The sequence below is a fragment of the Castor canadensis genome, chromosome 5 (assembly GCF_047511655.1).
Source record: "Castor canadensis chromosome 5, mCasCan1.hap1v2, whole genome shotgun sequence".
NCBI lineage: Eukaryota > Metazoa > Chordata > Mammalia > Rodentia > Castoridae > Castor > Castor canadensis.
The window spans coordinates 157,522,621-157,587,245 of record NC_133390.1 but is presented as its reverse complement, the minus strand read 5'-3'; the positions used below and the strand labels follow the sequence as shown (position 1 = coordinate 157,587,245).

The 64,625-nt window shown below is 46.5% G+C and overlaps 1 protein-coding gene and 1 pseudogene across 1 annotated transcript; one reads left to right on the top strand and one right to left on the bottom strand.

Moving 5' to 3' along the window:
- Window positions 1-25,478: 25,478 nt before the first annotated feature.
- Window positions 25,479-31,473, bottom strand: LOC109692811 (methionine aminopeptidase 2-like; annotated as a pseudogene).
- A 2,485-nt stretch (window positions 31,474-33,958) lies between these two features.
- On the top strand, window positions 33,959-59,796 carry Snta1 (syntrophin alpha 1). The gene is made up of 8 exons (XM_020173675.2): window positions 33,959-34,380; window positions 37,847-38,032; window positions 52,226-52,430; window positions 55,737-55,944; window positions 56,089-56,219; window positions 58,044-58,240; window positions 58,926-59,113; window positions 59,215-59,796. Exons 1-8 carry the CDS (start codon window positions 34,071-34,073, stop codon window positions 59,305-59,307), a joined length of 1,518 nt encoding a protein of 505 aa, XP_020029264.2. The 5' UTR covers window positions 33,959-34,070; the 3' UTR covers window positions 59,308-59,796.
- The last annotated feature ends 4,829 nt before the right edge of the window (window positions 59,797-64,625 follow it).

Genomic DNA, 64,625 nt, shown 5'->3' with positions numbered 1-64,625 from the left:
TTTTGGTACTGGGGATTGAATAAGCTCAGCACATATTCTATACAGAGCTGTACCACTAGCCCTTTCTTTTCTTTTCATTTTTGTTTTGATAGTACTGGGGTTTGAACTCAGGGCCTAACACTTGCTAGGCAGGCACTCTACCACTTAAGCCACTCGTCAAGCCCTATTTTGTGCTATATATTTTTGGCCTGGACTAGCCTTGGTCTGTGATCCTCCTGATCCCTGCCTCCTGAGTAGCTAGGATTACAGGTGTAATCCTTCCATAGACCTTAAGATGAATAAGCCTCAAAGTCCTGGTTGAAGCTGGACATAGTGGTACACATCTTTAATCTCACCCTTGGGTGCATGAGACAGGAGATTGCCTGGGCTACATAGTGAGACCTTGTCTCAAAAAAAATTCCTGTGGAGGAAAGTCGCTATAAGAGGACTTGGTGGGAACAAAGATGCTAACATAGGCAAATGAAGGAAGTGAGAGAGTGAGAGCCAAGCCACAGATGCAAGGATGTTTGCCAAGGTCCCAGCTGCCCAGATGTTTGTGCCCACCTGCAAGGATGCTTGCAGAAAATGCTTTAAGGAAGCTGAGGCCACAACTACAATTATGCAAGATATTCAAGATCCCTATCTCAAAAACAACCCAACGCACACAAAATGGGCTGGCAGAGTGGCTCAAGTGGTAGAGCAAGCATGAGGCCCTGAGTTCAAACCCCAGTATTACAATAATTTTTCATAAGAGAATGTTCAATTTACAAAAGCCAAAATCAGAAAGTTCCCAAGTGTCCATCATTTTGGAACTTGCTGGGCAGGTGACCTAACTCTCCTTCTCTCTCTTTTTTTTTTGCTGTACTGTGGTTTGAATTCAGGGCCTACACCTTGAGCCACTCCTCCAGCCCCTTTTTTGTGAAGGGTTTTTTCATCATAGAGCCTCCTGTTCTATTTGCTTGGGCAGGCTTCAAACCAAGATGGTCCTGATCTCTACCTTCTGAGTAGCTAAGATTACAGATGTGAGCCACTAGTGCTTGGCTTGGTACTGAAGTTTGAACTCAGGGCCTTATGCTTGGTAGGCAGGTACTGTACCACTTGAACCACTCCACCAGCCCAGGTGTTCTACCTCTTGAGCCATTCCCCCAACCCCAAAAGGACCAGTAAATTATGATTTAAAAAAAAAAAATTGCCAGGGGAGGTGGTACACACTTGATCTATTGACTATAAGAAGCCCAAAGCTAAAGAATACATGCTGTGTGGTTCCATTTATTCAAAGTCTTAAGAATAAGGAAACCAATCTGTGCTGTTAGAAGTCAAGATCAAGATCAAGCTGGTGGCTCAACTGGTAAGAGTGCTTGCCTAGCAAGTGTGAGGCCCTGAATTCAAACTCCAGTACTGCCAAAAAAAAAAAAAAAAAAGTTAAGATCAGGCAAGAAAATTCACCCTAATGATCTGTGTTCTTTGTTTTTCCTCAGTAAAAAGTCAACTTGGAGTTGGGGATGTAGCTCAGTGGTAGAGTACTTGCATAGTATTCCCAGTGCCCACCCCAAAAAAAAAAAAAAAACTAAAGAAGGAAAGAGAGACTCCTGACAGAGAATAGCAGGAGCAAAGGCCCTGAGGCAGGAATGCTTGGTATGGAAACTTGGAAAGAGAACTGGGCCAGATAATGTGGGACCTATTTCACCACAGTCAGGAATTTGGCTTTCTTCTAAGTCAATTTGGGAGCCACTGACAGTTTTAAGCAAAATATAGTGACATGATCTTCACACCTTCTCCCACCCCCAGGGTAAAGAATATTTTGGAGAAGGCTGAGGTGGAATGCTGCTGGGGTGATCCTGAGGGACACCATGGTGTCTGGACCAGAGTGGGGGTGGAGGAGATGGTGAGAAGGGATTGGATTCCGCATAGGTTTTTTTTTTGTTTTGTTTTTTGTTTTTGACAGTATTGGGGTTTGAACTCAGAGCCTTGTGCATGCCAGGTAGGCACTCTACCATGTGAGCCATGCCACCAGCCCTAGATTTTTTGTTGTTGTTCTTGGGACTGGGGTTTGAACTCAGGACTTCAGGCTTGCAAAGCAGACACTGTACTGGTTGAGCCACACCTCCAGTCTATTTTGGTCTGGTTATTTGGAAAGAGGTCTCTGGAGCTATTTGCCTGGGCTGGCCTTGAAACTGTGATCCTCCTGATCTCAGCCTCTCAATCCATGTTGCTAGGATTACAAACGTGAGCCTCTTGGTGGAGTAGCTCAAGTGGTAGAGTGCGTATCTGGCAAGAGTGAGGCCCTGAGTTCAAACCCCAGTACCATTAAAAAAAAAAAAAAAAAAAAAAACACCAAGCCTGAGCCTCGGGCATCTTGTTGGATTCTGCCTGGGGGCTGCAGAGTTTGTGAATGGCTTACTTGTGGGGTATGAAAAGGCGAAAGGTCAAAGATAACTCTTAAATTTTGCAGCCTGAGCATCTGGAAGGATGATCCAGTGGGATGGGGACAGGCTGAGCAAAACACATCCTGGGGCCAAAAGCAAGAGTTCAGGTGTGGGGATGTAACTTTAGGATACCTAGCAGCAGTCATGTGGAGAAAAAGATATTGCTGTGGTGGCTAAACTCCTGCTTTCCCCCTTCTCCCCATGAGGTGGTGCCACGATAGACAAGGGGTATGGATGGTTTGAAACAGCCTGAATGTGACCTACCTATGCCTTACACAGCCTTTGCTTCAGCTGGGCCTTTGTCATTGGAAGGTGGCCAGCTGTCCCAACCTATCCCTTCCCCTCCCCTTTGAGCCTCCCATCTGGTAGCACCTTTACCAGGTGTTAGCTGTGCTGGAAACCACTCAACCCAGGCTCAGACTTGTGTGACCTCAAACTGCCTATAGGCAGGGTGTGTGTGTGTGTTGGGGGGGTGGTTGTGGAGGAACAGAGCCCACAATTCCCAGAGCCTTTCCTTCCTCACCAGACCCCCAGGTGGTAGAGGCCCCCCTGAGAGGCCTGGGACAGAGTTGGACAAAGTTGCTTGCTTTACAGTGTGGACAATTGAGCCAACCCCCTCAGTGCTCAAGGGCACAGCTCTACACCTGTTCTCCACCCTCTTGCCCAGGTGCAGGCTCCAGAGAACAAAAGAACACCCACTCACCAAGGTCATTACCTTGATGGAGGTGGGGAGAAAGGCTGTAGAGCAGGAGCCCTGTTCTAGAAAAGGAGAAAATTCTGGTAGTTTTCCATGACCTGTATCTGCGCTGCTTCCTAAGAGGGTCACCAGTGCATATGACTTTTTTTTCTTTTCTTTTTTCATTTTTGGTACTGGGAATGGAACTTACCAGGGAAATGCTCCATTGCTGAGCCACATCACCCCTGTCTCTGCATGTGGCTATTGAGCACTTAACCACTTGGCCACCATGAGGGAAAAACTAAAGCAACAATTTTATTTAATTTCAATTAACTTTTTTTTTTTGATGGTATTAGGGCTTGAACTCAGGGCCTTCACCTTGAGCCCCTCCACCACCCCTATTCTTGTGAAGGGTTTTTTGATATGAGCTCTCAAGCTTTTTTGGCTTGGGCTGGCTTTGAACAGCAATCTTCCTGGTCTCTGAGTAGGTATGAGGCACGGGTGCCCAGCTTAATTTCAATTAACGTGAGTTAAATAGACACAGGTGCCTAGGGGCTTCACTATTGGGGCACACAGGTTTTCAAAGTTAGCCTTGGAGGGGGGTTGGATGGTAATGACAGTATATCTCTAATAACACCTATTATTTGTTGAGCACACAGCTTTATGCCAGGTTTATAGCATACAACCCACTACTGCTCCCAAGTACTGTACAGGGGAAGTGCTGTACATTTGACAGATGAGGAAACTGCGATCAGACTGGCCAGGTCACTTTGGTCATAGTCCCAGGATAAGGAAGTGTCAAAGGCTGAAAGGAAGCACCCAAAATTTGCAAGGTCAAAACCCCTTTAGAATAAACAAACGCTAGAGCCTTCAGGCTTTGCCTCTGGTCTTTCCCTCTACAAATGAATGGTGTGTGCAAATTGCTAAAGAATGCAAATCAGCCCCTGATCTGAAGGACAAAAGCTCAGAACCTCTGATCACACCCAGAGTCTCTCTGGGCTGTGGGTGGATGAGGGCGGAGGTGGAGTGACAGGGAGGGATCTGGAAGGAAGGGGTGTAGCGGTGGGGGTGGGCCTGGACAGCTGGTGCTGGCGACCCAGGACATCAGCTGGCTGGCGGGCCGGTGGGCTTAGACAATGGGCGGAGGTCTGGCCTGAACCCGCTTCCCCCGGCGCGCAGTCCTTTTCCGACCCTAGCCAGCTGCCGTGGGCACCTTCTCAGGTCTCAGCCCAGACTTGCGGGGTTCAGGAGAGCATACAGTGGAGCAGTGGAGGATGCTGGGAAGTTCTGTGTGGAATGGCCTGGGGTGGAGGTGGGGGGACATTAGGAGCCTTTATGAAGGTCTCCTGGGTGCCAGACTTCGAACTGGATCATTTGCATATGTCCTTCCGTTTGCTCCTCCCAAAGTCCCCCTGGTCATAGTAATAATAATTATTATCAACAATAGCAATCCAATGGCTCACGCTGAGCCTGCCTGGCTGGAGCTGAAGGCGTTATCTCAGTTAATCCTCACGACCCCCTGGGGAGCCAAGAACTTTTATTAGAGCCCATTTCCAAATGAGGAGCCCCAGGCTCAGAATGGTTAAGGAACTCCCCAGCATTTACAGAGACTGGGGAAAGGGTTCCTTCTCCACCTGAGGCACCCACACTCCCCAAAGCTCTATCTCTTGGATTTGGGGACCTTTCCTCACCTTGTGGGAGTTAAGTGCAACACAAACGTTAGTATGATTGAGAGAATTGTGTTGCAACAAAGCTCTAGTTATTTTCCACAGCTCATGTGATGTGTGGCTGATTGCTATGACAGCACAGGGACCACAAGCTGCAAGGCTGGCACAGTCTATGTTTTAGTGAGTCCCTCTGTAACAACAATAACAAAAAGTTCACCCACCCCTGTTCAATTTGGCCCCTTACCCAGAAGCTGGCTCTAGAAGGGGGCTGGAACCACGCTCTCAGTCCCCTAAAGGTCCTCCTCCCTTTGGCACACCCTGGTCCTTGGCAGCATTTGCACCCCCAGCAGGTCTTTTTCCATCCTGCCCGCAGGAGTGTGATATGACATTCATGCTACTGTGTGCCAGATTCTGGTCTAGGCATGAGGTCCAAAGTTGATGTGGTCCTGTCTCCCATATTGAAATCAGAGTTTTGGACCCAAAACCCAAACTACTAAGGCAGACAAAGGAGGTTTATTACAGGGCTCGGGGCATGCTGTGGGAAGAGACATCTTCAGTCGTCTTTGGGGTACAGGCTTGAGCTACAGGTTTAAATAGACAAAAGAACTGGGGGCAGGAGACAAAAGCATACATAGTCAAACAGTCACAGTCACAGGTGCACCTCTTACAATATCAGTCAAACAATCGGTATATCTCTAAATACAACGAACAGAGTCATAGGGTTTCATTGTGACTATTTCCACAGGTCAGTACAATGTACTTTAGACAAATTCACCCCCTCTATACTCTCAACTTCCTCCCACCTCTGTCTGTTTTTCAAACAGTATATAGTGGATTTCATTTTGCTATCTTCATTTATCCATATAAATGTTCGCTCCCCCCCCCCACTGGTTTACACTCATGTCCCATTATTTTATTTATTTATTGGATGGTGCTGGGGTTTGAACTGAGGGCTTCACACTTGAGCCACTCCAGCCCAGTCTTGTGTTGGGTTTTTTTCCCAGACAGGGTCTCCAGAACTATTTTGACTGGGCTGGCATAGAACCACGATCTTCCTGATCTCTGCCTCCTCAGTAACTAGGATTGCAGGCATAAGCCCCCAGCACCCAGCTCATGTCCCATCATTATTATTATTGTTATTATCTTTTTAGGTCTAGGTTCACATATGAACAAAAATGTGATATTTGGCTTTTTTTTGGTAGTCCTGGAGTTTGAACTCAGGGCTTCCACTTGCTAAGCAGGTGCTCTGCCACTTGAGCTCAGCAACCTTTTTTGCTTTACTTATTTTTCTTTTCTTTTTTTTATTTTCTAGTTTTTTTTTTTTTTTTTCATTTTTGATGCCAGGGATCAAACCTAGAGCTGAAACTGAAGTTTTGGACCCAAGACCCAAACTCCTGAGAGTGCCAGATCCAGCCACCAGCCCCAAAATACCAAGTAAAGAGGAGTGGTGAAGGCAGAGGAAAGAGATTTATGACATGGCTAGGAGTATGCTGAGGGTAGAGACAGAGTAAGCACTCAGCTCATCTTTAGACATCTTCAGGGTACAGACATGAGCTATAGGTTTAAGAAGACAAAAGAACTGGGGGCAGGGGACAAAGGTATACATAGTTAAACAGTCACAGGTGTGGTCATGACTGATGGAGCAGTCTTGGCCAGGCTGGTGGCCTGGTGCAGTTCTGGGAAGTTACCACCTGGAGGGAGTAATCTCTCCTGTTTGAGAGGATTACTCTGGCTTCGGATGTGAATTGTTCTCATTGAGAGGATGGCAGCTCCATGTGGCTCTGGTTCCTCATCATAAAATGTTGGCTGGGCTTTGGTGGTTCAAGGCCTGTAATCCCAGCTACTCAGGAGGCAGAGATCAGGAGGATTGTGGTTCGAAGCCAGCCCCGGGAAATAGTTCACAAGTCCCTCTCTCAAAAAAATCTTTTCACCAACAACAGGTGTTGGCGAGGATGCGGGGGAAAAAGGAACCCTCTTACACTGTTGGTGGGAATGTAGACTAGTACAACCACTCTGGAAAAAAATTTAGAGGCTACTTAAAAAGCTGGACATCGATCTACCATTTGATCCAGCAATACCACTCTTGGGGATATACCCAAAAGACTTTACTCCAGAGGCACCTGCACATCCATGTTTATTGCGGCACTATTCACAATAGCCAAGTTATGGAAACAGCCAAGATGCCCCAGTACTGACGAATGGATTAAGAAAATGTGGTATCTATACACAATGGAATTTTATGCAGCCATGAAGAAGAACGAAATGTTATCATTCGCTGGTAAATGGATGGAATTGGAGAACATCATTCTGAGTGAGGTTAGCCTGGCTCAAAAAACCAAAAATCGTATGTTCTCCCTCATATGTGGACATTAAGTCAAGGGCAAACACAACAAGGGGATTGGACTATGAGCACATGATAAAAGCGAGAGCACACAAGGGAGGGGTGAGGATAGGGAAGACACCTAAAAAACTAGCTAGCATTTGTTGCCCTTAACTCAGAGAAACTAAAGCAGATACCTTTTTTTTTTTTTCATTTTTCTTTTATTATTCATATGTGCATACAAGGCTTGGTTCATTTCTCCCCCCTGCCTCCACCCCCTCCCTTACCACCCACTCCGCCCCCTCCCGCTCCCCCCACTCAATACCCAGCAGAAACTATTTTGCCCTTATCTCTAATTTTGTTGTAGAGAGAGTATAAGCAATAATAGGAAGGAACAAGGGTTTTTGCTGGTTGAGATAAGGATAGCTATACAGGGCATTGACTCACATTGATTTCCTGTGCGTGGGTGTTACCTTCTAGGTTAATTCTTTTTGATCTAACCTTTTCTCTAGTACCTGTTCCCCTTTTCCTATTGGCCTCAGTTGCTTTAAGGTATCTGCTTTAGAGTCAATGCCCTGTATAGCTATCCTTATCTCAACCAGCAAAAACCCTTGTTCCTTCCTATTATTGCTTATACTCTCTCTACAACAAAATTAGAGATAAGGGCAAAATAGTTTCTGCTGGGTATTGAGTGGGGGGAGCGGGAGGGGGCGGAGTGGGTGGTAAGGGAGGGGGTGGAGGCAGGGGGGAGAAATGAACCAAGCCTTGTATGCACATATGAATAATAAAAGAAAAATGAAAAAAAAATCTTTTCACAAAAGATTGAGATGGTGAAGTGGCTCAAAGTGAAGGCCCTGAGTTCAAGTCCCAGTACTGAAAAAAGAAGTTATCAGTTCTGTGCTTTTTGGAATCCAAGGTGAAGAGAATGGCTTATAGCAAAGACAGATACAAAATGGAAGCAGGAATGCCAAGCTTCTCTTGTGGGACCAAGTAAGGAATCAGTGATTTTCAGCAAAAGTAGTTTGAGTGCCTCTTACAGAGCTTTACAACGATAGGCAAAAGCTCTACCACTGAACTACATCCCAGCCCTTTTTGCTTTATTTTTTTTCTTTCTTTTCTTTTTTTTTTTGGTGATAGTGGGGCTTGAACTCAGAGCTATACCTTAAGCCACTCCACCAGCTGTTTTTTGTGATGGGTTTTTTCGAAATAGGGTCTTGCAAACTATTTGCCTGCACCGGCTTCAAACCGTAATCATCCTGATCTCTGCCTCCTTAGCTAGGATTACAGGCATGTGCCACAATCCTCCTAACCTAATGTAACTCAAAGAGAGAGTGAGAGAGAGAACCTGGGGATTCCCATTCAATAACCAATGCATGGGGAGGGGTATGGGTGGTCCCGGGCCAGGCGCAGGTGGTCTGTGCCATCCCTGAGCCAGGGCATGGTCAATCTGAAATGCAGTATTAACTCATAGATATTCTGAGTCCTGAACTTTCCCTAACTCAAGCCTGCCTCTCCTCCAGTGTGACTCTGGTTATTTTGTAGATGGGGTCTCCCAGGAACTCATTGCCTAGGCTCGTCTCAAACCACTATCCTCCCAATCTCAGTCTCCTAAATAGCTAGAATTACAGGCTTGAGCCACCAGCATTGACCATTTATTATAAGTGGTGATAAACACCATGGAGAAAAATAAAGCAGGTGGCAGACAGGGAGTTTGAGAGGGCTTTGGGGAAGGTGACAGTTCAAGCAGGGATGGGATCCCTGTAGCTGGGAGAAGCCTGCATCACTGGAACACTAAGATGCCGTGAAATTCAAATCAACAGGACTCTCAAGTCATGACATGCTGAGTAATTGAATTCCGTGGCCATGGAATGCTAATCAATATTTCTCTGGTGCCATAAAATTCTAATCAATAGAGTTCTCTAGTTGTGAAATTTTAACTAAGAGAACCCTGGAACCTTGAAATTCCAATCAATCAGGAAACTTCCCTACAGAGGAGAGTAGCAGCACACAAGCAGCACTTACCAAGGTCCTGGGAGGAGGGTGGAAAAGCTGGGCGCTTGCAACCTGCCCCTCAGGCAGCCATTCAATAGGTGACAGTGTTAACAGTGCTGGTGCAGTTCGTGATCAGAAGTGTTCCAAATTCTGTGTCTCCTGGAGAAGAATCCATGGCAGGACACGTGGTGTAAAAGATTATTAAAAGTTAGGGAAGAGAGAAGCTGGCTGGGTAGATCAAGAGTTGAGCGCCAGCCTAGCAAGTGTGAGGCCCTGAGTTCAAACCCCAAAACACCAAAAAAAAAAGGGAATACAGAGGGGCGCGTGGTAGGGCCCAGGGAGAGTCTGCTGGCAGAGAACATGTTCTTGCTCTTTACCATTAAATAAATAAACAAACAAATAAATAAAACCTATCAGGAGCCAGGTGATTCCCATCCAATAATCAATGTGTGGGGAAGGGCATGGGTGGTTCCGGGCCAGGAGAGGGTGGTTCCTAATCCAATGCGTGATTAATCTGAGATGCAATGTTTTTCCATGACTCCTGAGTTTTCCCTAATCTAGCCTGCCTCAACAGCATAATTGCAAAAGGCTCCATCGTTTCACTACCAGGGAGTGGACAAAAATAACATGCTTAGATGTCCATCTGTTTCACCCCCCTCATCCCCTTAAGTCCCCCCTACCCCAAGACTCAACCAAACTTCCGATTCTAGGTCCTTCTCTAAACTGGCCTGTAGCCAATGGGTGACTCTCCACTGCATGGAGTCAAAGGACACTGCAATGAGAGTGCCTGCCCTTGGGAGCAGTAGCTAGAAAGATGGTGTCCTAGACTCCTCACTCACCCTCTTCCCTCATTCCATCCATGGTCATATAAATAATAGCAATAACTGCCTCTGCCTCTGTTTTTGCCAGCCACGAAACCAAGCACTCTAATCATCTACTCAGAGTTTGGTTCATGGACAATTAGTCCCTAAACTGTATCCACAAAGTCAGTACCTACATTAGGCTTTTTTTTGGGGTGGGGAGGGGGCTGTACTGGGGCTTGAACTCAGGGCATATACCTTGAACCACTCTACCAGGTCTCACAAACTATTTTTCTGGGCTGGCTTTGAACCATGATCCTCCTGATCTCACCTCCTGAGTAGCTAGGATTGTGAGCCAGCAGCACCCAGCTTTGTTGGTTTTATTGGTGGTGGTGCTAGGGTTTGAACTCAGGGCCTCATGCTTTCTAGGTAGGCACTCTAGCACTTGAGCTACTCTGCCAGTCCTTTTATGTGTTGGGTATTTTTGAGATAGGATCTGGTGAATTATTTGCCCAGGCTGGCTTAGAGAAAAATCCTCCTGATTTCTGCCTCCCAAGTAGCTAAGATTACAGGTGTAAGCCACAGGCACCTCACCTGCCTTTTTTTTTTTTTCTCTTTTTGAGACAGAGTCTCACGGTGTAGCACAGGCTGATCTTGAGTTTGCTATTTTCCTAGTTCAAGCCTTTTAGAACTCAAAACAACCCTTGTGTGACTGGCCCTTTTTTTTCTGGCATTGGTGCTTGAACTCACAGCCTCAGGGTTGCTAGACAGGTGACCTACCACATGAACTACTCTGTCAGTCCTTTTTTGTGTTCGGTATTTTTTTCCCCCCACTTCTAATTCATCCATATTTGTTACCTCTTAAAGCAGAATGTGACTTGGGCACTATAGTTCCACACACAAGCCTTGTTGAGTAAGGGTTTTACAACATACCTAGGAAGTTTTGTTTCTCTAAACAGTTCTTTTCTTTGGAAAACAAGTCCTGTGGAGAGTTCCTCCCACCAAGCTGTTTCAGTTTCACGTACTCATTTTCCTAGGACTAGTACATGCAGAACTAACAAGGGATGGAAAACTTACGAAGTGTACCCTACAAGACGAAACTCAAACGTCATTTTAACAATAATTTTCTTTTTATTTATTTATTTTGCAGAAGTTGAAAAGATTTTATTTGTAGAGAAGAGAAAGACTGCATATAGGGGAGTGCAGGGGGACCCGGAAACCAGTGGTCCCAATAATTTTCTTTTTAAACCTCAAGTTATCTCAGAACACTTCAGTGACAAAAGATTTGGTCTAAGGAATCTGGCTTAGTAGCTAAACACTTGAGACCACAAAGTTATGTGTTCGGTATTTTTGAGATAGGTTCTCCCAAACTATTTGCCTGGGTTGGCTTTGAACAGCAATCCTCCTGATCTTTACCTCCTGAGTAACTAGGATTATAGGCATGTACCACAGGTGCCTAACTTTTTTTTTTTGAGGTGTTAGGGGGATTGAACTCAAGGCCTTTCCTGTGCTGTACAAGCGCTCTAGCACCAAGCAACACCTCCAGCCCTTATTATTTTCATTTTATAGTTAAAGAAATGGAGGCTCTGAGCAGTTGTGTCCACATGTTGCAAACCACACAGCAAGTCACAGGGAAGAGGGAGGCATCACGCATCCACCAGAAGCCAGAGGCTGACCTCTTATGAATACCTCCCTGCTCCATCACTCCCTCTACCTCCTACCTGGAATTTGAGTCCAGTTTCCTCCTAGATCCCCTATTGAGTGTCACCTTCCTCCCTGATTTCCAGGACTCATAGGGGGCCCAGCACAAAGACCTGCCCTTAGCCAGGCACCAGTAGCTCACACCTATAATCCTACCTACTCAGGAGGCAGAGATGAAGAGAATTGAGGTTCAAAGCCAGCCCAGGCAATGGTTCATGAGACCCTATCTCTAAAAAACCTGTCACAAAAAAATGGCTGGTGGAGTAGCTCAAGGTGTAGTTCCTGAGTTCAAACACTAGTACTGCAAAAAAAAAAAAAAAAAAAAAAAAAGTCCTGCTCTTGTCACACCTGCTGCTTCTACCCTTTAGCGTATCTCCTTTATCTGTTAGAGCAGTTCTCTCTGAAGGAATCTTGGGATGACTGTGTCTGCACTTGGGATGACTATGTCACTAGTCAAGTGGCTATGAAGCACTTGAAATGCGGCTAGTGCAACAGAAGAATCAAATTGTTCACTTCATCTAATTCCAAATAACTACCTGTGGCTAATGGCTACTGTATTGGATAGCACAGCTCCAGACAGTGAAGGTCCAATGCTCACACATCACACAAGGCCTTTGATGTTGGGCAGGAACTTTCCCACTGATGTATGGCTTAATAGACAGCCTCAGAGTAAGGGCTTTGGCCTCCTACAGATCTGAACTCAAATCTGTGTCCACCAACAGTGTGGCACTGGCAAGTTACTTAGCTTCTCCATGCTTCCAAGTATTCATCTGTGAAATGGGAGTAATAAGAAGAGCTCCTGCCTCATGGGCTCAACTAGATTCTACCTAAATAGTTCTTGGGACATTTTCTTTAACCCCCAGGTCATCCTTCTTTTTGTTTCTATTTGAGACAGGGCTTCAATATGTTGCCCAGGCTCTCCGACTGGTGAGTCCAAACAATCCTCCTGCCTCAGTCTCCCAAGTAGTAGGGACTACATGCACCACCATGCTGGGCTCTCCTGCTATCCTTTCTTATCACCTATACCCATCAAACTGCACTGCTCCTAGCTCTGCTCCTGTTCTTCCCTTCTCCTTTCCCCTGTCTTCTGCATCTGGAAAAACTGGGCTCTCAGAGGATTTAACTTTCCCCAGATTCTTCCAGCAAGCATCAGACCGGGTGAGCTCTGGGACCCAGCTTTTTACTTTGCAAGCTTCACCAGCTACTGAGTAGCTATGAGATCTTGGGTGAATTCCTTAATTTCTCTGAGCTTGGTTTTCACTGCTTCCAAATGGAAACAGACAATTCTTTTCTTTTTTTGAGGTACAGGGCCTATACCTTTTTTTCTTTGTTTTCTTTTTTTTTAATGTTTGCTGTTCTGTTTCATTTTTTAAATTTTTTTGCAGTACTGGGTTTGAACTCAGGGCCTCACATGTGCTAGTCAAGCACTCAAGCCATTTTGCCAGCAGGGCCTACACCTTCAGTCACTCAACCAGCCCTTTTTTGTGAAGGGTTTTTTCCAGATAGGGTCTCATGGATCTATTTGCCTGGGTTGGCTTCAAACTGTGATCCTCCTGATCTCTGCCTCCTGAGTAGCTAGGATTATAGGTGTGAGCCACCAGCGCCCGGCAAGGAAACAGGTAATTCTGACCTCACAGCATTTTTTTTTTTTCCCGGTACTGGGTCTTGAACTCAGGGCCTACATCTTGAGCCACTCCACCAGCCCTTTTTGTGATTTTTTTTTTTTTTTCGAGATAAGGTCTTACGAACTATTTGCCCAGGCTGGGGGCTGGCTTCGAACCTCTATCCTTCTGATTTCTGCCTACTGAATAGCTAGGATTACAGGCCACCGTTGCCTGGTTTTTTTTTTTTAAAGGGTTTCTCTATGTATTCCAGGCTGGCCTCAAACTTGAACTCTTTCCATTCTCCTGCCTCAGCCTCTTGAGTGCTGGGATGACAGGCCTGTGCTGCCACCATGCCTGCCAACTGCCTCACAGCATTCTTGAGAGGATTAAAGGAGTAAATGAGCCACTGTGTGCTAAACACACTAATAAACTCTCCAGGTCAGCTGTTATTGTTGTTCCCCTAGTGAGATTATTTAACTCTAATAATAATTATTCACAGCCCAGGACTCTTTCACCTGCCCTAAAGAACTGTGTGTGGGCTGGGCACCCTGGCTCATGTCTGTAATTCTAGCTACTCAGGAAGATCACGGTTCAAAGCCAGATGGGGCAAATAGTTCTAAAGACTCTATACTCAACACAGGAAAAAAAGGGCCGGTAGAGTGGCTTACGTGGTAGAGTGCCTGCCTAGCAAGGCCCTGAGTTCAAACCCCAGTGCCACCACCACCACCAAGAAAAAAAAAATTAACTGCTGTGGCCTGAGGCCCAGCCAGGCCCAGACCCACATTCCCTCTCTGTGGGCCTAGAAGAGGTGAGCTGACTACAAGACAGAGAAGGTGAACTGGGGCAGGGAATGGGAGCTGATATTAGAAGTTTGGGGGTGGGGGATGTCCCTGGCTGCCTCCTGGTGTGTGTGATGGGGGAAACTTGACTCTTCCTGGACCTAGCTAGGCTCCTAGTGCCTGAGCAAGAGTCCATCTGACTTGGAGCTGACTGGACTTAGGAGGTGGCTTTGGGAGCCCAGGAAACCAAGGTGAAGGTTATACATCACCTGCAATCTGGAAGGTAACATTGAGGAAGTTCAGAAGTTCTGGCCCTATATGTCCCCAACTAGGCACCCAAGGAACTGCTGGGATGGCTTATCCACTAAATCAAATGGTAAGCTTCTCTGTGGGCTGCCCAGGGCAAGGAGGCAAGAGGAGACGGAAGAGGGTAGAGTAAAAATGGTCTGTCTGAGGAACCCATTCATTCTCTTCAGGCAGAGGGTGCCAAGGAATGTGCATTGGTGTGGAGTCCTGGCACATTCTGGGTTGCACTTCCTCATGAAGTGAAGAAGTTATGGCTCTGCAGCTCACAGATCAAGGCATGATTAACTGTGTGATTTGGGGCAAATCTTTCTTTTCTTTCTTTCTTTTTTCTTTCTTTCTTTTCTTTCTTTCTTTCTTTCTTTCTTTCTTTCTTTCTTTCTTTCTTTCTTTCTTTCTTTTCTTTCTTTCTTTCTTTTTCTCTCTCTCCCTCCCTCCCACTCCCTCCCCATTCCTCCCTCTCTCCCTTTCTTTCTTTTCTTTCTCTCTCTCTTTCTTGGTACTGGGGTTTGAACTCAGAGCCTATGCCTCCAGCCACTCCACCAGCCCTTTTTTCAGGCTAGGGTCTTGAGAACTATTTGCCTGCCTTTCTTCCAACCATGATCCTCCTGATGTCTGCCTCCTGAGTAGGTAGCATTACAGGTTCGAGTCACCAGAACCCAGCTGGGCAAATCCTTTAACAGATTTGGGGCTCAGTTCCCAAATCAGTGAGAAAAAAAAGTATGGCTACTCACCGGTGTATGATGATTCAGAGCTGATATGGTGCCTGGCACATGAACATTCATTAAATGTTAGTTACTGGGGGGAGGGGAGAGGTGGCCCAAACAATGTAAATGTAGAAATGATAAAAAAAAAAAAATGCCAGAAGTTACCAAAACTTTTTGCCCTGCAGGAACCTCATCTACTGAGCTCTTGGGTAAGGATAAGGTTACATGTAGCAGCTATGAACTTCATCTCTGGGTCAGATTCCCGCCTCTGCCAGGTGGGACTGTGGGTAGCTCCCTGGATCCTCTGAACCCTGTTTCCTTTTCTGTACAACACAGAGGGGTTTAAAGTTTGTGAAGTGGGGCTGGGGGTATAGCTCAGTGGTGGAGCTCTTGTATAGCATGCAAGTGGCTCCTTTTCAGCACTTCAGAGGAGGGCAAGTGGACCTCCATTTTTATCACTCAGATTCAGCTCCACTGCCTTTCCAGGCGACCCCCTGAACTTCTGGACAAATTCCTTCCTATGCATAAATATCTGCACAACCATTGCGTCTTGAATTCTGGATTACTACTCTACCTTTCCCTGGGTGGCAAAATTGAAGTTCAGAGAGGTAAGCGACAGGTTGAGTGCCACCCAGAACTGACAGCTGAATCAAAGACCTGAATCTGAACTGCACTTTGGAAATGTCAAATGTCTTTCCTTCCTTCCTTCCTTCCTTCCTTCCTTCCTTCCTACTTTCCTCCCTTCCTCCCTCCCTCCCTCTGTCCTTCCTTCCATCTCTCCTCTCTCCCTATCTTTTTCCCTTAATATAGAAGAGCATACAAAAAACAAAAAAGAGCATTCATGATTAGAGGAGTTTATTGAATTTTTATATAAAAAGCCTACTTTCTATGCCCATTAGAATATTTATTAAAAATAACTTAAAAAAAAAATAAAAAAAGCCAGGCGCTAGTGGTTTACGCCTCTAATTCTTGCTACTCAGGAGGCAGAGATCAGGAGGATCTCAGTTTGAAGCCAGCCTAGGCAAATAGTTCACAAGATCCTATCTTGAAAAATCCTTCACAAAAATAGGGCTGGTGAAGTGGCTCCAGGTGAAGGCCCTGAGTTCAGTACCACAAAACAAAAAAAACATAAAAAAAAAAAAAAAAAAGGCCAGGCACTGGTGACTTACACCTGTAATCCTGGCTACTCAGGAGGCAGTCAGGAGAACTGTGGTTTGAAGCCAGCCCAGGCAATAGTTCTCAAGACCCTATCTTGAAAAAACCTATCACAAAAAAAATAGGGCTGGTGGAGTGACTCAAGGTGTAGGCCCTGCATTCAAACCCCAGTACCACAAAAAAAAAAAAAAGAAAAATCTTAAAAAACCAAATCAAAATAAGGAGTGATGGAGAGGATGTGGAGAACTGAAATTCTTGCACATTGCCAGTGGGAAGGTAAACAAGTGCAGCTGCTGTGGAAAACAGTGTGATGGGTCTTCATGAAATTCAACATCAGGCTTACTCCAGTGATCCTAGCTACTTGGGAGGCTGAGTATGGGAGGATCACAGTTCAAGACCAGCCCAGGATAATAGTTTTCAAGATCCCAGCTCCAAAATAACCAGAGCAAAATGGACTGGAGGAGACTCAAGCTCCAGAGTGCCTGCTTTGCAAGTGCAAAGCCATAAGTTCAAACCCTGGTCCCATCACAAAAAAGAAAAAAGAAATTAAACATATTCAACATAGAATGACCGAGTGATCCAGCAACTTTACTTTTGGGTGTGTACCTCCAAAAACGTGAAAGCCCGGACTCAAATACATGTTGGTACACTCATGTTCATAGCAGCATTATTCACATTAACCAAAAGGGGGAGCAACCCAAACGTTCATTGACATGAATGGATATACAAATGCGTATCTAAACAAATATACAATGGAATATTATTCAGCCTTAAAAAGGAATGAAATTCTGGCACATGCTAGAACATGGATAAATCTTGGAGGCATTATATTAAGTAAAATAAGCCAGTGACAAAAGGATAAATATTTTATGGCTTAATTTATATGAGATACTAGAACAGTCAATTTTTCTTTTTTTTTATTCATATGTGCATACAATGTTTGGGTCATTTCTCCCCCCTTCCCTCACCCCCTCCTTACCCCCTCCCCGCCCCCTCCCTCTCCCCCCTACCCCCTCAATACCCGGCAGAAACTATTTTGCCCTTATCTCTAATTTTGTTGAAGAGAGAGTATAAGCAATAATAGGAAGGACCAAGGGTTTTTGCTAGTTGAGATAAGGATAGCTATACAGGGAGTTGACTCGCATTGATTTCCTGTGCATATGTGTAGAACAGTCAATTTTTTTGTTTTTTTGGTGGCAGTGGGATCTGAACTCAGGGCCTTATACTTGCTAGGTAGGTGCTCTACCATTTGAGCCACTCCACCAGTTCTGTTTTGTGTTGGGTATTCTTGCAGGTAGGGTCTCACAAACTATTTGCCCAGGCTGGCCTGGAATTGATACCCTCCTGATCTCTGCCTCCTAAGTAGCTAGGATTAGAGGCTTTAGCCACAGGTGCCTGGCTTATTTATTTATTTTTTGAGGCAGAAGCTTCCTGTAGATGGCCTTGAACTCGTGATCCTCCTGCCTCAACCTTCCCAGTGCTGGGATTATAGCAGGGAATCCCCATGCCCAACCTTGGTGAATCTTTTTTTTTTTTGTGGTGATACTGGGGTTTGAACTTAAGACCTCAAACTTATTAGGCAGGCGCTCTAACACTTGAGCCACTCCACCAACCCTGTTTTGTGTTGGGTATTTTCAAGATAGGGTCTCGAGAGCTATTTGCCCAAGTTGGCTTTGAACCTTGATCCTCCTGATCTCTGCCTTCTGAGTTGCTAGGATTATAGGAATGAGCCACCTGTGCCCAGTAAAGAGGCTCTTAAACATTGTTTTCAAACTTGTGTCTGGTAAGAGAGGTATTTGCCAAGGTGAGCAAACCATTGTAAGAAATTGGTTTGTAAGCATTGGTTTGCAAACAATGAGAGTATTTACTGATTTCCCTTTTGTCTTCCTGGGCAAGAGTCTTCTGGAACAGGGAAGTCAAGTCATGTTGCCATAGGGGAACCTCAAATCTCAGACCTAAGAGTTGAGTACTGTTGAGGAAGATGGTCTCAGGTCTTTGATTTACCCAGTCCCCTATCAATGGGTCTTGACATTTTCCCAGTATTTCTCCATCACATGCACTGCCATAAATGACACTGGGAGCATATTTGGCGAATTTCTCTGTGGTCCCCATCTAGAAGTGGAAGGCCAGGTAGTGAGACATGAGCATTTGCAAATTTTCTAGAGTCCTATATTCTTCCTGACTTACCTCCCTGCCTCCCAGAAGAGGAAAACCTCCCTCCATGGCCACCAGAGCAGACGGCAGGAGCTGCCAGGGCCCTGCCCATACCGGCTGCCTGCCCACCACCCGCCTGCCCTCCCTTGTTCTGGCAGATTAACGGTGACCTGTGACCCTGACAGGCTGGCCACACTCCCAGCCAATTTCAGCCTGTCCAAAAGAGTCCCAGGAGTGGCCAGGGCCTGGGGATGTGTTGGCCAGATGGGTCTGGGAGGTCTCGGGTTGGCTTATCCCAGGAGGCAGAGCAGGTGGGCAGTCCCTTGTACACTCCTACCCCCCCCCCGCCCCATTTTCCCCATCATGCTTCACTGGGCTGGAGCAGGAGCCAGATGGTGGGGATGGAGCAGCCTTGCAGCTTCTGGCCTGACAAAGGATTCTCTATACTGTCCTATCCACCCCATCCCCCACTGACCCTGACCATTTGGCTAGTCTCAGGCTGCCCAGCCACTCACTCTCAGCCCTGGCCTGTCCTGCTCTGGGATGCCTTTCTGCTGAGACTGTTCTTCCGCCCATCTCATTTGTGGAAGTTGTTTCCCAGGTTCCTGAAGACCCTGGGACTTGGGTACCCACCTATCAACCTGATAGCATTGACCACGACAATGTGACCATATGCTTATAACTGGTCACAGATTCAAATGCATAATAGGATTAAGTATAATGGGCCAGATAGGGATCATGGCACTCAGTGAGCCCTCATCAGCAGTCCCAGTGATTGCTATAAATGGGGCAACTGAGGCCTGGAGAGGCGGACACTTACAGAATGAGTCTCAAGGCGAGGAGAGGCTTGCTCTGGGGTCAGATCTGCTGCAGTTAATCCAGATCTACTGGGAACTGGCCTCAGATAGACCACCTGAGCTCTCAGTTTCCCCATATGAAATAGGCTAATCGTAATCCATGTCACAAGAAGAGTCCAGAAGGTGAGGTAAGATAACAGAAGGAAGGCATCTCGTACACAGAAAAGCACTCAATACATGTGGACTACATCTCATTGTTTTCCTAAATCTTGAAAGAGGTTGCAGGCCTAGAGACAAGTAAGTTTCAGGGTGGGTCCCAGGGCATCTATGTACTTGGCTGGTTTAGACCCAGGACTCCCTTAGTTACAATTGTGTGATCGTCTTCCTGTGACTCAGTTTCCTTATCTGTAAAGTGGGTTAACTGACCAGTTGCCTCATAGGGAGACTGTAAGGATTAAGTAAATTATAGAGCATACTCAATTATGGAGCAAGAGGAAGAGCCTGGGGAGCTTTTCTGGCTGGGAGAGTCCTCTAAGCTCAGCTCAAAGGATCTCCAAGTCAGATCTGTCTAAAGGAAGAGAAGCAGAAATGTTACCTGGGGTGCCAGGGTGCCAGAGGTCCCCTCCAGGCTCTCCTCTGGAGAGTGCCTGGTTTGACTTGCACCATTTCTCTTCTTCCTTTCTTTTTCTTTTTTGGCCTCTACCATTTCTCAAAAGGCTACCTTCAAGGTTTCTCTTGATTTCCGCCAGAGCATGTGGGAGCAAAGGCCAAGGAAGGTTGGGAAGGGAGGGAGGGGTAGGGGCAGGCAGGCCAAGACTCCCATGGGACACCGCCTAGAATCCATTCCTGCACACAGAGCCGCTTGCCTTTCAGTTGTCTTCCAGGTGGGTGCCAAGTCTATTAATATCAAAGTAATGAGGTAATTACTGTGATTTGGCAAAATTACCAATGAATGCTTTTGAGGGAATTTCAGAAGAGAGAAGAAGGTGAGTGAACATCTGTGAGGGGAAGGATGAAGGGTTGCTCTGGATGAAGTGTGAGTATGGGAGGAGGTTTGGGGCCAAGGTGGAGGGCATGTTTGTGTGGGGAGGGAAACTGCCATCCTGCAGTTGTGTGTACAAGGGGGTAGGGTTTTCTGGCCCTAGGGATACCCTGACTTTGGCTGGTGCAAAGAGGCAGATTCCAGGGTGAAGTCAGAACCAGCCCCTTTCCATGCTCTAGCCACAGCCTCTGACCATCCTCTTCTCAATGTCCTTGACTTACCTCTACCACCAGAGTCAGCAGCTCAGAGGCTTCACTTACTGAGGAGCATTGAGTTAGAGAGGCTTAGAAACAGAGGTGTTCCACATGTAATTCTTGGGACCAGCAGCATAGTCATAATATTTTTTTGTGTGTGGTACTGGGGTTTGAACTCAGGGCCTACACCTTGAGCTACTTCATGTGATGGGTTTTTTTGAGATAGGGTCTTTTGAACTATTTCCTGGGATGGTTTTGAACCATGATCCTCCTAATCTTTTCCTCCATGTAGCTAGGATTATAGGAGGGAGCCAGGGGCACCCAGATCCTTTGTGTGTATGTGTGTGTACGTGTGTATCTGTATTGGGATTTTCAAGATAGGGTCTCTTGAACTGTTTGCCTGGGCTGGCCTTGAACTGAGATCCTCCTGATAAATGCCTCTTCAGTAGTTAGGATTACAGGCATGGCTTTTTGTTTTTGAGACAGGGTTTTACTATATAGCCCAGGGTAACCTTATACTTCTGCCTTAGCTGAAGTACCAGCTTCTAATTCTCTTGACCTCATTTTTATAGATGAGGAAAGTGAGACTTAGTGTGCAAGTGACCTTCTTGAAGTCAAACTGAGTTGTGGAAGGGTACGGTTCAAACCCAAGTCTGCCTTATTTCCATACTACTCTTTCCATAGTCCCAGGCAGTGACTCTGGGAGGTGAGGATAGGATGGAGTATAAAAAAATGAGGCTAGCCAGACTGATAGCTCACACCTGTAATCCTAGCTACTTGGGAGGCTGAGGTCAGGGGGATTGAGGTTTGAGGCCAGTCTAAGCAAATAGTTCATGAGACCCCCATTTCCAAAATAACCAGAGCAAAATGGACTGGAGGTGTGGCTCAAGTGGTACAGTGTTGTTTTGCAAGTGGGAAGCCTTGAGTTCAAACCCCAATCCCAGTGCTGGGATTATGGCTCAGTGGTAGAACACTTGCCTTGTTAATGTGTGAGGCCCTGGGTTTGATTCCCCAGTACTATAAAAAAAAAAAAAAACCCAAAACCCCAATTCCACCCTCCCAAAATTATGACTGGAATAATAATAATAATAATAATAATCATTTGTGAAATGGATGTGTAATCCTTACATGAATAGGAAAAGAAAGATTTCAAAAATGACAATCTCTAAAGTACTTACCTAGCAAGTGCAAGGCTCTGGATTTGATCCCACTCACATAAAAAGTGTCAATCTCAAGAAGCCCCCTCTTAAAGCCAGGCAAGGTAGAACATGTCTGTAATCTCGGCACTTGGGAGATTGAAGCAGGAGGATCATGAGTTTGAGGCCAGTCTGGGCTGCACAGTGAGACCCTGTCTCAAAAACAAAACAAAACAAAAGCAGGGCAAAAAAAAAAAAAAAAAAAAAGCCCTGCTTAATCTATCCCTTTTCTGCCCCAGTTGGGATGGCCGGGCTGCTAGGACCCTGCAACCCTGGCTCTCTGTTGCCCCCTGTTGGCACTTTTTTGAGGCAGAATCTGGATGTGGAATCTGCATTGCCTCCAGCACCATCAGCCTGTCTCTTAACCCTGGACAGAGCCTTTTGTGAGTGACTGCTACCGGGCTGGGGGGAAAGGGCTGGTGGTGCCACTTTTTGGACCTCTAATTCCTCCCTTTTGAAGTGCTGGATTGGGACTAAAAGCTCTGAGACCATGACTCTGACTCTGTCTCTGCCAAGGAAGATAGAGATAGATTACCTTCCCTGCTCCTATTAACTCCAACAAAAAACCAGGTCCTTTGCCCTACCTTCTTTCCCCAGTGCTTCCATTCTCTCAGTAGGTCTTGTTTCTCTCTACCGAGCATCAATGAACCCAGCTTGAACGATCACCATAAGTCACAGGTGTATTTCCTTGCCCTAGGGCCAGAAATAGAGGTCGAGAATTAGTGTCTGGTTTTTAGAGAAAATCCCTCTCTTAACGACCTCAGCACACCCTGCCCAATAGTAAGTGTCCTGCTTCCTGCACCTGTTCTATTGGTCTCTCCTCTCCTGCTTCATATCTAGTTTGCTTTCTCTACCCTCTCTTCCTAGACAATCTACAATCCTCATATACTTCTCTTTTTTTGTTGGCAGTGGTGGGGATTGAACCCAGGACATAGTGCATGCTAAGCGGGGGCTAAGCTATATTCCCAGCCCCCATCTATCTGTTATCAATTCTCCCTGTCACCCAAGTCACCAGCAAATCTTTGCAGTTTTACCTCTTCAATACTACTTCTTAATTGTAGTTAGTTCTCTTCATTCTCCCTGCAGCCACCTCCCTAGTCCAAGTCACTGCCCTGCCTCCTGGACCGCTTCAACAGCCTGTATGCAATTGCATTTTCCAAAGAGAGCCACAACAGTATCTCCCATCTTCTGTTTTTCTAGAATCTTTTTTTTTTTTTTGTCAGAATTGTCTTATGTAGCTCACATTGGCTTGAATTGAAATCCTCCTGAGTGCTGGGATTACATGGGTATGCCACCAACCCTGGCTTTTCTGGAATCTTACGATTCTCTCACCAAGAAAGGAAGTTGAAGTCCTTTCTCCTTGAATCTGGAAAGGCTTTTTTTTTTTTTTTGGTGGGACTGGGGTCTGAATTAAAAGCTTTTCGAATACAAATCAGGTGCTCTAGTGTTTGAACCACACGGCTAGTCCTGGAAAGAACTTTGTGACTGCCTTCACCAACATAGTATAACAGAAATGAGGTTCTGTGACTTCTGAGGCTAGATCATAAAACACCCATGTCCTTTTTCCTTGCTCTTTTGGGATGCTTTTGCAACTCAGCCCCCATCTTCCTTGGAAGCCTCAGCACCTCCTAGAGAGGAACTTCAGTCCTCACTCCTCTGTGCCAGCCAAGGTCCCCGTCAACAGTCCACAGTGGCTTGCCAGCCTAGTGAGGGAGACATCTGGAAAGTGGATCTCTCAGGCTCTAGCCCAGCTGCAGTGGTCCTGAGGTCCATTTGTGTAATTAATACATGTACTAATTACACAGCCAGTCCTTTGTATCCACAGGTTCTGCATCCATTGATTCTACCAAATGGAGAGTTTTTAAAAAATTCATGTGTTTTAATTGCCAACCAACTGCAGAGTGAAAATATTTGAAGAGCTGGGGATGTAACTCAGTGGTAGAGTGCTTACCTAGTATGTACAAAGGCCTAAAGAAAAAATTACATCTGTCTGAAACATGGACAGTCTTCTTTTTCTTTTCTTTTTTTCTTTTCAGTACTGAGGTTTGAACTCAGGGCCTACACCTTGAACCACTCCACCAGCCCTTTCTAGAGAAGGGTATTTTTGAGATAGGGTCTAGCAACATATTTGCATGGGCTAGCTTTGAACCTCGATCCTCCTGATCTCTGCCTTCTGAGTACCTAGGATTAAGATGTGAGCCACTGGCACCCAGCACTAGTACTGTGCATTTAATAGAAGGACTTCATTTTTTAAATCTTTTTTTTTTCTTCTTTTTTTTCTCCCCTGGCAGTACTGGGGCTTGAACTCAGGACCTCATGCTTGCTAAGCAGGCACTCTACTACTTGAGCCACTCTGCTAGCAAGACTTCATTTAAAAAAAAATAGATTAATTGCTCTATAACGATTTCTTTTTTTAATGTATTTTGTCTAAATCCACTTTTATTTTTGGCAGTACAGGGGTTTGAACTCAGGCACTCTCTCAGTGGAGTCATACCTTCAGTCTAGAACAGACTTCATGGATTTTGGTATCTATGGGGCATATCCCTTGAAGGTACTAAGGGACAACTATACTCCAGTCATTTTCCTTCTTTTTTTTTTTTTTTTTTTTTTTTTTGGCGATACTCAGGTTTGAATGCAGGCACTCTACAACTTGAGCCACTCTGTCAACCCTTTTTTTGTTAGGTATTTTTCAGATAGTTCTCTTGAACTACTTGCCTGGGCTGACTTTGAACCTCTATCCTCCTGATCTCTGTACCTGGCTCTATTCCTTTTTATTGCTTAATAACAATCCACTGTAAACTGGGTGTGGCAGAGCATGCCTGTAATCCCAGGTACTCAGGAAGCTGAGGTAAGGAGGATCACAGTCTGAGGTTAGCACCGACCAAAAGTTAGTTTGACACCCTATCTGAAAAACAAACACAAAAACAAGATAGGGCTGGGGGCACGGCTTGAGTGTTAAAGAACTTGTCTGGCAAACTCAAGCTCCTGAGTTCAGTCCCCAGTACTAAAAAAAAAAAAAGAAAAAAAAATCCATTGGATAGATACATACACACCTTTTATTTATCCATTTGTCAGTTGATGAACACAGAGTTGTTTCTGCCTTTTTGGCATTGTAATAGCAATGTTGCTATGAGCATGCGTGTTAAAGTTTTATGGATAATTTTTAAATGTCTTTATTTATTTCTTAGATCTGAAAATGTCTTTAATTTTTACAAAATAGACTCCAGGGAGGTTAAAAAAAACAATAGCAGAGGGCATAGATACAGAATTGGATGTAGTCATTTAAGCAGAAAAATATGGCAAAATATCTAGGTGCCAGTGGCTCACGACTGTAATCCTATTTAAGTGGCAGAGATAAGGAGGATCATGGTTCTTTTTTTTTTTTTTTTTTTGAGGTACTGGGTTTTGAACTCAGGGTCTACACCTTGAGTTACTTCACCAGCCCTTTTTTGAGACAGGGTTTTGTGAATAGTTTTAAACCACAATACTACTGATCTCTGCTTCCGAGTAGCTAGAATTATAGGCATGAGTCACTGGCACCTGGTTGAGATCATCATTTTGGGATCAGGTTCAGGAGACCCTATCTTGAAAAATACCCAACCAAAAAATGACTGGTGGAGTGGCTCAAGTGGCAGAGTGGCTGACTAGCAAGCATGAGGCCCTGAATTCAAACCCCAGTACCAATCCTGCCCCCCGCAATATGGCAGTATAAATAACCAAAGAAATTTCTCTTAGGTGTTCAAAGCAAAATGTATAAATCATTCCTAAGCAGGGAGGACACAGTTAACATTTGAGTCCTGAGTGCTTTTTTCCCTTGGTTAATTATGCTAGACTATTTGCCTTTGATCAAATTCCATTAAACATCGATAAAAGTATTATGCAAGTCCACTGTTAAACAGACATGCTGTAAATTAATTCTGGTATATATATAATGTATTCTAACAAAGCTTAGAAAATAAAGATGTTGAAGTAACTTTGGACTAAGTTTAATAGTCAGCCCTTCTGCTGACAGCATCTTTACAAGTTGGATGCAACTGTTTGGTATTATCAAGCTGCACTGTGTGTGATTCATTAATGTTACAGATAGGTAGATTTGAGGCTGGCGGAGTGGCTCAAGTCATAGAGCACCTGCTTGGAAAGCTTAAGGCCCTCAGTTCAAACCCCAGTTCCACCAAGCAAAACAAAACAAAACAGAAAAACCCAAAGTGAATATAATATGGCTTTTCAATGCTCAAGTCACAGATTCTACAGAGACATGGAATATTTACTTTCCCCATGATCCAGCCATCTGTGGCAGAAGGCAAGGGTGCCAACATTTTCATTGGTGACATTTAACAAGTGTTTTGTTCTTGGAAGCTTTACTGGACCATGTACGACATCAAAAATTTTCATGTAGAGGGAACACTCCCTTTCATCCGGAACAACACCTTTCCTTGCACTACCAAAGGTTCCAATGGCAGACACTTCTCCCTCCATTCTTGCTTCCCTGATTTTCACAATGGGCACTTTTCCCAGCATGTATTCTTTTTCTTTTCCTTCTTCTTTTTTTTTGGTACTGGGGTTTGAAATCAGGGCCTTGAACTTGCTAGGCAGGTGCTTTACTACTTGAGCCACTCCACCAGCCCTTCCCAACTGATATTCTCTGTGCCCCAGTTGAAGGTGTGTTTACGTTACAGATTGGCTTCCCTTGATATATTTTCCCATCTAATTCTACGTCATTAGGATTTATAGATTTTGGATGGCAGCTGGCACCTGTGACTCACACCTATAATCCCAGCTACTTTGGAGGAGTACTTTGATTGGGAGGATCAAAGTTCAAGGCCGGCTTGCCTGGGCAAATAGTTCTTGATACTCCATCTCCAAAAATAAACAGAGCAAAATGGTCTGGAGGTGTGGCTCAAATGGTAGAACACCTGCTTTGTAAGTGCGACACTCTGAATTCAAACCCCAGACCCACCAAAAAAAAAAAAATATTGAATGGCTTCACCATTATCACATAGTCGAACATCAATTTCAGCACACTTTATTCCAGTATTAGTGGCATCTTTTACAGCTTTTTTTTTCTTTTTTCTTTTTGGCAGACTGGGGTTTGAGCTCAGGGCTTCATGCTTTCTAGGCAGGTGCTTTCCCACTTAAGCCACTCGGTCAGTCATCCTTTATAGCTTTTAGTAATGTATCATATTTTTAGATGAAAAGTGACATTAAAAGCACAGTCAATAATCCTACCACTTGTATGTGTTCCATGGTCAACTTTACAGATGTCATCATGCTGTAATTTTGTTGTGTCATCAGCACAATAGGCAGCACAATTTTTATTTTTGTGGGCCTGGGGTTTGAACTTAGGGCTTCATGTTGCAAAGAAGGCACTCTAGGGCTTGAGCCATGCCTCCAGTCCATTTTGCTCTGGTTAGTTTGGAGATGGGGTCTTATGAACTATTTGCCCAGGCTGTTCTCAGTGATCTTCCCGATCCCCACCTCATAAGTAGCTAGGATTATAGACGTGAGCCACTGGCTCCTAGCTGGGCAGCACAGTTATTGAGAGGACACCAGTAGGAAATGGAACCCACTCTCTTTTTTGAGCTTTTGAGAACAGTCTTCCAACTTGTCACAGATTTCTTCCATTGTCATCCCAGGCTCAATCCAGGTCATTACACATTTTCTAACTTCTTGTGCTTCTGCAGCTTCTTGAAAATCATTCCAAATCCTTCACTAGCCTATCCAAGGCTTTCATTTCTTCCCTTGTGGTTCTCCTAGCAGGTGTTTCCCATCTTGTGTGGGTGGGTAGTAATACTCTGCCCTTTGTAAGTAAGATATAGGTCACATATTGGAACTGTTTGAATTTTTGTTCTCCTTCCCTCCCCTCCCCTCCCCTCCCCTCCCCTCCCCTCTCTTCTCTTCCTCCTCCTCCTCCTCCTCCTCCTCCTCCTCCTCCTCCTCCCCTTCTTCTTCTTCTTCTTCTTCTTCTTCTTCTTCTTCTTCTTCTTCTTCTTCTTCTTCTTCTTCTTCTTCTTCTTCTTTCTTCTTCTTCTTCTTCTTCCTTCTTCTCCTTCTCCTTCTTCTCCTTCTCCTTCTTCTTCCTCTTCTTCTTTCCTCCTCCTCCTCCTCCTCCTTCTCTCTCTCTCTGGCAGTACTGGGGTTTGAACTTCTTTCCAGTTTTCCAGTTGCTCCCATCACCATCTCCATCTTCATTGCCATCATCTCTTTCTTTCTCTTCCAATACTTGTCTTTCATGACACTTCTGCTTCCAGCTCCCAAGTGCTGAAATTACAGGTGTGTACCACCAAGCCCAGTACCTGTGCTGAAGCTTTAATGGTGGGCAATATAGTTCCTGCCTTAACAGAGGGCACTCACTGAGCCCTGCCCTTCTCCAGCTTTTGCCCTTGTTGGGACTGCAGCTTAGATGATCATCTCTTTACTTAACTTTCAGGGGCCTAGGTACTTATCACCCTCCTTCAAAGTTACTCAATCACTTGTTCATTCATTTAACAATTCATTTAACAGGTGCCAGTAGCTCATGCCTGTAATCCTAGCTACTCAGGAGACAGAGATCAGGAGCATCCAGGTTCGAAGCCAACCTAAGCAAACAGTTTGTGAGATCCTATCTCAAAAGAAAAAAACAAACCCAAAACAGACCTGGCAGAGTGGCACAAGTGATAGAGCACTTGCCTAGCAAGAGTGAGTCCCTGAGTTCAAATCCTAGTACTGCCCCCCCCCAAAAAACCCCCCAACAGCTCATAGAATTAGGTGCTGGATTTATGGCAATAAATGAATTCCCTTCCTTAGGGTGGGAATGTCTTATTTTTTGGAAAGGTGAACTTCCTGTTGCTGGAGCCATCCAAGAGGTTAGAAGGGCAGCTGTCAGGGACATGGTATATATTTGAACTCAGGACCTTGTGCTTGCTAGGCAGGGACTCTATCACTTGAGCTAAGCCTCCAGCTGTCAGGGACAGTATAAAGGGACTTCTTGCTTGGGTTGAGGTTTAGGGAATTGGACCTGGTGACAGGTCTGTGTCCTAAAAGTCAGGATTTTAGGATGCTAAAATTCCTTTCTTCTAAATTTTACAAACTTGCCATTTGAATTCTCTAACATTCTAAGAGCAATTCTAACTAGGTGGCAGAAGAATGGGTGAAGGTTAATCAGAAATAACCTGGTTTGTATCTAGGCGTTGCCATTTATTAGCTATGTGAGCTTGAACAAATCACTTTCCTGTTCTGAGCCTTGGGTTTTTTCTTTTTTCTTTTTTTCCTTCTGCAAAATGTGATGGCACCTGCCTCACATGGCCACAATGAAGATTAAAAGATGACATAAGTCAAGTACCTGGTTTGGTTCACATCTCGCTATGTGAGACTTTGAAAGCCTCCTATCTCCACTTACATCCAAATGTCTCCTGGTATAGTACAGAGTTCCAGTGAGTTGTGGTGCCGGAGTGCCTGGGCTTATTAGTTCATGACTCTAGCTTCAGTTTCCTCATCTGCCTAAGGAGCGCAGTATTAGGAGATGCTTCCTAGGATTGTGTCCAGTTAAATGGGATGATGCTCAGAAAAGCATTTATGGCTCCAGTGGCTCACGCCTGTAATCCTAGCTACTCAGGAGGCAGAGACCAGGAGGATTGTGGTTCTAAGCCAACCCCAAGCAAACAGTTCTTGAAACCCTACCTTGAAAAAATCCCTCACAAAAAAGGGCTGGTGGAGTGGCTCAAGGTGCAGGCCCTGAGTTCAAGCCCCAGTACCGCAAAAAGAAAGAAAAAGAACACTTAGGTTAAACGCTCAGGCTTGTTAACTTTCATTATTACTGCTGTCAGCTGGCACAGGGGGCAGGAGTATTGGAATCACTGCTCCTTGTACTGGAGCAGGCACAGAGGGACCTCAGATGCTTGGTCTAAGAGCTTACACCTATAGGGCCCTTGGTGGGCTGGGCAGCTCCCCTATTTCTTTCCTTTGCCCTTTGTCCCTCCTATTCCTTGGGAGTGAACCAGTTTCCTCTGAGAGCTCTGCCTAGGGTTTGGTGGGAAGCTAGGCCTGTGCTTGTGTGTGTGGGAGGCCAGTTTCTGAGCCACAGCAGAGAGGTGTCAGCTGACCAAGTGGGGGAGGAGAGCATTCCTCCAGCTACATGTTCCTGGGGTAGCTGGCAGGGGCACAGATGACTGGCACTACTTGTGAGTGTGATCGTGGATAAAGACACACACATACAATGCCCCTACACATATGCACACACACATACACGCATTACTAGTTCTCTGGCTGTACATCTTTCTTTTTTCTCTGCTAGCCCCCTGCCTAGAGCTCCTCTCCTCCGCCCTCCTCCTCTCCTCCCCGCTCCCCTTCTGTCCACAGAGAACAGTCCCCTGGGGAGGAGTCCTTTCTCATCAAGTTTGGGCCTCACTAAACCTCTTTTAAGCAGGGCAGTACGTGGAGGGACTTTTAAGGATTTGGATCCGGCTTTGGGCTTTGGTTCTGGGAAAGGAGTTTCTCTTCCTCTCTTGCCTCCTGCCTGACCTTGCTTCTCCCTTTTCTACCATGTGAGTTAAGCTTGCAGAGGTCAAGTAGGATGTGATTCTCATTTGATCACAAGGGCTTACTCCCAACTTCTCAGCCATCTTAAAATCTTTAACCAAAGTTAGACTTTTGAAGTAGCAATGCATTTGTACAATGGTATACTCGCCTTTCTTCCCTTCCTTTTCATTCTTTCCTTTTCTTCCCTTCCTCCTTCTCCTGTCTTCCTTCCTTTTTTTTAATATTTACTTTTAATTAGCATAAATTAATTGCACAAAGGTGTTTCATTGTGATTTTTTTTTTTTTTAGGTACTGGGGTTTGAACTCAGGGCCTACACCTTGAGCCACTCCACCAGCCCTTTTTTGTGATGAGTTTTTTTTTTTTTTCAAGATAGGGTGTTGCAGGGAGAGGGAGGGGGCGGAGTGGGTGGTAAGAGAGGGGGTGGGGGCAGGGGGGAGAAATGACCCAAGCATTGTATGCACATATGAATAATAAAAAATAAAAATTAAAAAAAAAACAAAAGATAGGGTGTTGCAAACTATTTGTCCGGGCTGGCTTCAAACCTCAATCCTCCTGATCTGTGCCTCCCGAGTGGCTAAGATTACAGGTGTGAGCCACCAGGGCCTGGCTTCATTATGACATTTATGACATGAATAAAATATACTTTTATCAAATTTATCCATCTATATTACTCACTTTTTTTTGGTGGGACTGAGGCTTGAACTCGATTTCATGCTTGCAAAGCAGGTGCTCTAATCCTTAAGCTATACCTTCAGTCCATTTTGCTCTGGTTATTTATTTAAATTTTGATTAGCACACATTAGTTGTGGGGGAGGGATTCATGGTGACATTTCTGAATATGTTTACATTGTACCTTGGTTAGGTTCGATCCCACCATCTCTCTCCCTCACCCATGTCCCTGCTCCACCTGAAACAATCGTGAAAGGTTTCATTGTTTTATTTCATATGTGTATATGAAGTACATGCACCATATTCACGCTCCTTCAATTTCGCCATTCTCCTTCCCTCCTCCTACAAGTCCTTACTTCCTCCCAGGACCTCTTTTACAGTCCTGTCTTTCATTTTTAATTCCAAAGTCAGTGTTCAAAGGGGTTTCTTGAGGTATCTCAGCTGTGAGTGTACTGTATTTTGGTCAATCCCGTTACTCTCCCTTACTCCTTCCCTCCCACCTCTCCCTACCATTCAACAGCTTTCAAAACACCATTGTTATCTCCTCTACCTACACACGTTATGTGTTCCATTACTGTTGACTCTCTAGCACTCTCTTCCTTTCCCTCCTCCTCCCAGTGCCACAGAGTGGTTCCACTGTTACAAACATGTTCTGGATATATGTGTATATGAGAAGGTTGGTTTGGTGTATACGTTTATCTTTTTGGCTCTATCTCCCAAATATGAGAGAAATCACACAGACTTTGTTTTCTGAACTGGCTTACTTCACTTAACATGATGTCCTCCAATCCATCCATGTACCCGCAAACATGCTCTGGTTATTTTGGAGATGGAGTCTCTTGAACTATTTGCCGGGGCTAGCCTCCAAACCACAATCCTCTGGATCTCAGCCTCCCAAGTAGCTAGGATTACAGGCGTGAGCCATGGTTGCCCGGTTCCTATCTGGTTATTTGTGGATATAAATTTGCCATAGACCATTTGTGTACAGACCTGTTTTCTTCTGAGATTATTTTTTCCTTGATGGGATCTTCGGTTGTTTTGTTTTGGGCAGTACAGGGGGTTGAATGTGAGGTCTCATGTTTACTAGGCAGGTACACTACCGCTTGGGCCACTCCGCCAGCTTTCCTTGACAGGATCTTCTGCGGTGGGCTCTACTCTGAGGTGCAGAGTCTACACACTGATGTGGCCATACTTATTGGCCATCACACCCCAGCTAGGAACGGAGGACGGGGACATGGGGAAGATGTGAGGCTGGTTGAAGTGCATTGTGGTGGATTTTTCTGATAAAACCATGCTTTCTTACCATATTTGGCAGCTGTGCAGCAGAGTGGTTCAAACAGGCCTGGATTTGAATCCCAGGTCTGCTCCAGTGATAAATGTGTGATTTAGGCCAACTAGACCTTGTAAATTCAAATCTCCCTTCTGTCTAACGGAGGTGTCCTTAGTTGCCACTCCACCGTGTTATTGTAAAGATGAGATAACACATGGAAAATGCTCAGTGCTAGGCTGCCCAATACTCAGTATTCAATAACTGAAAGTGATTATAAGCAGGGTCTGGTGGTGCAGGCCTATAATTCAAGCATTTGGGAGACTGAGACACAAGGATTGAGAGTTCTAGGCTAGCCTGGGCCACATAGTAAGACCCTGTCTTAAAAAAAAGAAAAAGCCAGGTGTTAGCTCACGCCTGTACTCAGGAAGCAAAGATCAAGAGGATCATGGTTCAAAACCAGCCCCCGGCAAACAGTTTGCAAGACCTTATCTTGAAAAACCTAACACAAAAAAAAGGGCTGGCAGAGTGACTCAAGTGGTAGAGCACCTGGCTAGTAAGGATGAGGCCCTGAATTCAAACCCCAGTTCCACCAAAAGAAAGAAAAAATGTTTATAGTGATAGCATAGACTCACAGTTTAACATGCATTTGCACATTGATTCAATCCCTACACAAACCTGTGAGGTGATAGAGATTATTATGATCCCCACTTCACAGATGAGAAATTGAGGCCTACAGAAGTGAAGTGAGGAGGGCCGATGGCTCATACCTGTAATCTCATCTCCTTGGGAGGTGGAGATTGGGAGAATCACAGTTCCAGGTCAACCCTAGGCAAAAAGTTATTGAGACCCATCTCAATCAACAAGCTGAGCATGCTGTTGAACACCTATAATCCCAGCTATAATGGAGGATGGCAGTCTGCAATCTGTCACTGGTAAAAAGCAAGACCCTACCTGTAAAGTAACTAAAGCAACAAAGGAAAAAAAAAAAAGTCTGAACAGGGATAGGAAACTAGGTCTCCAGATATCCAAAGCCAGGGCTACACTTTGCAGCCCCTTTTCCAGCCCCCAGGAGTTCTGAGTTCTCTGGCCAGGCCTCACGGTGTGGACATTTAAGCTTTTGTGCCCTTTACTGTGAACAGAGCAATGGGTTTATCTCTTAAACTCATTTCCAGTTTTTAAGTGGGGACTGTGTCCATTTCCTGCCCCAAACCTAGGTGGAGTCTGCAGGTGTCTCTAAAGGCGGGCTTGCCACCTTTAGAAGCTGAGCCCACGCTAAGCCACGCCTACAGACCAAAGCCTGGACCCTCACATGGGAAACCAATTCCTGCCAAAGCTCCTCGACAGCCCTACCTGCAGAGTCCCTGGAGCCCTGCCGGATGCCCAAAGCCTCACAACGGATCCATACTTCTTTTTTTTTTTTTTTTTTTTTTTGAGATAGGGTCTTAGGCTGGAGGTGTGGCTCAAATGGTAAAATGGTAGAGCACCTGCCTCGCGAGTACGGTACCGAGTTCAAACCCCAGTACCGCCAAGAAAAAAATTAATAAGTAAGGGACAGGGTCTCGTTATGTAGCCCAGGCTGCCCTGGACTCGCGTTCCTTCTGCCAAAGCCTCCCGAGAGATGGGATTATAGATGCGCATTACCACTCCCGGCTTGTCTTTTTCTAGTGCTTCCACGTCCGAAGTTGTTATCCTCTGGGCCCTCGACGGCGGTACTGGCGCAGATCCTTGTCTACAGGATCCTGGGGTTCCGCCTCCCGCCCGGAGTCCGGATCTTTTATGGCCCTGCCCAGCACCCGGCACCTCACGCCTCCTCTGCTTATTCAACCACCCCGCCCCTAGACCCTTATGACCCACCCCCAAGTGATCTGCACATCCTTAGGCTCCAGGGCCACGTCTCAGCTTCCAGTGCCTGCTGTGGCCGGGTCCCTGGCCCTTAGCCACACCCCTGGCAGTCACGTCTCCGCCCATTGGCCACACCCCTGGCAGGCCCGCCCCTTAGGCCCCGCCCCCAGCGGCCGGGGTAGGGTGGCGGCTGGCCCAGCTGGGGCCCCGCCGCCCTCTGCCCCGGGTGCTCGGTCGGAGCCGGCCGGGGCGAGTGCGGCGGCTGGGGGCTCGCAGGCGAAGATGGCGTCAGGCAGGCGCACCCCGCGCACCGGGCTGCTGGAACTGCGCTCTGGGGTGGCTTCGGGGGCCGGGGGTGAGCGGTGGCAGCGGGTGCTGCTCAGTCTAGCGGAGGACGCGTTGACCGTGAGCCCCGCCGACGGCGAGCCCGGCCCCGAGCCCGGCGCTCAGCGGGAGCTGGAGCCCGCGCAACTCAACGGCGCCGCGGAGCCCAGCGCGGCGCCCCCGCAGCTGCCCGAGGCTCTGCTGCTCCAGCGGCGCCGCGTGACGGTGCGCAAGGCCGACGCCGGCGGGCTGGGCATCAGCATCAAAGGTGGGCGCGGGCCACCCAGGCCACAGGGTCGAGGTGTCCATGGGGTCGCTGAGGGCGGAGGGGTCGCAGGGGCTGGCAGCTCGCGGAGGACACGGAGTCGAAGGCCTTCTGTTTGGGGAGAGGGGGTCCGAGGGGACGGAGGGGAGGGAACGGAGGGCGCTCAGGCCAAGGTTGGAGGGGCTTTCAGGAGTTGAGGTCTCGGGGCGGTGGCGGGGGAGGGAGCACGGAACGCACGGATGTGGAGAGGGTGAGGGCGCACCAAGGACATGGGTGGGCAGTTCTGACTAGAGGTATTCGAGTCTGGAAGAGGCCCCAAAAAGCAGACGGGGGTGGGGTGGGGTGGAGGAGAGCATTGAGCCTGGGATACTGATAGGGCAAGGAGGGGAAGCCCCTGAGACACAACCGACGTGCGGGGGTCGGGGCAAGGCTTGGAGTCTGGAAGGCACAGGACAGGTCCCAGACAGTGAGCTAGACATTTGAGGTCCCACGAAAGCTGTATTAGTCTGTACTAGGCTTGGAGTCCTGACAGCTGGGCTCTTGATCTGTCTGTCCATTTGCACCGTGCAGGATGGAAATGGTGGTCCCAGAATTGCCATTCTTCTCTTTGACCTCTCAGCCTCCAGGACTGACAGCTTTCCTTAGGGTGCACCCAGATTGTGGTTGTGTCTGGATCACTGTGTGAACTTGGACAAGTCACTCCCCATCTCTGAATCTCAATTTTGTTAATGGTAATGCAGATGATAGAGTTATGATGTTTCTATGAGAGTGGGGCTCACCCTGCCAGCACATGTACTAGGTGTTTGGCTTGGGGGTACGGCTCATGTACTAGAGTGCCTGCCCTAGCAAGCATGAAGCCCTGAATTCAAACCTTAATACCACCACATATTTGGATGCTTTGCTGTTAGATGAGAGGAAAATGGAGGCCAGGAGAGACTTCCAAAGCAACTAACCATGGTGCTTAAAATCCCTGCACACTCCCGGTTGCTGGGTTCACCATTCCTGCTCATCTGTTGTCAGTCCTCAGCAGAGTGCTTTAGGAAAGGGTGTTAGCCTTTTTATCACCTTGCATGTACTGGTCTCTCCCAGGCCTCCCTGGAGCTGGCTCTGTTCACTAGTATTTCCAGACTCTTTGGCCTGGGTAAGAAGGCGGTGATGGTGGTGATGCCATCATTGTGTGCCACAGGTGCTGTGCCAAGTGCACTTGACTCACGATCCACCTCAACAAGTGGTGAAAGGTAGAGTATAATCCCTTATTGCAGGTGAAGGAACTGAGACTCAGGAGGTAAAGGGATTTTCCCAGTATCACATAGTGAGTGGCAGAGCTGGGATTTGAACCTTTAATTATCATACCACTGTTGCCCTGGGGAGTTGGTTCTTTCCAGTGGAAGGGCAACGTGCCCCCCCCCCCACAAAGGTCTAAAAGGGGAAATGGGGAAATCAGGGAACGGGCACTAGTCTTACCCCAAAACTGTACCCCCAAACTCTAGCATGGAATAGGGCAACAGACTAATCCAAAAATTGTACACTTAAGAGTGTCAGAGCAGGAAGGAACTCTGAGTTCATCTAGAGTTCCATTTGCCTATGGACAAGCTGACTCCCAGAAGAACAGGGTCTTCCCAAGGTCACATAGTTACTCTCTAGCTTCATACTTGTAGGTGGATGTGAGGATATTCTTAGGAGAATTCAGGGGAAGTAGCAGCTCCATCCAATTCCTTGTGGATAGAGACTGGGCTCCTGTTGCCATGGTAACCTCCCGTTAGGGTCCAGCTGAGTCCAAGGCAGTCATGAATGATCATAGCTTCAAACTGAACTGAAGTTCCTAGTTTTAGGTGGAGGAGAGAAAATATGAAGAGAAACTCCCTCCTCTCCTATGCCTCAAGCCCTGTGCAGTGTCCTGAGCACACTGTTGGGCCTGTGTGGGTCAGGAAAGGTGTTCCAGTCCCAGCTCTGCCACCAACTTGTTGTGTAACCTTGGAATAATGACCTGCCACTTGGAGTTGCTAGTTCTTCATCTTGAGTACTGGGAGCGTGGACCAAGAGTGGGATATGTGAGGGCCTGACTTGCAGTCTACTGTAGGGTAGGGGGCTGACTGAGTAGCTCAGGTGGTGGAGTGCCTGTCTAACAAGCTTGAGGCCCTGAGTTCAAACCCCAGTACTGAAAAACAAAACAAAACAAAAACAAACAAACAAAAATACTGTAGGGTTAGGAATGTTGATCCTGGGTGGCAGAGTGGCTCAAGTGGTAGAGTACCTGCCCCTCTGTTCAGTTTGAACAGTGTTCAAATCACACTACTGTCAAAAAAAGCCCAGAATGTTGGTTCTGAGTAGGGAGATTTAGGTTCAAATGTTGGCTTTTCTACTTACTAACTGAGTGACCTTGGGGAGGAGTTGTCTCCACACCTTGGTTTCCCTAATAGGGAGCTGTGCATGCCTGTGTGATGGGGTGTTGTGAAGAGGCAGTGAGACAACATTGAAGGCATCCAGCACGGTGCTTGGCACTTGTACGTGGAACTAATGTGAACTATTATTATAACTTCTTATTTTAAAAAGGCAGTTAAGAGTTTAGCAATAAAGCAATTCAGGAAAATGTATTTTTTTTTTTTTCTATCAGCGGTATAATTCAGACAGGCTTTTGAAATCCCTAGAATTTAAGGTCTTGGTTTCCAGCCTGGGTCTTGGGTTGTAAAACTTTATTATTGCTGAAGTGGTCCTTAGGGTCATAGCAATCACTGAGATCTGTCTTAATTCCAGATTGGGGGAAGTATCAGTGGGTTCCCATATTGTGGGAAAATTGCTTAAAATCCAAAATGTTTAAGGCAAATCTTCTTTTTTATATGGCACTGGAGTTTGAACTCAGGGCCTCACGTTTGATAGGCAGGCACTTTTAAGGGAAAAACTCTTCAAGTTTTGTAAGTTACTCAAACACTAATGAGCAGCCAAAGCATTGAACCGTGCTGCTTGTGATGGCACATGCCAGTAATCAACGAGGCAAAGAGGATGAGGCAGGAGGATCGTGAGTTTGAGGCCAACCTGGTCTACGATTTAGGCGAAAGCATTGAACCAAAAGATCGGGGACAAAACTAGAGCAGGGTGAATTTATGAAATAAGTATTATTAGGTCCCAAACTTCTTTTTTTTTTTTTTTTTGTGAACTCAATGCCTCATGCTTGCTAGGCAGGCACTGTAGCACTTGAGCCACTCTGCCAATCCTGTTTTGTGTTGGGTGTTTTCGACATAGGTATTTGCCTGGGCTGGCTTTGAATCGAGATTCTCCTGATCTCTTCCTCCCTAGTGCCTGGGATTACAGGTATGAGCCTGGCTAGACCTCAAACTTCGAAGGCCCTTTTCTGAGACTCTCTTTGCTGTCCTGGCACTCGGCTGGGCAGCGAGGGAGCCCTGAACGTTGATGTGCCTCCCAAGAGTTGAAGTGCCTGCCTCAGTTTCTTCCTTCTCCTTTGCCTGTGCAGGTGGCCGGGAGAACAAGATGCCTATTCTCATTTCCAAGATCTTCAAGGGGCTGGCAGCTGACCAGACGGAGGCCCTGTTTGTGGGGGATGCTATCCTGTCCGTGAATGGGGAGGATTTGTCCTCTGCCACCCATGACGAGGCGGTGCAGGCCCTCAAAAAGACAGGCAAGGAGGTGGCGCTGGAGGGTAAGTGCTGTGCTCAGAGCCCAGAGGGCAGGCGGGCTGGCGGGGTGTTTAACTTCTTCCCTGTCTCCTTGGGGCCTCAAGCATCCTAGCCTGGCCTTGGGGGATGGGAAGTGGGCAGGCTTCAGAACAGAAACAGAACTGGGGGACCTGCCTGGAATTAGCACGAGGTGGTAGAGGGAGACCGGCACAGAGCGAAGCAGGCCTCATTTGCATCTGCTCTCTCTCCCTAGCAGTGCGACATTGGGCAGGTCACTTCATTTCTCTGAGCCTTAGTCTCCTTGTCTGTAAGATCTATAAAATGGGGATGTAACCCCTGCCATTCTGGGTTGCTGTGAATGGGACTGAAGGTATCATGCAGGATGTGCCACACAGCGTGTGACTCAGGAAGAGAGAAGAGTGGGCACTGGGGAGGGGACGGCTAAGATTCTTTCCTGAAGGACCTGAGGAGTTGATTAACTACAGTTTCTTCTAGCACCCAAGGTCCCTCAAGCCTCAAGACCCATCTTCATTTGGAAGAAACTTGGCCTCTTCTCTTTTCCTTTCTTTTCTTCTTCTCCTTCTCCTCCTCCCTTCCCTTCCCCTCCTTTCCCTCGCCTCCTCCCCTCTCCTCCCCCCTCTCCATTCCCTTCCCTCCTCCCTTCCCTCCTTCCTCTCCCCTCCTCGCCTCCCCTCCCCTCTCCTCTCTCTCTCTTCCTTTTCTTTCTTTCCTCAGGGATTTATACTTGCTGGAAAGGTCCTCTACCAGTTGAGCCATGTCCTCAGTCCTTCTTTCTTTTATTTTTCAGCTAGGATCTTTCATTTTTTTTCTCTTTAGCTGGTGTCAAACCTTGATCCTCCTACCTACAGCCTCTTGTGTAGCTGGGATTACAGGCATGATCTACCATACACAGTTTGTTGATTAAAATGGGGGTCTCACTAACTTTTGGGCTGGACTAGTCTGAAACTTTGAGCCTCTGGCACTCCTCTTTTCAAGTATAGCTGAGATTACAGGCATGTACCACCATGCTTTGTCCAGAGATGAGTTTTTTGGAGGAACCTTGGTGGGGTGTCTTTCTCCACTATGTTTTCACTGTGTGTGGTCTTGGATGAGAGTCTCACCTTCTCTGGGCCTCAGTTTCCCCATCAGTGTGGTTGTCCCATATTTTCATGTGGCATCTCTCTCAGGTTTCTGCTTTGCTGAGCCTTTTCCTTACATTCCACTGGTCAGCTCTGAAAGCCCATGGGGGCCAAGGAATGTGTCTTTGATTCATTGCCCAGAGTAGGCCCGGGGAGGTGGTGGGGCTGATGGAGAATGTCAGGGCCAGAGTCCCAGCTGCAAGGCCTGCAAGGCACCATGGAGGCCAACAGGCTGTGGGTGCTGGGTGACTGGGGGCCCAGACCTCCATTCCCACTCAGTTTTTTTTTTTCTTTCATTTTAGGTAGATCTGTAAATGCTACAAATACATTTTCTTTTTCAAACTTAAAAAGAACTGACTCCAGAGTATTAGCCCTTAAAAGCTTAGAGTTTATCATTCACGTACAAATACAGTGGTTCTGGGGACCAAATCGAGAGCCTCCTCCTGCTAGGCAAACACTCTGCCACTGGGCTATGCCTCTGGCCCCTATTAATCATATTTTAACTGCAAAGTCAAATAATAGGATTGTACATAAAAGATATGTATATGAGACTTTTCCTCTCAGGTGACTTATTACTTTGATATTTATAGGTAGCAATGTGGTTTAAAACAATTGACATTCAGTAAAATGTCACATTGTAGTTGACTTGAAAGCTCTTTTAGTTTCTGCTGTTTTGAGATTTAGTCTGTAGATGGTAAAATTTATGCTGTAGCCATGTTTCTAACCCATGCTTCTAATCCACATGGAAGAGGGCCCCTCACCTTCCTCATCTTTAGGTTGAGAACAATTTATCTGAGTTCTTAGTGTGTATATCAATCTGATAAGGAATTGGCTCAGATTTTTTTTTTGGTTGTACTGGGGTTTGAACTCAGGCCTTGTGCTTGTGAGGCATGGGCTCTACCACTTGGGCCACATCTGCAGTCTTTTTGCTTTTACTGTTGGTTTTTATTTTTATTTTTCAGCAGTACTGGGGTTCGAACTCAGGGCCTGGCACTTCCCAGACAGGTGCTCTACCACTTGAGCCACACCCCAGTCATCTTTTTGCTTTTAGTTTATTTTTCAGATAGGGTCTCAGGCTTTTGCCTGGGCTACCATTGGACCATGGTTCTCTTACGTCTGCCTCCAAATACCTAGGATTATAGGTGCGTGCTACCAGTACCTGACCTTTCTTCTTAGCTCCAGGGCTGCTTCTGAGAGTTCCACCTTTGGGAGGATTGAGAAGCCTTGTGTTGGCTCAGCAGAGAGGAGTGGAATTGATTCAGTGTCTTCTTTTTTGGCGGCACTGGGGTTTGAATTTAGGGCCTCACACTTGGCAGGTGCTCTTACTGCTTGAGCCACTCCTCCAGCCCTTGATTTACAGTCTGTCACAGCAGTAGCTGAGAAGAGAAGAGACATGTGTACCAACCTTGCTCTTATGTTCTGAGACTTTTCTTGTGTGTGTGTGTGTGTGTGTGTGTGTGTATGGTACTGGGGCTTGAACTCAGAGCCTTCACCTTGGGTCACTCCACTAGCCCTATTTTTGTGATGGGTATTTTCGAGATAGGGTCTCGTGAACTATTTGTCTGGGCTGGCTTCAAACCACGATCCTCCCGATCTCTGCCTCCTAGTAGCTAGGATTATAGGCATGAGCCACCGGTGCCTGGCATGTTCTGAGACTTTTCAAAGGGCAAGAATAATCCTTGGTAAACCCCTTCCCAAACTTAAGTAAGAGGAAGGAGGTTGTGGCTTTCTTGTTGGTTTTTTCCCAGCTTTTTAATAGTTGAAGTCTCTTTTTGCCTTATCTTCCAGCCCAACAGCCTTATGGAAAGAGGTGACTCCCCCAAAAGCAGCACAAAGGGCTGGTGGGGGCCTTGGGTGAGGAACTTGGGTGAGGAACTGGACTCAGGAAGATGCTGGGTTGTGCCTGGTCGTTGAGGCTTTGTGGAGAAGGTCGGAGTCTGCCAGTTGCCCAAGTCTAGAGCCAGGGTTCCTGGGAGCCTCTCTAGGCCTAGGTTCCCTCTTCAGAGCCCAATCACTGGCCACATTGTTTAGGCCTTCCCCACCTCCGACCTATTCCTGAGGCCACCTCCAAGAAGTCATGAAGGCTAGCCTGTCCTTTGGCTGTGAACTTGGCAAGGCAGCTGGGCATCTTTCCTGGGACTGGAGCTTGATGGGTACAGAATCCCCTGAGAATATCCTGGAAGAACAGCTGTCATTAGTACACTCCAGGTGCCTTCCAGAGCCTTCCTTCCCTGGCCTAGGGGGCTCAACTAGACCTCAGCAACCCCAGCCTGTCTCCTGGAACTTTCCTCAGCTAGGGCAGAGGTTAGCACAAATGTTCTGCACCTCTTTTAGGCCACAAGGATGTGTTTGTGACAGAGCCTGGGCACAAGCTGGCAACCAACATGTCTCTGTTTGCTGCTTAGAGAAGCCCATTGTGTGCAGATCTCATGCCATGCCAGCCTGGGCCCTTGGAGATTAGGCCTGGGGGAAGAGGGAGGGATAGCTACAAGGAAAGTGCCCTTCTCCCTTCCCTTCTCCAATATGGCTAGACACACTGACAGTGACAACAGTGAGCCTGTCATGAAATAATAAATAATGTTTATTATTTAAGAGCAGTAAAAACTAATAAAAGTAAAGTTTAGTCATTCATAGTAAGGTAGATCAGATTTTTAAAAGATATATGCGAAGGACTGGAGGTGTGGCTCAAGTGGTAGAGCACTTGCTTTGCAAACATGAGGCCCTGAGTTCAAATCCCAGTACCAAAAAAAAATTAAAAACTATAAGCAAAAAACGTCTATATTGTGGTGCACACCTGTGAGTCACAGATACTTGGGAGACTGTGGCAGGATGACCATTTGAACCCAGGAGTTCAAAACCAGTCTGGGCAACACAGTCTCAAGGAAAAAATAAAAAAGATACAAGCATACTGTAGCATGTAAATAGATGTGCATGATAACAGGTAACATAGAATCAAAGGACTATTATCCCCATTTTACATACAAGGTTGTCAAAGTTTGTTGAGAATAAGTTATTTCCATTATTTTTATTATTATTTTTTTGGTGGGACTGGAGTTTGAACTCAGGGCTTTGTGCTTGCTAGGCAAGTGCTGTACCACTTGAGCTATGCCCCCAGTCCTTTTTGCTTTTTGGTTATTTTTCAGATAGGGGCTTGCATTTATGCCCAGGCTGGCCTTAGACTGTAATCCTCTTACCTATGCCTCTTGAGTAGCTGGGCTTATAGATGTGAGCCACCATGCTCAGCTAAGTAACTTCCTTTAAATCACATTGAAGAAGTTGGCAGATTACAACTCCAACAAAACTGAGGTCTGTGTGGTTGCCTAGGTACTGTTGCCTCAGCTCTGGCTAATACTGCTCATTATGGTTGTTAGAAAGATGAAAGAGAAATGCAGTGCATGCCAAGGCCAGTGCCCATAGTAGGCACCCCATTGCTTATTTTATTTGTGTATTTCAAGGGTGTAATAGAATGAATTCCACAGGTGAAGCAGTCAGTAAATGTTTCCTTTATCACCATCACCGTCAACATCATCATTTTCTCTAGTAAAGTGGAAGGTCTTTGTATGTGTGGTTTTGGGGATTGAACCCAGTGCATGCTAGGCAAGTGCTCTACCACCCAGCTACATCCCCAGCCCTGGAAGCTCTCTGAGGTCAGAGACTAGAGATATAGATGGTCTTTGAGCCCCCACCCCCAGCACTGAGCCCAGCATAGCGTAGGGCATGGCGGTGTCTGGGGAATAATGAGTATGGTGCATTGCTGACCTTTTCTATTTTCCCTTTAACTTTTACAATGGCAACTGTCTTCCCAAATGCTCACGAAAGGGCTCAGGCCCCCCACTGGACGTGACTGACTCCTGAACTTTTCTGTTATGAGCCCTTAACTCTGAGGCCAGCCTCCTGCCAGCTCTTCCCCAGGAGATGGATGTGACCAAGTGTTCCTCCTGCAGTTTGGCTCCATGTATTCCTAGCTTCCAAAGTGGGATGCAGCTAATTTGGGGTTACTCTGTTCAGCTGAGTGGAGTGTGCTATGCCTCTCAGGCGCCTGAAGGCCTCCTGACCCAAGAATGGGCATGAATGCCACAAAGCTCTGTTGCTCTAACCATTGTTCTAAGGAAACGTTTATTTGGCTGCACACACAAAACTTTGGACCATGTGACTCCCTACAGACAAAACTTGGCCTAATCCAGCCCTGGCCTGCTCCACAGCCCTTGATTAAAATGCCTGTGGGTCTCTGGAGGCAAACTCTGGCTGCTGGTGGTGGAGGAGGAAATAACAATAATAATAATCATGATGGTAGGGTCTCGTTTTTACTGAGCACCCACAATATGCTAGTCCTTCCAGGTATTAGTTCATTAAATCCGTAATATGAACCCTGTGTGAATGAAGGCACAGAATCAATTTCATTATACAGATGAGGACACTGAAACAGAGGAGAAGTTACTTGCCCAAGGTCACACAGTGGGCAGAGATAGAATTTGAGCTCAGGCCTCTCAGAAAATCCATGTTCTTAAAATATCCATACTACAAATGATGCCATTCCTCTGAGGCCCACTTTATCCATCTATTAGACAAGGATATGAGTTTGTCTCACTGAATTGATAAAATTAAGTGAAAGTGTCAGAGAGTTGAATTTGGTACTTGATATATAGTAAGTACTCAATAAATGCTTCTATGTTCCGTTACTAACATCTTAGAACTCAGAATTTGGACATCCTGAGTTGATAAGGGCCTTATCTCTCACATCTAGCTTGAATGGTCTGGAATCTGGTGGTATATTTTTGAAAAATAAGCTAGATTTAAAAAAAATTTAATTGTGCTCACTGAGAAGAACAACAGGGAGTGTAGTGTGATCCTGTCAGTCGGGCTGGGGGTGGGGCTCAGTGGTAGAGGCCTTGCCTAGCATGCTCAAGGCCCTGGGCTTGAGCTGTAGCACCAGAAAAAAACAAGACAGAAATAAAAGCCCACTACGAAGCGATAACCGCTGTTGATATTTTTACACTCCCAGAAATTTTCCCTGTGTGTTTTTATCATTTAATAAGTCAAGGACATATAATTCTTTCTTGTTATTTATTTATTTATTTAACACTGGGGATTGAACCCGGGGACTTGTCCATGCTAGACAAGCACTCTACCACTTTCTTGTTTTGTTTTGTTTTGTTTTGTTTGTGTGTGTGTGGTACTAAGGTTTGAAGTCAGAACCTACACCTTGAGCCACTCCACCAGCTCTTTTTTGTGAAGAGTTTTTTCCAGACAGGGTCTCATAAACTATCTGCCCAGGCTGGCTTCGAACTTCCATCCTCCTGATCTGTGCCTCCTGAGTAGCTAGAATTGCAGGTGTGAGCCACAGTGCTTGGCTCTTATTGTTTTTTTTAGTTGTTTCATAATATTCTGTTATTGGGATCCATTCATTCATTTGGCAGCTATTTACTGAGCCCTGCTCTGGCCAGACTTGATGTAGGTATCAGGGACCAGTCTTCCCAGGTAGGGAACTCATGTCTTGCTTTCTGTTGGCTCTGCTCATGGCCATTCAAGCTTCCTAGTCTCTTGCATCATAGAGAACAGCGGTTTGACTTTCTGGGTGCCTGTGAGTACGGATCTGAAGCCTGGTTCCAGGAAGAGGTGTTACTAGGTCAGAGGTTTCACCTGCTTTTGGAATCTTGATAAGTGGATCCCCCACCCTCTGTAATCCTTATAGGCATGGGAAAGTGAGATTTTATCCCCTAAATGTGGCAGCCTTGGCTCTGCTAGTCAGCCCTGCTACTGGGCCTGCCAGGGTCCAAGAACTATATTTAGTTCAGCCTTGTCGGGCTAGCAAGCCCTAAAAGGTCATCTCTTCCAGGCGTGTTGGTATCCCACATCCTTTCCACTCCATCCAGGTTGGACAAGTGGACAGCCTGAATTTGAATCCTCACAATGCCTTGCTTTGAGAGCTAGCATATCAGTACCCATAACATAGGCAAAGAAACCGAGTTTCAGAGAGACCTTGGGAATTGCCAAGACCAGAGAGTAAGTGATAGGGCCTGGATTCAGATCCTTGTCTGTCACCACAGCTCATGTCCATCCCCTTATACTGTCACACTAAGAACAGCAGCAGAAGTGTAACCACATGGTTCTCTTTTGAAGACCTAGTCTTCAGTACGGCAGTCAGGAAAAAGTACTTCAATACCCTGTGAGGCAGATATTTTTAGTCCCTCTTTAAAAATGCAGAAATAGCCAGGCATGGTGGTTTTTGTCGATAATACCAGCACTTGGGATGCTGAGGTAGGAGGATTGTAAATTCAAGGCCAGCTTGGGCTACATAGTGAGAACCTGTCTTAAAACACATACATACACACACAAGCCAGGTGTGAAAGTGTACATCTGTTATCTCAGCACCAGGAAAGCTGAGGCTGGAGAATTGTAACTTGGAGGATAGCTCAGGCTATGTAGTGAGTTCAGCAGAAATAGAGACTCATGGAGGTTAGTCATTGTCCAGGATCATAGAGTAAGGACATTAAACTAAACCTGTCTCACTGTACATTCAAGGCTCAGAAGCCTTCCAATATCCATTAATTTAACAAATGTTCCTCTTTCTCTCTTTTCCTTCCTTCTTCCCTCCTTTTCTTTCTTCTTGTGTTGCTGGGGACTGATGTGCTTTCAGGTAAGTGCTCTACCACTGTGCTATATCCCCAGCCCCATCATTGAACAAATTCCCTTCTGTTCCCTTCCCTTCCTCCCACCCCCCCCCCCTTTTTTTTTTGTTTTGACACAGGGTCCCATTACATAGCCCAGACTAGCCTGAAGCATGCAATCCTCTGGCCTCAACCTCCCAAGTACTGGATTTATAGGCATGTACCACCACACCAGGCTTGAACAAATTTCTTATTCACTGATTACCTAGTCTAGAAGTTGGGTGTTCCCTGGCAAACAGGGGAACTGGTCTCTATGCTCATAGAATTGACATTTTGTTTAGAAGAGAGAGGCCCTAGACTAGTAAACATACGGATGGAGCCTATAATTTCAAGCAGGTGTGTGTAAATACCAACCGAGCAGCTTGAGCTTAGTGGATAGGCTTCTCTGCAGCCAAGACTTGAGGCTAGGATATTCAGTCACAAACATTTATTGAGCCTTGGGATAAGTTCTGGGGATACTGTGTTGAGCCCAAATAGATAAGTCACCTGCTCTCATGCATATGACACACCCTCATACCTCCTACAGTTATACTGGATTAGGTGAATGGTTCTGTCTTGTATTTGTTTCTTGGGTTTCTAGTGGACTTTCTTCCTGGCTCCTGGGACCGGGGCTGGGTTCTGGCTTCCCTCCTTGGCAGAGCTGGAGGTCCCTGGGAATTGGAGCCTCTGGTGTATCTGCCCAGCGTCCCTAAGGAGAAAGAGCCCATGTGTCCATTTGAGCTTTACTGGGCTCCTGGGCTTGGCTGGGGAGAGTGGTGTGGACTCCAGCTGGGCCTGTCCTTGTAGACTCAAGAGTCCTGGCCATGGGCCATGGTGGTGCTCTCAACTCTGGAGGCCACAGCCTGTGGACGGCCCCACCCTGCCTGGTCGGGTGACTCAGGCAGAGATCAGAGTGGGAAAGAGGCTTTGGAGCTGGGCTATTTATGGCTCTACTCTGGGGCTACTAGGCTCCCACCCCCACTCTGGGAGAGGCCACTTGGTTTGTGAAATCCAACCTTGTTTCTGGCACCAGCTTGTGTGTCCATTTATAGCTCCTGTGGGAATGGTGAAGGAGGATCTAGTTCTGGAACAGCCATGCGAGCAGGGGTGCCAGCACTTTCTCTGGCTTCAAACCTGACAAATGTTCATTTGCTGAGCACGTAGCATATGAGACCCCTGCTGAATTCTGGGGACACAGAGATTAGTCACATGAGGTCCCTGTCCTTACAGTGTTCCTGCCTGTCAGGAGACACTGTCCCCACATAGAGGTGGGACAGATCCAGTCTAGACATCTGGGAGGGCTTCCTGGAGGGGGTGACATCTGAGCTGGGCCTGAACTAGCTGTGGCATCTTCTTGCTCAGTGAGCTTGTCCTGCCCTGGCATTCATTTCTCCATTCACAGAGCACTGACTTGGGGTTCGAATTGAGTCGAGTTTCCATCCTCTAGGAGCACTCTGTGTGGTGGGGAAGACAGCCCCAACACATAGAATCACAGCACAGTCCTAGGAAGTGTGGGCAAGTGAGGCTGATAGATAAGAAACATTTGGTTTTGAGTCCCTAATGTGTGCTACATGTTTTCACATTATTTCATTTAGTTCTGGCATCTCTTGGGGGTAGACATTGTTATTCCCCACCCAGCTTTTTTTTTGAGACAAAGTCTGTGTAACTCAGGCTGGCCTGGAACTCAAGATCCTCCTGTGTGGTAGGCACGCACCACAAATGCAAATAACAGAAACCCAATTCAGAGGTTTTTTCCTCTTTTTAAATTTTTAATTGATACATGATAATGATGCATATTTATGGGATACACTGTGATAGTTCAATACAGTGTGTAATGATTAAGTCAAGGTAATTGGCATATTCATCACCTCAAACATTTATCATTTCTTTTGTTGGGAGCATTCAAAATCCTCTTTTCTAGCTGTTTTGAAATATACCATAAATGATTGTTTTTAACACCTTCTTATGCTATAGAACACTTGAACTTATTCCCATCTGTAATTGAGTACCTGTTAACCAGCCTTCTCTATCCCCTCAGAGAAGTTTAAACTTTGAACAAAGTATGTTATTATCTAGAACATCTTGAGGCAGCATGGCTTCAGGGTTCGTTAGCTTAGGGGCTCATGATATCATTGAAGACCAAGCGAGTCTGTCCATCTGTCTGCTCTACCATCCTCATTCTGTGGATCCCAACCCTTGGGTGAAAACATGGCTGCCATTGCTGTAGAACCAAGTTCCTTGCAGCACTTGGAGAGGCCAGAGGAGAGAAGAGATAGGCAGTATGCTTTTCCTCACATCTCATGGGCAAGAATTACCTTTTTTTGTGTGTGGTACTGGGCCTTGAACTCAGGGCCTTCACCTTGAGCCACTCCACCAGCCCTATTTTTGTGAAGGGTTTTTCGAGATAGGGTCTCACGAACTGTTTGCCCAAGCTGGGTTTGAACCACGATCCTTCTGATCTCTGCCTTCTGAGTAGCTAGGATTACAGGCGTGAGCCACTGGTGCCTGGCAGGCAAGAATTGTCTTATCTGCCCATTCTCACCATTCATAAGCAAGAGAAATGGAATGATTGTAAGTAGCTCTGACAATCAAATTCTCCCCTTAGGTTGGGGAGAAGCTGACCTTTTAGGGCTCAGGGTTCTATTAGCAAGAAAAATGGGTGGAGAAAGTTTTTGGCTCTCAGGCTGTGATATACCTCTCCTCCATGCCCTTTGAAATAGAATCCAATAGTCCTGGGGTAAGTCATTGCTAAATAGTGGTGAGTCATTTTTAGTCCTTGTATCCAAACCTCAGATTTAGGCTTTGTTCTCTTTAAAAAAAAAAAAAAGTGCCTTTGCTTTCAATATGACTTCTTTTCCAACCCCAGTAGGATTTGCAGCTGCCTCTCTCATTCACCCTGATTGCCTTGCATCTTGTCTCAGCCACAGGGATGTCTCCTGCGACAGAAATAACTTCTTACCTGCTTTTTCCACAGAACTGAGCCAAGAACTGCTTCCTGGGGGCATGTTGCCTGGGCCTTGATTGTAAATGTCAGATAGCAAGCAAGCCAGCTTGTCCCTGGGAGCAGATGTGGTTGAAAGCAGAGGTAGGAGGCTGTCCAAGGTCGGCAGGTATCAGGCACCCCCTGGAGAGCAACAAAAGGTATAGTGTAGCTGGGGGAAGAGAGACCAGTGCTTGGACAAGTCTTTTAACCATCTTGATCTACACACTATCTTCCCAGCAGCTCAGTTTAGAGAAGAGGGAATGCTGCTGCCCGTTAGAATCAGGAGCTGCCCAGATGCCAGGGCAAGTGCGGCAGACCCTGTTGGAACCAGTTCTCCTTCCTTGCTAGTAGAAGTCTAATTTTATTGGGTGGAAATAGGCATAGGCCCAGAGGCTGAGGTGTGATTGGTCTAAATCATGACTATTCTGTCTTTGATGATTGGGCTTGCAGAATACACAGTCCAGTACTGGCCAATGAGATGCAGGGAAACATCTACTGGAAATATTTACCTCTGATAAAACAGAAGTGTGAAGAGACAGCCTTTTTTCTGCCTGGATCCTCTCTTCCTGCTTCTGTTTTTGTCACATAAGGAATAACTGGCTTGAGCTATGGCAGCATCCTATGGTCATGAGGGTAAGGCCAAGAGAAAGGCCCAGAATCCAGTATCGTTTAGCCCCTGAACCAATCCTGAACTGCCTTCCTTAAGATTTCTTAAGTGAAATTATAAATACATTTTTATTTAAGACCCTGTTAAACCCGTCTAACTGACTTAGCAAGGGTGACCAAAATGTTTTATTACCAGTCAGCCCTAATTGATTTGTATTGGCTGCAGAGAACACTATGATTGATCAGTGATGTCTTCCATGAGCAAGGCTTAGAAGTGGTGGCACAAGTGTCACATGCTTACCATCCTAGTACCTGTGCATAGTAGGTGCTTAAGGAAGAGACTTATCCCCAAATCTCTCCACTCTCACCAAGCTGTTCCCAGGTCACCCCTGTCATTGGTAGTCTTTTGCTTCTAGCTGCCATGGCTAGTGAGATCTCCTTTTCTAGAAAGGCATGGGGTCCTGGCCCTTGTCATTGGGTTCCCAGTCAAGGCTCTTGGTTGCAACTATTGGAACCTCAGTTGAGTTTTCAGCCTGACTTTGTTTGGGATGAGTATCAGAAACTGGAACGTTAGCAGGTGCCTGGCAGACTTTCCCTCTGTCTCTTGACACATCTCCATGAACTTGCTTCTTTTTTTCTTTCTCTCTCTTTCTTTTTCTTCCTCACTTCTCTCTTTTCTTCTCTCTTTTCTTCCTTTCTCCCTTTCTCTCTGTCTGTCTCTCTTTTTGGTTTTTGTTTCAAGACAGAGTCTCACTACGTAGCTCAGACTGGCTTTGTGCCTCACCCTCCTTAAATGCTGGGATTACAGATGTGCCACACTACACCAGGCTTCTGCTGATCTCTCTCTCTCTCTTCCTCTTTCTCTCTTTCTCTTGTGGGGCTGGGGATTGAACCTAGGACCTTGCCGTCGTTAGGCAAATGCTCTACTACTGGAGCGATGCCCCACCCCACTAACCTATTTCTCCTTTCTCTGACCCCATGGCAGAAGGTGGTTGCTTTATAGCATTCAGGCTACCAGGGTTGAATCTCTTCCTGTTTTAGTCTGAGTAGCCTGTGGCTCAGGTGTTCACCCTGGTCTGGCTAGCATGGCCAGAAGGACAAGATCACATGTCAGTCAGACAAAGAAGCAGTTTGGCTTGATATCGTAGAACTGTCCTGTTCTACGTAGAATTTTCAGTTAATTGAAAGTAAATAAAAATTAAAAATTCAGGTCATTCATTACTGGCCCCATTTATTTTATCTTAATTAATTAATTGAGGCAGGATGTCCCTCTGTACCTCAGGCCACTCCTTAACTTGTGATCCTTGTGCTTCAGTCTCTAGAATGCTGGGATTATAGAAATGCCCAGCCTGTGCTAACCCCATTTAAAGTGCTCATTGGTGCTGGATGCTGATTACTTGGGAAGCAGTGGTCAGGAGGATTGTGGTTTGAAGCCAGCCCTGGTAAATAGTTCTTGAAACCCTATCTTGAAAATACCTGACACAAAAAAAAGATTGATGTAAGGGGAAAAAATGTTTCAGTTTTTCCCCACTTGTTGAGTTCAAATAGATTGTTAAAAAGCTTATTAAAAAAAAAAAAGATTGATAGAGTGTCTCAAGTGGTAAAGTGCCTGCCTAGCAAGCATGAGGCCCTGAGTTCAAAACCCTAGTACTGTAACAACAACAACAAAATAAAGTGCTTATTTGTCACAGGTGGCTAGTGGCTGTTGTACTGAACAGTATGTGTGTGGCACATTTCTGTCCTCATAGAGGCTTCTGCTGGACAATACTATTCTAGAAGGCGTCTGCTATATTCAGTGGTAATTGATGGTTAGGGTACAAACTATACAGCTGCGGCAAAGACACATAAACTACTGTGGCTTTAATATAACAAGTTTTTTTTCCTTCTTCTTTTTTTTTTTTTTTAGCTGTTTGAGGCAGGGTCTTGCTATGTAGCCCAGGATAGCCTCTAATTCACCATCTTCCTGCCTCTACCTCCTGAATGCTGGGATTACAGACATGTGCCACCATGTCAGGCTTTTTTTTCTCTCTTTTTTCTTTTGTGGCACTGAGGATTGAATTCAGGGCCTCACAATGCTAGGCAAGTGTTCTGCCACTGAGCTACTCCCCTGCACCATTTTAATTTTTTTTGAGTTAGGGTCTTGCTAAGTTGCCCAGCTGGCCTTGAATTTGTAATCCTCCTGCTTTAGACTTCTGAGTATCTGGGATTACAGGTGTGCACCATCACATCCAGGTAGTTTTTTGCTTTCTTAGGTAACACATACTCTCTATTTTTCTATTGGCCAGACTTGGTCACGTGGGCACTGGTAGCTGCAGGAGAACCTGGAAAATGAAGTCTACATGAGAGACTATCACTATGTTAGACAGTGAGCTGCTTCTACCATAGGACTGTCTCATTCACCTCCTCCTTTTTGCAGATGAGAAGAATGAAGACATAGCGACAAGCAGTAGGACAGTGGCAGAGTAGTCCCACATCCTGATTTCTGTGTTGGTGCTCTTTCCCTCAGCTGTTGTCTGTTTTCTTTAAACAGTCATCCTAAAGGTCCAGATCCTTCCAGTTACTTTGATAGAACTTAGCATTTGGCCACACCTTGCTGCACAGGAACCTGGGAAATGTAGTCTTTTTTCAGGTGGCTCTGTGTCCATAAACCAGGGGGAAGGTGAGCAAATGGATATTGGCAGATATCCAGTATTTTCTACCCATTGTCCTGCCAGTAAGTTTAGCTTAGAATAAGATAGTGATATCAGACATAAGTTAAAATCTTAATTGAATCACAATTGTGATGTGTACTGTATGGAAGCCTATGTCACAGTAGTAACTGCTGACCTCTCTCCTGACCAGTCAAGTACATGAAGGAAGTCTCACCGTATTTCAAGAACTCTGCTGGTGGAACCTCAGTCAGCTGGGACTCACCCCCTGCTTCACCCCTCCAGCGGCAGCCTTCCTCCCCTGGTCCCCAAGCCCGGAACCTGAGCGAGGCCAAACATGTGGCCTTGAAGATGGCATATGTTTCAAGGAGGTGTGCTCCCACTGATCCGGAACCCAGGTGAGGCTGGTGTGGGAGGCCTCCCCATCAGACAACCAGATGACGTGCTATCCTAATATTGAATAAGTTGTGAAATAGCTTCCATTATATTTTGTCTGCTAGACTATTTTCCTTTGGGTTGAGGTCCTGATGGTAGACCATTTGGAACCCCAGTAATATTCAGGTTTCATAAATAATTACATGTGTGTACATACATGTGTATGTATAAATGTTGACATCAGCACAGAGAGACACAGATGTTCAAATCCACCCCATTCACATGCAAATGCTTATACAAGCACTTGTGTTTAAATGTCATCCACATGTGCACACACAGAGAAACATACGCACATTCTTTGGGTGATGTCTGGGATCAGGCTGGGAACCTTGAGGTCCTATGAGTCTCAGGAAGGAGTATTACCTCATCTTTGCTCAACACAAATGACCCCTTCAGTGGAGCACGTGTACGCAACCTGGCATCGCCTGTTCTTACCTCACAGGTAGGCAGAGGATGTGGTATCAAGTGGTACAAGGTTTGGATGATGGACATTAGCCAGCCCTCCCAGCCAATGTGGAGCATTAGGGTGGCATTGAGCCTAGGCTGTAATTAGCTTCTTATACATATGCCACACACACACCACCCAAACACTGCATACTGCACTTGACCAACATAGACTCCATTCAGCCCCACCATTACTCAGCCATGCTGCAGCTTCTAAAGCAGAAAGGGCCATCTAGAGTGAGGTGAGTGCCACCTTTCCTGGAGGTATAGATTCCTTTCTCTGACTTCATCCATAAAATAAGGGTAAAAAATAGGACTTTGCTCATAGGGCCACTGTAAGAGTTCAATGAAATTGTGCTGGGAAGCACTTGACATGGTACTGGATAGACAGTAAGCACTTAGCACTTGTTAGCTGATACTGATTGTATTACATCTGCTCGGGTGTGAAGGATGGTAACCTTCTGTGGTCCTGATACAAATGTTAGCAGACTTGTGGAATCTAATAACCTTATTTAACAATGTAGAGTCTAAAGGTCAGGAACAGGAAGTAGTTCAAGGAGAACCAGGACTGGAATCCAGGGCTACTCCCTAGACCAAGTTCTCCATCAGATGTGAATGCCCAGAGGAAGAAGTGAGAGTAACTTAACTCATGCATCCATTCAACCCCTTCCTTCCTTCCTTCCTTCCTTCCTCCCTCCCTCCCTCCCTCAAAACCTCCCTCCTTCCCTTCTTCTCTTTCAAGTACTGGGGCTTGAACTCAGGGCCTACACCTTGAGATACTCCAGCAGCCCATTTTTTATGATGGGTATTTTTGAGATAGGGTCTTGTGAACTATTTGCCTAGGCTGGCTTCGAATCTCAATCCTTCTGATCTCTTAGTTGCTAGGATTACAGGCGTGAGCAACCGGTGCCCAGCTCAGCCTCTTTCTTAAGCACCTACTAGGTGCTGCATTATGCTTGTCACTTAAACAACACAGAAGTATCTTTCTTTTGGTCCCACCACCTAACAGGAAGAAGACAAAGGCAAAGAGTTTTCTCCTGGTATTTTGGCTTTCTATTGCTGCCCCAGAAGCCATCCTAAAGTTTAGTGCCTTATAAAATGACGGTTTATTATTTCTTATTATTTGGTAATGAAGGCTGGTTCAGTCTAGAAGTCCAAGATGGCTGCATTTTCTACCTGTCTGGTTCATCAGCTGGAGCATTTGAACAGCCAGAGGCTGGTTGAGCTGCAGTCTTTCCATATGACTATCCACACAGCTACGTTGTGTTTCCTTGTAGTATGCTGGTTTTAGGGTAGCTGGACTTCTCATGTAGCAGCTTGAAAATGGCCAGAATATCATTCTGCCAATTTTGTGATACTGAGGATTGAACTCAGGGCCTTGCATTTGCTAGCAGGTACTCTACCACTTGAGTCATGCACCCAGCCCTTTTTGTTTGCTTTTTGAGACAGAGTCATCTCAATAATTTTGCCTAGGCTGGCCTAAAACTTGGGATCCCCTTGCCTTCACCTCCCAAGTATCTTGAGATTATAGTTGTGTGCCACCATGCCTGGCTTTGCCACATTTTTTTGGAACCAAATCATAAGGTCAAGGAGAGGAGAAATGGACTATGTGTACAGGGAAGGATGGATTTGGTGGAACCCATCTTTGGGGACTAATTACCATATCTAGGAAAGATTGCCTTTGATTCTGGAAGGGTCATCCTACGTAGAGACTTCTATCCATTTGTCATAACTGGGTCATGTGTCTGTCCATAGCTGCAAAGGAAGGGGGGGAATTCAAGTTTTTTTTTTTTTTTTTTTTGATACAGGGGCTTGAACTCAGGGCCTGGGGCTTGAACTCAGGAATTATACCTTGAGCCACTCCACCAGCCCTTTTTTTGTATTTTTTGGAGACTGGGTCTCTTGAACTATTTGCCCAGGCTGGCTTCAAACCGTGATCCTCCTGATCTCTGCCTCCTGAGTAGCTAGGATTGTTACATGAACCACCAGCGTCCCGACTTCCTCCATATTTCCTGCCTGCATAATGGCCGGTTGTCTTTTGTCTCTTCCTTTCTCTGTACTCCATTTCCCTTGCTATATAGCCCATGCTGGTCTCAAACTCAAGATCCTCCTGTCTCAGCCTCTCAAGTGCTGGGATTATAGACGTGTACCACCTTGCCTGGGCCCAACTTTATTACATAAATCCAGTTGGTTTCTCATGCCTCCTTAGTGTTTTTCCCCTATTAATAGAAGAATTACTTTGGTTCTGTGCAACAAAGAGAATCTGGGAGCTGGCCCAGCAAGAGAATCTTCCTAGCCAGGCACTGGTGGCTCATGCCTGTAATCCTGTCTACTCAGGAGGCAGAGATCAGGGGATCGCAGTTTGAAGCCAATCCGGGCAAATAGTTCCTGAGACCCTATCTCAAAAACATCCTTCACAAAAAAATGGCTGGTGGAGTGGCTTAAGGTTAGGCCCTGAGTTCAAACCCCAATATCACCAAAAAAAAAAAAAAGAGAGAATCTTGCTTAGACCACTCATTATAAATCCTCACACTGTAATAATTTTGGCTCCTGCACACACTTGAGAGTGTGCGTATTTGTGTTTATAGGCACATGTATGTGTGTGTGTGTGTGTGTGTGTGTGTGTGTATGTGTGTCTTTTGTTCCTAGACCATGTGAAGCCCCAACAACTGTGACCCACAGAAAGTTGCTCCTGATTCTTGCCATGGACAACCCCTGTGGTTCATTCTGGTTTGGGCGGTGGTTGGGGTTTCTTTGGCCAGATTTCCTGGTTGGACAACTCCAGCCAACTGACTGCCCTCTTTTCTGTCCCATTGTGTCTGCAGGTACCTGGAGATCTGTGCAGCAGATGGCCAAGATGCCCTCTTCTTGAGGGCTAAAGATGAGGCTAGTGCAAGGTCGTGGGCAGGTGCCATCCAAGCTCAGATCAGTGCTCTGATGCCCTGGGTCAAGGATGAGCTACAGGCACTGCTGGCAGCCACAGGCACAGCTGGGAGCCAGGACATCAAGCAGATGGGCTGGTTGACTGAGCAGGTGCCTGCTGGGCCTGGGCCTACCCCTCCTGTTCTTTCCTCCCTTGGAACTGATCTGTTTTCAGTGCCCCTCATCACCCTGCTCCCCCTTGCCCTCTGACTCTCTCCTCTCCACCCCTCCTCACTGCTACTTTGCCCCCTGCAGCTGCCCAGTGGGGGCATAGCCCCTACCCTGGCCCTGCTGACTGAAAAGGAACTGCTTCTCTACAGTTGTCTCCCCCAGACCCGTGAGGCTCTGAGCCGGCCCACCCGCACTGCCCCACTCATCACCACCAGGTACCCAAGGGCAGGGGCTGGGTGCCGAACCCAGAGCTTGGAGGGAGATGCTCTAGATGGGTCTCAGAACTCCTTCCCTGTTCTGTCCTCAGTTATCCTCCAGGTGACCTGAAGCAAGTCTCTGCCCTCTCTAGGTCTCAGTTTCCTCATCTGTAAAATGGGAGCTTGGAATAGAAGGATGTGATGTTCCCACCAGTCACTATTTGTTGACACCTACACCTTGTACTGAATGGTTCAGGGGACACAGAGCTGACCCCAACAGTCACTGCCCTCAGAGATAACATAGTGGTGGGGAACACAGACCTAGGAACAACTATTATCATGCAGGGTTATAAGAGCTACTTAAATCTTCCCAGCTAGGTCGGGGAGGGATTCAAGGAGGATGTAACATTCACATGGGGCTTTGATGGATGAGTGGAAGTTGGCTGTTTAGAAAAGAGTGGAAGAGCAGAGCATTTTCTGTCAGAGATACAGAGTTTGGAGGGCTGTAGCATGTTCATGGAGCTATGAATGTGGTATAATCAGATGAGGAACCCAGGTAGGACAAGGGGAGAAGTGAGACCAGGAGATGGCAGGTCCTGCAGCTTCTCTGCTGTCTGGAGAAGCAATGCTGGCTTTCTTTTAAGACTTGTGGCAGTGTTGGAGGGGTTAAGCCAGGAGGACCCAGTGACTGGGGTTGTGTTTTAGAAGCCCTGTGGCTGCCACATGGACCTTGTGCTAGAGAGGGCAGGACAGAAGCTGGGAGGCCACTGCAGCCATGCAGAAGAGATGGTGTGGCTGGGGTTGGCAAGGTGGGTTGAGGCAGCAGATGGAGAAGAAAGGCAGCATTTGGAGTGGAAAATACAGGGTGGGAAACCTCACGAGCTTTGTGCTTGCCAGATGGGGAGGGCACAGGAAGTGTCCTGGATGAATGAGAGGGTTTGAGCTTGTGTCTGGGGGTGGGAGGAAAGGGCATTGGGATGGGGGTGAACGTATGAAGGGAGGAGGCTCCGTGAGATGCTGAGTCAATCCAAAGTGTGTGTGGGCTGACAACTGGGAGACTGGAAGTCGAAAGCAGCTCTGAAAGGGAACTGAACAAGTGGGTGGAATGAGGAAGAGCGAGGGCTGGGGCTTAGAACTTGAAGGTCTGCTGGCCAACTCCACACAGCAAGTGAGTCAAACTGCAGGGTCTGGGTCCTTTGTCCTCCAGGGCTCTTCTGCATGCTGTGGGCTCTGGCCCTTGGGTCAGGAGCCTGCTGGCTAGTGCAGATAAGTAGGTTGTGGATTGCCAGCCTAATCAAGTGACTCATTAGTTAAGGCAACAAAGGTTTATTGAGGGCTGGAGGTGTGGCTCAAGTCTCAGACATGGTTTGAGTGATTGAGAACACAGTGGTGAACAAAATAGGCAAAAATTTCTCCCCTACAGGGCATTCTACTAAAGAAGACAGCCAAAAGTCAACTGAAAAAAAGTAAATCAAAAGTGAAATTTCAGATGCCAGGCTGGAGAGTGACAGGGGCGCCATTTTAGACAGAGAGATCATTTAAGTGAAGACCTCCAGGAAGTGAGGGGCAAGTCTGACAGATAGTCAAGGCAAAGGGAAGAGTATGTTGTGGAGTTACCCAGGCAGGGGTGTACTTGCTGTGGGTAAGGACGCCACTGCAGCAGGAGCTGAAGAGCTAGGGGGAGAGCAGTGGGAGTTGCCTCCTACTGAGTTGGTCAGTGCCCACCTACAAGTCCTGTCCCTTGTTAGGTGGCAAAGGAGTCACAGATCCCTGCCCCCTTTGCCTGGCAGTACTTCTCCCAGACCAAGGCCTCATGTTCAGCTCTCTACCCTCCTCCCCCAGGCTAGTGCACTCAGGCCCCTCCAAGGGCTCAGTGCCCTACGATGCTGAGCTGTCTTTTGCCCTGCGCACTGGCACGCGCCATGGTGTGGACACTCACCTGTTCAGTGTGGAGTCGTCACAGGACCTGGCTGCCTGGACCCGACAGCTGGTGGATGGCTGTCATCGGGCTGCTGAGGGTGTGCAGGAGGTGTCTACAGGTGCGCTGGGTGGACCTGGGATGAGCCTCATGTCCCTTACAGGCATTCAAGCTTCCTTCCTTAGGGTGCTTCAGGAAGGGGTAGAAAGCAAGACTTGAACTCTCTGAGGGGCCTCTGTTATGACATGGAGGGGCCCTAGTAGCTAGTAGGACTTCTCCTTGGGGTCCTTGTGATACTGCTGGTGAGGATGGGAGAGGTGAGCCTTGGGGTAGGGCTCTAGATAAAATACAAGACACCCAGTATGATTTAAATTTCAGGTAAACAATAAACCCTTTTTATATGTCTAAATTACCCACTGTTGATATGAAATTCAAACTTACTAGGCAATGCTATGCCTTTGTGGGGGTAAGCCTCCTGTCCATGGTAGATTTTAAGTACCCTCCTTTTTTGTGGTGCTGGAGATTGTACCTTGAGCATGCTAGGCAGGCACTCTACCACTGAGCTACATCCCCAGCCTAAGCTCCCCCTCTACTTATGGTGATGCTAAAAGTGGGACTAAAAGCAAGAGTAGGTTCTCTGAGGGTCCATTGTTCTGTACCGTAGGGTGGGGGAGACTGCAGGAGGGTATGCTGGTGTCAGGACAGAAGTGAGCCTCCCATCCCTGAGGGTAGTCAAGCCCCACTTTGTGGAGCTGTCAGCGGGGTTGATGTGCCAGCTGTGCCTGTGCCCACCTGCCTCCCTACAGCCTGCACGTGGAATGGCCGCCCCTGCAGCTTCTCTGTGCACATTGACAAGGGCTTTACACTGTGGGCAGCAGAGCCGGGTGCGGCCCGAGCTGTGCTGCTCCGGCAGCCCTTCGAGAAGCTGCAAATGTCCTCCGATGATGGTGCCAGTCTTCTTTTCCTGGATTTTGGGGGTGCTGAAGGCGAGATTGTAAGTGGAGGGCTGCCTCTGTACTCTGGGGGCGGGGGGGCCTTTCTCCTGGAGGCTGGGCTGGACAGGGCCCCTGATTCTTCTCTCCATCCACCCTACAGCAGTTGGACCTGCACTCGTGTCCCAAAACCATGGTCTTCATCATCCACTCCTTCCTCTCAGCCAAAGTCACCCGTCTGGGGCTCTTGGCCTAGAAGCTGACAGATGCACTAGCCCTGAAGAGAGGGCATCCACTACCTGGCCTGACCTGGCCCTCTGCCCACTGCCTGTTCACTGCTGGGCTGAGGGAAAGGAGAGGAACAAGGGCCTCAGACCCAGCCCCTGAGGGAGGCCGGGACCCAGACCCAGGATACAGTGGACCTGTCTGTGATGGGGCAGCCTTCTGCTGCCCGTCTCCATCAGTGCCTTTTGCAGAGTGATATTTTGTGTACACAGAAGCCATTCCGAGCCTGGGACCTGCCCCTGTGGGGACCCTGACCCCAGAGCTGAGCTGCCAGGCCTCCTAGAGGCCCCTAAGCCACCCCAGAGGCCCCATCTGAACCTGGAGTCCCCTGGGTCAGAGGCAAGAGAAAGAGGAGAAGACTTGCTGCTCACTTTTCCCTTCAGCTCCACCACCGTGGGACATCTGGTTTTTCTCTTCATCCTCTCTCCTCCTTTTGGATAATAAATAGCCTTTGAGTGCATAGGTGGCCCAGCCCAGTGTCTGTGGTTTATGTCTTGTCCTTTGGGCCCTGTGGTGGACCCTCTCCCAGGAGAAGGGCAGACCTTTAACTGGGCCCCAAAGAGAGTGTATTGTTTGTGTATGTTATGTGACAAATTACCCTACAATTTAGCAGCTTAAAACAACACTATGTCTTTATGTGGGTCAGTAACTGACCGGGGTTAAGCTGTGTTGTTCTTGTCGCAGGTCTTTCACAAAGTTGCACAAATGTTGGCTGGGGCTGCAGTCCTCTGAAGGCTGGGCTGGGGCGGGAGGGTCCTCCCGCTTTCTAAACTGCTCAGGCACATGGCTGTTGGCAGGAGGGCTCAGCCCTCAATACATGGGCCAGACCATAGAACTACTCAAGTGTTCCCATAATGTGACAGCTTGCTTCCCCCCAGAGTGAGGGCCACAGGAGAGAGCAAGGAGGAATCAACAGAGCCTCTAGTGACCCACGGCACTTCTGCAGTAAAATTGAGTCAGTAAGTCCATTCTTCTCTCCAGGAGAGAGAAATTTGATGCCATCTCTTAGGGAAAGGATTCTTTTTTTTTTTGGTGGGACTGGGGTTTGAACTCAGGGCTTTATGCTTGCAAAGCAGGAGCTCTACCACTTCAGCCACACTACCAGTCCATTTTGTTCTGGTAATTTTGGAGATGGGCTTGCCTCAAACTGTGGTCCTCTTGATCTCAGCCTCCCAGGTAGTTAGGATTGCAGGTGTGAGCCACTGGTGCCCACCCGAAAAAAAAAATGTATATTTTTTGTATTAATGGGATTTGAACTCGGCCTACACTTCGAGTCACCCCACCAGTCCTTTTTTATCGAGATAGGGTCTTGCAAACTATTTGCCTGGGCTGGCTTTGAACTATGATCCTCCTGGTCGCTACCTCCTGAGTAGCTAGGATAACAGGAATGAGCCACTGGCGCCCAGTGAAAATATTTTTAATATGTTTTCCTCTTTTTTTTTTTTTTGGCGGTATTAAGGCCTCACACTTGCTAGGCAGGTGCTCTTACCTCTTGAGCCACTCTGCCAACCCCTAATATATTTTCTTTAACCCAATATATCTACAATATTATCACTTCAAAATAGAGTATAAAATTTTACCAATGAGATGTTGAACATTCCTTTTTTCGAACTTAGTTTTTGAAATCCAGGTGTGTGTATTTTACATTCACAGCACATCTCTACTGAGATGCCAAATTTTCATGGGAAATGATTTGTATTTAGATTTTTATAACATTTGTATCAAATTGTATCAGATTTGAAATATAAATTAAAATTAAATGAGAAGTCCCTCATTCATATTAGCTGCATACGAGGTATGCAGTAGCCACATGTGGCTAATGGCTCTTGCACTGGTCTGAGCAGTTCTAATATGGCCTCCACGTGGGAAACTGGCATATGCAGTCACTTAACAACTGACCTGGCTTGAGAAACTTGGTACTAGAAAATGGAGAGATGCAGGTAAGCAGAGACATTCCAGCCTTGCTCATCTGTCTTTCCATCCATCTGTCAATGCACTGTCTATCTGAGAAATATCTAGTGTACACCTGCTCTGTGTTAGACCTCAGGCCAGGAGTGATGCACCCGAGAGCAACACTGATGGGTCCTCATAATCAGAAGCTCCCACAATCAAAAGTGTGATTCCAAAGGTGGGTGCTGTGTGGTTCACACCTGTAATCCTAGCAACTTTGGAGGCTGAGATTGGGAGGGTTGAGGTTCGAAGCCAACCCAGGCAAATAGTTTGTAAGATTCTCATCTCCAAAATAACCAGAGCAAAATGGACTGGAGGTGCAGCACAAGTGGTAGAGTGCCTGCTTTGCAAGTGCAAAGCCCTGAGTTCAAACCCCAGTCCCACCAAAGCAAAACAAAACAAAACACTAAAAAAGTGTTAATGCTTGGAGACAGCAGAGAGGCCAGTGTGACCTAACTTGCTTGGGGGGTTAGGGGAAACTTCTCTCAGGAGGAGACACTGAAGCAGATGTCCCTTTGAAGAAGGGTGCTTTAATCTGTTACTCTTGCAATAATGCAAGAAACAAAAACAAAAACAAAACAAAACAAAAAAACCCAGCCTAATCCCAGTGGCTACAGCAACTAGCACTTATCTTTAGTTCCTGGGCTGCATGCGGACTGCAGTTTGGCTACACTGGGCTGGGCAGGGCTGGGCTGGCCCGGGCAGTTTTGCTCTAGGCTGTGGGTTGACTTAGATCTGTTCCGTGTCCCTTCTGGAGCCAGGAATGAAGGGGCACCAGCTCCCAGAACCTGCTCTTCCCAGTGCAAAGAAAAGCAAATCACACAGGTATATTCAGATCATCAGCCGGACATCAGTGGGAAGGAACATATGCTCTATTCTCGGAGTAGAAGGGGAGTGAATCATTGCTCAGTACCAATTAGAACCCTCACAAAGCAGTGGGAGACAGGTAGAAGGGGGAAGGATGAGGAGCATCCCAGGCTGAGCATATTGGTGAAAGGTCCCAAGACAGGATGGAACCTGAGGGGTTGGTTTTCATCACATTCATTGCCTAAGACACCACACTGCTCCAGGAACCCTGGTCTCTTTCTGGACAGCTGGCACAGTCCCAGTACTCTCCTGGTTTGTCTCAGCAGTGTATTCCTATCACAGCAGTCACTTTGTAGCCAAGACATTGTGATTCAGCAGTGACTAGTTGACCATGGTTACCCAACTGTAAGCAACAGAGCCTCGGTGGAACCCAGCCAGTCTGAAGTTGAATTAGTCACTCAGTGGTTGGTAAGAATAAGTCTTCGGGATCAGACTGACCCGTGAGTGATTGCATGCATCACACAGTTCTGCCACACACTAGTTGTGTGAGCTTCAGGATGTGATTACTTTTTGTATTCTCAGTTTTCTTTTCTGTAAAATGAGCTAATACTAACCTAATAGGGTTTTAATGAGGTGTCAAGGGCTGTTAGGGTCCCCAGTGGCTTACTAGTTTAGTGTTGGGGCCATGTCTGTATCTTATTGCTAACGACCTCCCCACACAGGCAGAGGGGGTGCTGAGGAATTATATGCCTAGGAGCATCCTTCAATCAGTGACCGTTGATACACAACTATCCCAGCTCCCTCTTCCCTTGGGCAAAATAATTCTGAGGTATGTGTGTGTTAGGGTGAAACAGAAACAATAGTTTATATCTACATATCTCTATCTCTCAATGTAAGTCTGTTCTGGCTTTGTTACAAAAATGCCATAAACTGCTAGGCACGGTGGCATGTACCTATAGTCCTAGCTACTCTGGAGGCTGAGACAGGAAGATTGCTCGCCAGGAGTTCAAGGGCAGCCTAGGCAACATGAAGAGACTTTGTCTCAAAATAGAGAAAGTTAAAAAAAGAGAAAGTTTTAGGGTGTAGCTCAGTGGTAGAGCATATGCTTAGCATAGGAAAGGCCCTGGGTTCAACTCATAGCACCTAAAATTTAAAAAGCCACAAACTTAGTAGCTTATAAATAACAAAAATTGATTTTGCCAGTTCTGGAAGCTGAAAAGTTCAAAATTATCTGGCCAGCAGATTAAGTATCTGCTGATGGCCTGCTTCTGGCTCATACGTGGGGACTTCTTGCCAAGTCTTCACATGATAGAAGGGGTGAGATGTCTCTCTGGAGTCACTTTTAAAGACTACTAATTATAGGGGCACTAATCCCACTTATAAGGGCTGTACCCTTATAACCAAATCACCTTCCAAAGTCTCTACCTTCTAATACCATTACCTTGGAGGTTGGGATTTCAACGTGTGGATTTGAGGGGGGACACAAACATTCAGACCATAATAGTATTTAATATCTATATCTAGAAAATTATTATTATTATTTGGCAATACTGGAGTTTGAGTTCAGGGTCTTGCATTTGCTAGGCAGGCACTCTACCACTTGAGCTAGGCTTGCAGCTCTAGAATGATATTTTATGAAGAATTGGCTCTCATGGTTATGGACGCTAAGTCCCACAATTTGCCATCTGTAATGGACACCCAAGAAAGCCAATGTTACAAATTCCTGTCCAAATAGGAAGGACTGAGAACCAGGAACACCAAGATATAAGTACCAGCTCAAGGGCAGAAGATGGATGTCTCAGTTCCAGCAGTGAGGCAGAAAAGGAATTCTCTGCCTTTTTATTCTACCTGGGCCCTGAAGAGGTGGGATGATGACCACCTATGTTGGGGAGAGCAATGTGCTTTACTCAGCCACCAATTCAAATACAAATCTCTTCCTTCAGAAATACCTTCACGTGGGCTGGGCATGTAGCTCAGTGGTGGAGTACTTGCCTGAAATGCATAAGGCTGTGGGTTTGATCCACAGCACTGCAAAATAAAAATTCTCAGAAACACCTCCACAGATACAACCAGAAATAACATGTCACCAGGTATCTGGGCATCCTGTGGCCCAGTCAAGCTGACATACATAAAATTAACTATCATAATGTTCAACTCTGTTTCCCAGAGTTCCCCAGAAGGATGAAGACTCAGATGCTCACAAGGAACTTGCTTCATAACAGTATTTATTAGGTGACTCTCCTATCTCAGCCTCCACTACCCTCCCCACATTTCCTGCAACCACCTTCCAAATCAGCTCCCTGCACTCAGATTCCTGTCTCAGGGTCTGCTTCTGGGGTCCCAGACTAAGGCAGAAATCAATCATGTATTCCTTCATGGAATATTTGTTAAGCCCTTCTATGAATCAAACCCTGTGTCCCTGTGTAGATGGTGGGAATATAGCAGTGAACAAGATACAATGAGTCCCTCACTCAGCAAGCTGACAGAATGGGGAGCAGACAATGGCAAATGAAGTAATGCCAAAGTTTTGGA

What these genes read in the sequence shown, in the direction of transcription:
- Snta1 (XM_020173675.2), top strand. Translation starts at nt 34,071, where the DNA reads ATGGCGTCAGGCAGGCGCACCCCGCGCACCGGGCTGCTGGAACTGCGC. An exon ending in GCTGGGCATCAGCATCAAAG is followed by an intron (nt 34,381 to 37,846) that starts GTGGGCGCGGGC and finishes TTGCCTGTGCAG; the next exon opens with GTGGCCGGGAGAACAAGATG. An exon ending in GGGGTGCTGAAGGCGAGATT is followed by an intron (nt 59,114 to 59,214) that starts GTAAGTGGAGGG and finishes TCCACCCTACAG; the next exon opens with CAGTTGGACCTGCACTCGTG.